Consider the following 72089-nt stretch of genomic DNA (forward strand, 5'->3'; position numbering starts at 1 on the left):
TCAGAAATTTAGCAAGCTTAATATGTCGTCACTCTTTTTAAGACAAATCTTGAGTTCTATACACACAAGTGTACAAAAAAGGTCTTTAGAGAAACACAGCTTTTTATTTAGAGGAAAACCACACCTATTATGTATTCCAAGTTCCATTCCGAAAGGAACAGTACCATTCCCAGCCCTAGATAGCATCAGCAATCTCAACACATGTTTTAATAAGGATAACTTCCTATTTTCAATTGCACCAGAAGATGGCAATAGTAATTTCTACCAATCAATAGCAATAATAATTTCACTGAAATCAGTGAGAGTTCATGAGGAAGGGGGCTTCCAAGATGGTTTAATACTCTTTAGGTCAACTTGCATTTCTACTTTTCAACTTCAGTCAAAATTTGAGATGTAGAGAGTTAAAATTATGGGTTAAATACAGCTATTCAAGACAATTTGGATTTATTCTGTTTTTAAAAGCACAGTGAAACAGAATATTTGGAAACTGGAGTACTTAAATCAGTATTAACTTCAGTATGCTCTGCTTCCATCACTGGTGTGTCAACTTGTTGCAACCTGCCCCTGAAGGCGAGGGTAACGAAGGTTCTTGTTAATAGATCCCTCGGGGCTGAATAGAGCAAAGTAACACAGACTGACCCTTGTCTATACATATACGTAGGGTTTATTTCAGAGCAATTTGATTGCAATGGAAGGCAGATATGCAGACATTTTGGTTGTTACCTATAGCAATGAAACAACATAAAAGTATAAAGATACTGCTTAAGAAAATACATAATGAAAAGAAAAAGGAAGGGTGTAAGGACTTAAAGAATACAGTCAACTTCTCAAAAGAAGGAACTTCCCATAAGATAAGCAACCACAACAGGAATTTGATATAAGCACAGACGGCAGAGCAGGAAGGAACTAATTCCAGGCTTAACAGAAGTGGAGGTTTAGTTAGCATCCAGACAAAAATTCCCACCATGGCAAACTGTGGAAAACGAAGCAATATGCTTATACACATACCTTCTCAAGTTATCTGTGCCCCGTGGATACCTGGAACTTGGACTGTGTAAGGACATACTCCAGGACCCCCACCACTGAGAAGGCCAGGGTGGGATGCCATAGGAATCCACATGGTGGTGATATCTTTTGACTAATCTCTGCTTCTCTCCCTCTCTCTCTGTCTTACTCTCTTTCTCTCCCTCCTCCCTTCCTACTTCTTTCTATCTCTCTACCTCACATTTTAGTAATAAAATAAGTTAAAATTAAATAAAATCTGTAATATTTACTTTGGCATATGGTCTAATTTGTTCATTAGTTTGGGCAGAAACACCTCTTATAATTGAATCACAACAGGATCCAGCAACAAGACTTGATTATTGAAATTTCCCTGTTCATTTGTTGAGTTGATTGTCACAACCTTGATCTCTCTGGGGGTGACAGAAGCCCATGAAACACCAAGTTCAATGGGTTAATTTACATTCAGGTTCAGGTGGGAATGTCCAGGTACCTCCCCTGGCAGGGTAGGTTTTTTACGCTGTCTTTTGCAACACTGTGGATTATGTGCAGTGCTCTGGGGAAAGCCCCAAAAGTGAGCCTAAAGGTGTTTCAGGGGTCTTTGATGGTTTATGACCCTTTCTAAGACATGACTGCTGTTTCTTACATCAGTGTGCCCCATCAGAAGGCATGACAACCTTCAGGCCTACTATGAATGGTCTGATACCTTGCCTGGAGGGGAGTTTTATACCTGAGCCAGCTGTGTAAGAGAGGATATTGGCATGATGAAAAGCAGGATCCCACATCCTCAGGACATATTTATTATCAGTCTTGTCCCTTATCTGGCTCAAGGCCCATCTTATTGTTAAACAAAGGTCAGTTTATCATGGTCACCACACATCAAAAACTCATCCTCCTCTTTGGTTGGTGGTGCAAACCCGGCCTCAGCAAGGCAGCCTGATGATTTTGCAAACTGTTGATTGTTTTGAGTCATTAACCCTCAGCATTTCAGTCTCTCACACAACTGTCTCTCCTTGCTTTTATTTTATTCTTCTTTATTTTGAGGACAGTCATATAACCAAAGTCGACTTCAAGACAAATGTGAAAATCCACCTGACACACTGCAGATTTTAGAACATGCGAAACCACAGCAAATTTCAATCATTTTATTAGTCGATGTAAGAGCATGTGAAAGATCATCTTGACATTTCAAAAATTGTTCATAAATTCTACTGCATATGTAGTGATTTCCGACCTAGCCCTTGCTAGCTCTTAGTTTACTGTTCTGTGTCCTGTAATGACTCACAGTCCTGATACACGGGAAGGAAATTGTTCCTAAAACTTCCCTAAGGTGCAATTACTGTGATTATTGTTGGCTTGCTGAACAGCAGCATCACTGAAATTTTTGGTTTTGCTGATAATTTCTTAATCTGGCATCCTGAGCAATCCTAAAGTGCTGAGCACATCTTTTAACAATATATAAATATTAATTTAATCAAAACCATAACTCAGGGTGTCTTTCAACATTGAAAAAGTGCTTGGCAGCAATATTGGGTTAAAATATTTCATCCCCATGATTATTCCTGCCTAAAGCAATACTATGAAGAGAACTGATCTGGGATCCAACTAAACTATTCCCCTCTTAAGGAAAAAAATGGCATGTGTTGTTTGATGGCTGGACACTGCCAACACATTACCTGCTGTGGTTGAGGGCTGCCCACAGAGGTGGTTGTTTCTCACATGTAGGAACAAGAACTGTGCAACATAATCTTCTAAAGCCCAGATAATATAAATAGAAATGAGTTGTCTGTTTCTGCAGGCTTGTGGCTCTGTCTGCACCAGGGCAGCTCACGCTGAGCTCCATCACTATTGTTCTGATGCCTCTTTGCATCCATGTTGACCCCCTCAAGTCCAAAAGGCATTGCAGCTGGTGAATTAAGGCACTGATCTGCATTAAGGCACCAGTCTTGATTGTCCACATTTATTTTCTGTTATGGAGTGGTCAGTAATGAAACAAGGTTTTGTGCACCATATTTCAGGCAGGTACAAGTGGATATGCCTTCGCTAAAAGCTGATTTGTGTCATGTGAGCACAGCCAAGGGCACGGTAAACCCATGCTACCAAGCACAGCTGAGAGGCAGAGCACAGATGTCTGAATTTGGTGCCTTAAGATGTTTCTGGTCAGTTGACAATGTGTCTGGGGCTTCTCCACATCTGCCCAGATCTGTGCTTGCAACAACACCATCATTCAGGTAGTCAGCACAGCATGTAGGGCACAGGGTCATTTGATAAAAAACCCAGACAATCGGCTGACTAAAGTCAGCCATTAATTTTAAAATTTAATTGAAATTACTTACAGATGTTTTAGGGTAGACTTTTTCGCAATTATTTAACCGGTGCTATAGATCATGTTACTGAGAAGCATCACTTTGATCTGGGCTGTGTATGAATGGCCAGTTTCTTTGCACCAACACTTCCCTAAGCATGCCTGTAAATTAGGCATTCAAATATTTAAGATCACAGCAGACTGTAAAATAAAGATGTTTTAGACTGTACTGTATCTTTCCACAGGGACTTCACATAATCAAAGTAAAAGTGCTGGCCCAACAATTTGACTTAAGATTTGGGAAGGGAGAGAGAGAGTAGAGGTATTGGTGTCAGCAGGGGGTTCATAATCTGAATAAACTTTCGAATGGAAACGGTATGGAAAAGCTCTGTACCTTAAGGGCAGAACAGCTTTATTGTATGAAGTAGTTTATTTGGTCTGTTATGGCTTTCTCTGCAGAACAAAATTACCAGTGTCTGCTGGCTAAATGGAAAACACTTGGATCATAAAAATATCAAATGAATCTCTTTGGCAACCACTAAAAAACTACACATATTTATGTAACTGTTATTTTTTTTACCTGCTATATACTGTCTGGAAATATAGCCTGAAGCTTCCTTAGATCTCTTGGAAAGAACTAGCATTCAGATCCTTGCTGCACAAATACATTACTTAATACAGATTAATTTTTATTAAGTTCTTTGAAGGTTTTTATTCGCTCCTTCATAATGACTTTTGTATTAGAATAGCTCTACTTATTCATAGCAAACACAGATGTTGACAGGAAAGCCCTAACATCTGCTTTCTAGTGGCCATCAAGCTTTAGTGAATCAGTAAATATGGAACAGATTGTGAATTTGTTTTGAATGCTTTAAAGTGGGAGTATTTAATACCTGCCTCAGAGCTTTTGGGTCCCAGAGAAAAAGTGAGCTGCTAACAAATTTCTGATTGTTCAGAAGGCTTAAAAGGCAGCACAACACAGCCTGAAAATTTGGGATTTCCCAACTTCTTAAAATGAAACTTTGTATAGTTTTATATAGAGGAAAAAGCCAACTAAAGTATAACTCTTGAGAATTATTTCTGCTAACAGAGTCAGAGGAAGCCTTTTCTACAAGGTGATAGATGTGTATCTTTCTTGCATAGGTCATGTGTCCTCAGAAGAAACCAAATCTTTGCTGCAATTTATCTTTAATCTTTTTTGCTTAGTACTATTGTTTCCCAACAGATACAAAACTGTTATGTGACTTACAGATATGATCTCGCCTTTTGTCTAGACAAAATAATAAGCCAAACACAGCAGAATCATGTTAGACACCCACTGATTTTATTAAGGTCAGTGAAAATATGGCTCTAAATTTAAGAGAAACTAGTTTGTTGGGTTTTTTTTTTCTCCACAGACTTGTTTCATTTGATTTAAAAGCTCTAAATGATTAATATATCTGCTAAAAATAATTTTCTAGGTTTTATTTTTACCAGATTTTCTAGCCACTTGGAGTCCTTTCCATAGAAATTGTTTCAGTGGTTGCAAGTAATCCTGTTTTTTATCTGATGCTCTTTCTATAACCCTTGCCTTCTCCACAGGAATTTGCTCTTTCACTACAGGCATTTGTTCAAAGCCGTAAATTTTATATTTAGAAGATATGTGCTAGAAAGATCTCGACAGATAGGACATCTACTTTAATTTTGGAATATGGGAGATATTTATCCTTAGAGAAGAAAGAAGACAGGAGTGTCAAACTTTCAAGTGATTTGAAATCCCAGTTCTACGTCAAGATATTCACTGGTGCTTACACAACTTCACATGGGCCACTTAGGAAAGTTGTTTGCAATGTGATGTCAAATTCTGGAGTAATACTTTTGATCAAGTGCCAAGTAACTTTTAGAAATGGCATCTCAGCATCTGTGTCTTTCTACAGTTAATCTGTATTGTCCAATTCTTCTGCACGTTAGTGTTATTTTTACCAAGTAACTACGTACTTTTGATCTCCAAGATTGCTTATTTTGCTATGAAGCTTAGGAGAAAACTTCTCATTTGTGTGGATCAAGAAGATGATGTTTAAGAAGCCAGGCAGAACCTGGCTTCATATACCCTAATAATATTATAGTAACTCATAAAATTTACGAGGACTCTGATGCTTTTGCCTTTTTGATTGAAAAACTTTGAGGACTTGGCATTTTAATTTTTTGTTTGAGAGTGCAGTTGGGGAGGGCTTCTGGGAGGATTAGTGAGCTGGAGATCAAAAGTGTGTTCTGTCACTTAAAATGGAGCCATGTGCTGCATCTGAAAGGCAATCAAACCCGCTCTATCTGGCGTCCTCTGAAAGACAGAGGATTCCTTCAGAGCTGTGCCTCTTTAGAGACAAAATGCATTCTCCCTGGCTCTTGCATGCTTTGTTCTGGCTTTTGTGATCTTCATTCTCTGTGTTCTCTAAAAAATATCTCTATTTCTGTGATTTAAAGATCAAAATACATTCTCTGATGTAGCTGGAGCTTGATCCCCTAACTGCTTTGAAAACTTGGATTAAGGCTTTCAGCTGGTGTAAGAATGTGACTGGATGCCAGCGGAAGTTTTTCAGCATAAGCTTCATTTTCTACTCAACCCAAAGCCCTGGAAAAAGGAAGTCAGTCACGTAGTTACCATCAGGATCTGTAACTCTGAGTTTTGGACTTATTCAACAATTAAAAAAAATAGAGCATAAGATTACCTAGTCATGTGACAGTTTAGCTATGCCTTCATCCAGGAGGAACACATTTCTAAGAAGGTATAGGTGGTGAAAGGTATTTTTGGAAAACATTGCCATTCAAAGTGTAACTTTGAATCACTTTAAGTGGCAGATTTTGCTGGTACTGGAGGAAAACATGGCTATCTTTCTGAAGTTTTTCTGCTATCTAGCATGACTTTGGTCTTTTCTCATTTCTGTGAGTGTTGTTTGTTCCTTCCTTCACAAGGTAAGAGGTCTTCTGATGTGAAGAAGGTTTAATGATTGTTTTACCTGAAAATAAATGGTATATAGCAAGCAGTATGTTACTGGAACACGGCTGACAGCTAAACCAGCCTGTCTCGTGTCCTTTTCTCTACCACAGGCCCACATAGAAGAGAATGAATAATGTAATAACTCTCTGGTTTGAAGCTTCTGATTTTCTTTTTTGCTTTTGATGCAAATTTTGCTAACCAAGATTGTGTTTCTCTAATAATCTATAGCATTTCTATGTACAAAGACTCAAAACCATGTTTTTATTTGTAACTTATGCAATTGTAGTTCAATTTCATTAGCAAAACCCGCCTACATCTAGAAAAAGAGCTTCATCTTTGGACTTGAATGTAAATGTGATATCCAGAGATATTATTTCACACTATTATATCATTTACTTCTGTGCACAAAAATAATTCCAATAGTTTAAAATACAGCAATATCAGTGCAGTTCAGCTTAATTTTCTCTTCACTCCCACCCCTTTTTCTATTTGAAAACTAGAGAGGTATAAAGTGGGGCAATTGTATTTTGTAGAAAATTGCCTTGCTGATTCCATATTTACAGCCTTTATTAACCTGACAGGGAAGAGTGGAATAGCCAGCAAATCAAGGACAGGGTTGAAAATGTCAAAGTTGTGGAGCATAATACCATAATTAGCAAAGTACAGCAGGCATTATTAAAAGTTCGATAGTTCTCTCTTATGACAAGTACAGTAATGAGAACAGAAAATACACAAAATTAATTTATTTTTGTGCCAAAAATAATAATGAGGTGAGATGATTACATCCAATTTGCAATCTCAAACTTGTCGTTTCCCAATGGACTGGACGAGTAATTTTAGTAGCTTAATTAAATCAGCAGTAATAATAATTCCTCCTCCTTCCCCCCATGTGCTCAGAAGAGGGAAAATTTAGTGGCAAGGCAAGAGTATTTCCACAATAAAAGTTGTCTGTAGGTTTGCACTCAAAACAGGGATTAAGTGGTTTATTATACACTTTTATGTATGCTCTTGAGCACTGTTGTTTCAGAACTTGTGAGTTAATATTTGGAAGAGACCTCAAGAATTGTTAAAAACCATCCTGAAGGTGAATTACTTATGTTGCATGGGAAAATTTTATAACTTACTTGTTTCTATAAACACTATACACATGTTTTATTTTCCTAGAATGATAGTAAAACAGTTTTCCTGTATGTAAATATTTGAGGATGTGATCAAATAATACTGTCTGGCCTTAACATCTATTCATATTGTAAACTTCTTGGTGCAGCATAATTGAAAGGTTAATAAAGCGACTGGCATCCACTTAAAAATTGTGTTTAACAGCACTACACAAGCCTCCAGAAATTAGGATTTTGATTAGTCTCTTAGTAGGACCCATGTTTGGTTACATTTCTACCCTGGCATATCCTGTAAAACTGAAGTGTCTATTTTATGCCACCAATAACCATTAATTACAAATTAGGCCATCGCAGTGCTTTAGGCTTAGTATTCAGTGGTATTTTCTCAAAAGAAGAAGGACACAGGAAATTGAGGGTTTATCCAGCTTTCTTATCAAATCTTTTAAAATGGCTACAGCAAATTCATCTTTCTTGATACTCTCTTTATTTATCTGCAATCTTTTTCCTCTTTCTCAGAAACAAGGGCTGCAAGAGAAGACAATTTAACTCTATCTCAGATTTTCTGGAACCTATATGAAGCTTATGTTCCTTAAAAGTTTACTCTGTTAGCATCACCCCCATTTGATTGTTGCTCATCAATTTAATAAATTTTTTTCACTAAGATCCGCCAATTAGCATCAGCTTCCAAGTATAAAACCTAATTTGCAAAGCCTCTTAGGTTTTCTCTTAGCCATTCAGGTATCCTAATTATTAGAGAGATACTTATATCTGAGGGTTTTTCTCTTAAATTCAGCACCTCTTAGAAGCCAGCCACAGGGTTAATGGAAACAACCTTAAAAGACTAAAGTGCTCAGTCATGCTGCTCATGTAGTAGGTGCCAAAAAGTACTTTATCTAATACTATATCATCATCTGCTGTGGATATTTCTAATGAGAATCCTTACCAACTTGTTTCAGTGTTATTAGATGCATAGCAAAAGATCTGGAAGAAAATATATGGACTTATTACTGAGAAAATATGTAAATTACACTAATGCTGATTGAATAGTAATTAATTATGAAGATAGCTCATATATACACAGGTCTAATTTGCTTTCTAAGGTGTTTCTTTCGGAAAAAAAATGCAAATTTTTTGAAATGGCCAAATGCAGTTTTGCAAGGTGGAGGACAAAGATTGTCGGGCACACCTGCAATGTGTGATATGATATCCTGGGAACACCGCTTGGAGAGGGACCTGGGGTCACAATCAGGTAAGAGTCAGCAGTGTGCAAGCTGCCAGAGTTCTGTTGCATCTATGGGAAGATATGTGAGCCTCGAGTAGAGAATATAAACTAAGAATATAACTACTACAGAAACGCTGAAGGTCGTTCCAGCCAAAATCATTAGAACATCAAAAGTTGCATCATTGGCATGCAGCTGCCAGAGCCACCCAGCAAAGCAGAGACAAATCAGATCCCTGAGAATTTCCAACTGGTTGTTGTCAGAGACTGAAAATAGTTCTTGCCTCAAGCATTGAAAGTTTTGTTCATGACAAAGAAGCTGCAACCGAATAAGCCTGTCTGAAGACTGGGACTTTTAACCTAAAGTCGAACTGCTGATTAGATAAAGGGAAACCTATTGTTCAATCATCTGACGCTGAGGGAAAGGTATGCATCCACAAAAGGCCAAAGGTGCGCTGAGAATCATCCCCAGCTGAGTTTGGGGTGAGGGGAGAGCACAGCTCACAGAAGCCAGGTTTACACAGACCACCCCAACCGAGGGGGGAGGAGGAGGTTTCAGGTGTGTAGTGTAACCTCTGGTCAGAGGCAGTGAACACCCATCCTCTATTACACAAACCGGCCCGGCTGTGGAACGCCCAACCCCACAGGGCGCATCCGCGGGACTTTCCCGTGAGAGAGCTGAGGGGGAGTCATAACCCCCCGAAGTGCTCCCCGGAGGCTTTGCACCCCCGGTGCAGCAGATCCCGAGTCTGCTGTGAGAGACTGCCCGCCTCCCCCAGGGGGACATGCCTGGATATTGCCTTCTTGCTCGACGCCATTGGATTCTATGCTTTTTGGGGGGACCTTCACCACCAAGAAGACCAGCTGGAGAGGATTAACGAATATCATCGGGATCCATGGAGTGGTGGTATTTTCCTTATCCTGTCCCTGTCTCTCTCTTTCTGTCCCCCCCCCCCCCCCCCCAATTTTTCTACTTCTTTCTTTCTCTCTGTCTCTCATATTTACCATCAAATAAAACCCTTACTATTGTCACTGGCATATGGTCTCCCTTGCACCTTAATTCAGGCAGAAGCATTTCTAAGAACCTAAAAACTGGATCGTAACAGTTGTGCAAGGGAAGACTTCTGCAAAAGAAGGGCTTTTCAGCTTTGTGTTTCTTCTTGCGGTTATCCTTCCTTGAAGGCTGATGGCGAAGGGAAAAAGTTGACAGTGGGTAGCTGCTGATGCTGTGTGTCCTGGGAAAGGCACTGGCAGGGGACCTCAGGGTCAGGGAAGGTGCACCTGCCCCAGTCATCCCTGCCATAGGGCACCTGTGGCTCCTGTGGTCTGTGAGGAACAACAGGCTGGGGCTTCACCTGGCTTTGGCTGTGACAGTGCTATGGTTTAACCCCAGCTGGCAACAGAGTCCATGTAGCCACTTGCTCACTCCCTCACTGGCCCTGGTGGGATGGAAGAAGAATCATCAAAAAAAGTAAAATTCATGGGTGGAGATAAGAACAATTTAATTGAAACAATGTAAAATATAATAACAATCCAAATAATAGTGATTAATAATAATCAAGTAACTTTGTGTTACTGGCTTTTTAAAACTTTACTCCTAAGAAACTCCCCGTGTTCTCCACTGAATGCCTGTGGCTTAGTGTTTCTGCCCTACGTCCCCCTTATCCACATGCAACATCTTTCACTCCTCATGGTGTTGTCACTGCAGGTGTTTTCAATCTCCTTTTGTTCTCATTTACATAAGTTTGCTGTCATTTCTCCCCTTTAATTGTTGTTAAAGTGCCTCCTCTTACACTACGTATGTTGCACCCAGAGATTTTCATCTGACATGGTACTTGCCATTTGCAAAAGCCCTAGGGTAATTTGTAAATGTTAGCTGTATTCTGAATCCTTCTGTGAAATCCAGTGTTTGGTGTTGGAGCTTTACCTTTTAATTTTTTAATAAATTCATGTGAACACATAAATGAATACAACACAGGTCGTGAGAGTACACCAGGACTTTAATGAAAAAATAAGTCAAGCTTTCACTAATCAACTTTCTATTTTCCTGGAAGAAATTGTTTCTGTCAATATTTTTGTTATGACAGGGATGAATTGGAGAGGGAGGCAAAGTCTACTCTAAGCAGACGGTTGTCAAAAATTGTACATTGAAATAAAGAATGTAGAAAGAAATAAGAGGAGAGGTTCCTCCATTTTGTTTTTATGTCATGAATAATGAATAAAAGTTACATTATAGAAAAAATGAAAATGGTAAAAACTAAATAAAGCCAGAAATGAAGAAGAAAAAATGCAAAGTTGCTGAAAAGTATTTTGTAGACAAATTTGTGTGGTTACTCTAAGACCTTTAATAGTCAATGTTGATAGGACTGAAAACAATAGAAACAATTGAAAAAATGAAAAGTATATTTGTTGACTGATAATCTCATCTTTGAGATACTGAAAGGAAAATTAATTTTTACAAAAAGAAAATAATGTCCTTGCTTCTGACAAATCAAGTGTGTGTCTTGGATGCAAAGGCAAGCTAAGGTAAAGATAAGTAAACTTATCAGATAAGCTTCTATCAGCCTTGCATCTGATTGTGGGTGAAAATCTAAATGTTCACTCTATCTTTCCTTTCCAGTTAGAGAATTCTTGTTAGTCTACTCCCTGATTCTTGCTGGAAAATCATAGCCTGGAACAGTGTTTTCATACTTAATTAAAGGAGTTTCTAGATAAGAGACATGGACAAACTATTTGTTTGTAATTAAAAAGTACACAGGTTCAACAGTAAATTGAACTACTGGACAAGGATGTATCTACCAGTCTTTTAAAAACAGTGTTTGACTGCTTTTCAATCTTCATCTGTACAAAGATGTATTGTATTTCACCGATCATACGTGGGAGAGCAATTCCTTAATGGAATTCTTTACAGACAGATTAGGAGTATGCAAGTGGCTCTTGGTGTAACTGCAGAATGTGTTTGTGTGTTTAGGTTAGGGGGTTACTTAACCTCACACTGAAGCAGAATTTATTGAACCGACTTACAGAATAAAGAGGGGCTGCAACATGCATCCAGTTATGTGCCTTTGAACTGTGTTAATTTGAGGGTCTTCACTGACTTCGATAATATCTCTCTCTCTGTATGTATAAAATATATAGTATTATTGTGGGTTTTATACAGTCTATACAAAACACACATAATGTATTGCTACAGTAATGATGATAATTCCAATGTATGAAAACTCTAAAAAAACAGAGGAAAATGAGGGTGTTTTTTTCTTGGGTCATTTATATCCAAATTTCATTTTGAAGAGTAGCATTTCCTCATTCCTTCTGGAAAAAGTGCTTTAAATCCAACGTCTGTTCCCAATTAGTATTTCAATTACTAATGCTTCCTACTTAAAAAGTAGAGAGGCATCACTTTTGTATAGAAAAAAGTATTGCTGTTCTAAACTCAGAGGTTAATTTGAGTGCTGAAAATGTGTACACTACTTTGGCAGTTTAACAGGTACTTTGAGCCCTTGTAAATTGGTTTATACTAGCAAGGATAAAAATTACAAGGGTTACTAATCTTCATGCTGAAATCATTAAGATAATTACCACCAACTGTTTTATTATCCAAGCATATTAAGGGAAATGCAGTTGCCTCTTGGAGCAATGAGTAAAACCTGAGTAGGTATTTACCAGCCTGTGCTTTAAATGATGTGTTGAAAAATACAGACTAAAGCTTGTGCATGTGCCTGACATAACTTTCCCACCGGTAAACTTAAAAAGTATATATATCAAGTGGAATATTCTCTCTGCAAGCAGGTCCATTATTTCTCACAATATAACCACATCAGAACTCCTTTTCTGGTATTTTTTACTAATTATGGTGCTCCTACTCATTTGGTTTACATCTCTTCCACGCATCAGATAAGGCTATTATGTGCTATTATTTTTTCAAGTCAAAACTCCACACTTTCAAAATCTATTTGTAACACTGTAATTTGAGTCTACCAAAGGAAATGAACAAATCTTGGATGATTCTCTTTTTTAATTAATGTTGCAAGTAGGGTTGTGATTTCCTTCCTTTTGTGTTTAACACTAAAAATATTTCCCATTCTCCCAAAAGGAAAATGCAAGTGCCTCCATGAAGTCTTCTAGGCTGTTGTAAAATTCAGAAAAGGCTCAAAAATTATCCTGAAGGAATGAGTCTGTAGTGCTATACTTTATACCAAATACGTGCCACTACCTTTCCCAGCACAGTTTGACAAAATAGGTTCACAACCACATAGAAATAGTTTCTAGATTTTTTTTTACTTTATAACGAATAACAAAAAAAAAGTAACCTGAATTTCCCAAAACATATTTTGAAATTTTTTTAAGTACCAAGAAAGCTTTTAGTGAATAAAAGTAGGTATTTGTTTCAGTAATGGGATAAAGTTGTTAATAAGTAATGTTATCTTTCAGTTGTTGTATTCTTCCAATATTTTTATATTAAAAGCCAGGTGGTGATGGGGAAGCTTGTCAGGTAACTTTAGCAATAAAGGCCACAACAACCAGACTAGGCAAAGTAAATATCATGAGGAAATAAATCAGAAAATGAGGCTGAATATGTAACCTGTATATATTTATAAAGTACCTGTTGGGTGTTGGGCCCTTGTAATAAGGGCAAGTATTCTGTGGAGATGCGGATTAGAGGAGGGAGTTAGAGAAGAGTAGTGAAAAAAACAACAATAAAGAAAACTTTAAACTGTTTAGAATAACTGGAAAATGGACGATTTTACTTTTTTGTTCATGTTTTCTGCTTGCAGAGAACTGCTTCCCAAAGCAGAAGGAAGTATTGCACAAATGAGGAGCAAACTTGTTTTTACTGGCCCAGTACGTTTCCTTTCAGGCCCATGCCTCAGATGCTCTTAGCTCCCCACTAGTGAGTCACAAAGATGAAAGGCAAATAATCTGTGGGAAAACAATGAACCAAATAAATACAATAAAAGATATAGTTCCTAGAAGTTTTTGTGGGTTTGGGTGAGTCAAAGCCACACTTGTATACAAGACTCAAATTTCTTCTTTTCCTAGCATGCCCTCAGGTGGCTATCATAGTGATTTCTTCCCAGGGTGGTGTGCTGTTGCTTTACAGCACGTGGGAGAGACCTTTAGATCTGTGGGATAGAATGAGATACGTGCTTCTTTTAATGGGTTGTGGCGAGGTAGAAATACAAAACGTATCCCTGTACCTCTCTAACAGCTGAGGCAGTCCAAGTCACTTGCCCACCCATCGGAAAATGAAGGCATCTACCAATACAGTTTTCTTATACTGCAGATGTTTCAATATTATTGTATCATAACCAGACTTTTTAACTTTTTCTTCTCCTTTTCCCCACACATTTCCTCTGTATGTCAGAAGAACTCCTTTTTATGGGAAGCCCCACAATCATATTAAAAGCTCCCTCAGCCCATGAAGCTATCAAACCCAGGATGATTATGCCAAAAAAATCTTCTGTACACACTGTCATGCCCTTAACTGGTGTAAATTGACTTAGCCTCATTGACTTTAATGGCACTATATTTGCAGAACACTTATGTCAACTCTGAATCTGAACCACTGTATTAAATCCATTACAATGTGAGAAAACTACCCTGGGACCATATTTACACTTTAAATGTTCCTGTGTAAATACACAGGGAAAATATTTCCAGGAAGCTCCCCATTTAACCATTTAAAGAGGTCCAATTACTCTGTATTTCATTAAAATTACCTTCTCAAAGAATTAATGAGAGGAAAATAAACAACCCTTAGGGATCATGTTTTTGATGGGTCTGCCACAGAATCACAGGAGGTCCCTTGAGGTTCTGCCTCATTGAAAAGATTTTTTTTTTGCCTTAGTGAACAGAGTTCAAGCTTTCAGTCTCACCAAAGGAAAAAACAACCTGATGGTCTTACAGATGTATAACATTATGAAGCTCAAACACACAGTAAAAACAATGACTCCCTGGAGTTTTGCAGAGGAATGGGGAAAACAAAGGTTAGTTTTTTGGATGTGACACCTTTCTTGTTTTTGTTTCAGCTTTTTCATTGTAAGGGATGCGTACAAGCCTAGTGCATTAGTCTGATGTTGGGAAAGAACATGTAGTTACAGAAATGTCTGACAGATGGGAAGTGCCCGGGGGATCTGAGGTCAGAGGATAACTGATTGCTCATACATTATCTAGTAAAGTAAATAAATAACTGACATTTTAGTGTCTGTAAAATCAGCGAAAAGCCCATAACTTGACTGTTTCAGACAATATATGGATTCCTGAACACAACTGTTCAGAGTATTAAATTATTTTTCTACTAGTAAATAAAATATTGAATGTTGCCTAATTTTAACTATTGCATACAAGTTGGAAACGATAAGAAAATACAAGCAGTATAGATTTTTACACAGCAAATAATACATTAAATTTCTGGAAAGAAAAATGGTCCTTTTGAATTACATGACAATTTGGAAATATGACAATCTTGAAGTTTCTTATTTCTTACACAATGCCTATGAAGCTCAGGCAAAAGTGTTTCACAGGGAAGCACTCTATCCAAAAGGACAACAAAAGAAAATGTATGCTAGCCTGATGATCATTTCCAATCTTAAAAACAATTAAAATCTGTACTGCAAGTCATACCAAACGTTGCAAGAGTTGGGCTATGACTTGGAGTTGCCAAGAGCAGTTCACGATCACAGGTGAAGAATAAAATCTTGACAGAATGCACTTGAATCAAATTGAAAAGTTAGCTCTTTCTGTGCTTTTCTTTGAGCTTTCTTCGGATTTTCTTCTCCTATGGCCCTCTCTGAACATGGGTGACAAGACCTGTGTGTGCAAGTACTCTACATAACATCTGTAAGTGGAAGAAAAGAGAAGGGGGGTGGGTTTCACACCAGCCCTTGAACAGTGCTTTGTCACCCTTGTCAAAGGATGTCAAAAGATGGTACGGGACGTAGTTCCCATTTGGTAGCAAAAGAAGTAAAATCTGAGCTTGCTGCATATGAAAAAATAGCTGCTGCCCTCTTTCTATTTGCAGGCCCAGCCTTTCCTTCAAAAGCTCCTTGCTAGATCTTTCTTTAGTCACGCTAGCACCATTTATTAAATGAGGGGTTGGTGATGCATGGTAAAGTTCTAATATCCTGTTACGGGTTTTATTTTTTCCCACCTAACAACTGATAACCCCCATATGTGGATTTGAGGGAATAACTCAATATTTCAGTCAGAATCCTATCTGGGTTTGCATGCACGGGAAGGACATAACCTTCACAGCAACCTGTGAGTTTTTACTGATAGTCCATCTTACACTGAGAAGTGTACTGCTGAATATGTTAGTGTCCTCACAACACCACAGAGTAACTAGCATTGTTTGCTTGCTGAAATGTGTCAGTGTCAGAAATCTGTGGCTGGTTTTAGCTCACATCTTCTAGGAAGTCACAGTGCTGAGACAGTGCAATAGCCTGTGTACAACATGAAATATATTCTCTGCTTTCCTCTCATGTCCAAAAATATTTTGCCCTGGAAACTCCTGCTGGAGTGACTCATCTGGTATCAGAGAATACAAGAGTGATTCTGTTGTGATGCCCGGGGGTTTTTTTCTTAAGTGTGTGTCATATGATTTTTGTCCTTGAAATTTGTGGAAAGATTGCTGACCCAGTTCACATCATGCTGGTGTCTAAGTACCCTGTTGTCCATGACTCAGAAGCTGACTTTTCACTGAAGACAAGCCACTAGTAACCCCAGGTTATAATTATTTATGTAATTCTAGTGGCTCATGGGAAAACTGTGTGAATAACAATTTAAATATGTTGTCGAAAAGTTTCTTCATATAAATACAATACTATTGCAGGCTAAATAGCTGGGTAGTGGCATACCAGAATTTATGAAGAAGTTATTCTGCTCCATTTGAAAGCGTGGGGCTTTCTCATGCAGCACTTACCACAGACAACTTTAAGGAAAAAGAGTAAAATTTTCATATTCTTCTCCGTTATAATTCCACCTGTCCATTTCAAAGGAAATATAGGCTTTTGCATGCTGTCAAAAGATTTAGCCTGAAAATCTCCAGGCTATGTATTGAGCTGAAGAATTTTTAAGATACGTTCAACTGCATGTGTAATTATTACTGTACAGTTATAATTCTAGAAAATACAGTGAAAAAAATCATACTAATTCCAGATGTAAAAAGTCATCAAGTGAGTAATTCTATCAATGTCAGTGTGACTTTTCATGTAAAAATGTAAAATTAGGTCTTCAGTCTTTCTTGCCCTTTTTCAGAAGTACATTCAACAAGTTGTTGAAGAACATTCTGGAAAAATAAAATATATTTCAGGGCTAAAATTCAGTGTGAATTGTGTTTCAAGGTGTCTTGCATATATTTTAACAGATGGGTGTGACAACATTGTTAACATGTAGGTTGTAAAATTAAAAATTGGGAGGGGAAAAAAGAAGAGATTTTAACTTTTGACAGTTTGTGGTTAATACTATAAGTTACCAAACCATGAGAGCTTTATACTGCCTGTTTCACAAAACAAGCAATTTTTAAAATAATTCTGGAAAATAAGCACACAAATTTAAAGGTTGATTTAAATATAAAGCTTGATATCTCATCAGCAACAAAATACTTCAGCTTTGTTAAATGTATTAAAATGAGAAAATGACACTTTACCCATATTATTTTTTTAAATCCATTAACGCAGCACAAGTTTCTTAAATGATGAAATGATATCTGGGGTTTTAACCTATTTGTTTTCCTGACATTATAGTATACCTTTAATTGTCAAGAATAAGAAGGAAGAGCAAAAGCTGCAGATAATCTAGCTAATTCTGAGCAAATTCCAGCCTGAAGCTGGGATTGTCTTTCAAAGAGGGGGTAGGAACAACAATTAAATGCTGCTTTTACTTTACTAGGCTGATTAGAAGTAATTTGAGTACCTCAAGCGATGTAAAGTTTTAAATCTATTGATTAAATTTGCATCTCTTAGTTTTGAAATGATCATTCATGTGGAGTGTAGCCTAAACTGCAGAATCTTTTTACTACTCAAGTGTTGATTTTTAATATGTCAAATGTACTAATTAAAATGTATATTTTGTAGATTGAATATTTAATATTAATATTTGCATTTTAACCACTGACATCAATGATATTTTGCAGAATTTTATGGGTCATCACATGTTACTCCAATGGACAAAGAAAAAAATCAAGCAGAAGTAGCTGCCTTCAGTACAGAAGAAGACTGTGGAACATAACAGAAATGCAGAAAAGCTCCAGTTTTAGTTGGATGCAATTTTTCTGGCACTGCACGGTATTGACTGCATCCAGTCTTTTTTAGGTCATTCCATAGTAGAGAGCTGTGAATAAATGGGTTGAATAATTGATTTCAGGCATTATGTCCCTTAGAGTTGCAGTCTGACAGAGTTGTGTTATGTGTTTACCACTTTTTGAACTGGCTTCTTGTTCAGCAGCACCTGTTTGGAGATTCTTCCTGGCAATTTTGGACACTTTCCTCATAGAGATATATCCTACATCAGTTAATCTTGGAGACTTAGACTAGTATTCCTCAGAACAAAGATAGCATGGTAAAATTTGAGTTCCATTTGACTTTCTTCACAGACCTTTCATATTTTGAGGTTTGCCTTTTGAAATACAATTTCACCTCTTCTTGGAACCAGAGAATTGAAGACTATGCTTATTTTTTTCAGCTAACAGAACACATTTCAAATTATTTAATATTGAATAAAATGTTATTGTCCTCATCTGAAGAAATAAGACAGTACAACTATCCCAGATTTACCGGCAATCAAATGTACTTAACTGCCATTTGAACCCAGGTCTCTTCCAATAGTGAATCCACTCTATGGAGGAAAAGACGCTCTCAGAGACGTGTGTCTAAATGTGTACAGTAAGTTCTTCGAGTATAACTTTCTTTTCTAGTCCTTTATCCTTATTATAACTATATTTTCTAGTTCTTTATCCTGATGCTCAGTGCAGAAACAATAGACCCTTGAAATCTCTTATATGGCTGTAGCATGTTCCCTATAGACAAGGACAATTTAAATGAATAAAATATAAATGAAAGCTATATTGAATGAAAAATTAAGAAACCTGTTGCTCGCCATTACACAAGGACTTACGAAGAATAGGATCTATAAAAAGGCATAGATCATTTAATGAAAATGAGAGTGGACATTGGCAGTGTTCATTCTTTGCTAATATCAGCCAAAGAATCATATTGCTATTGAAAGATTTCTATGGTGGACAGAGAATAAAGACATAAGGGGATACTGTATTAGTGAACAAGGAATAATGTTATAAGGAAACACATAGCAATTCACGGAGAGAACAGGTAAACAGTAGAACTTATTAGAAAATTAAATATGTTCTTTGCCTCACTGTCCTCTGAGCTGGTTGGTGATTTGGTGGCAGTGAATTAGATGTCCTAATTTAGTGTAAGATGAATTAAGGTTACTGTAAAGGGCATTCAGCCAAGTAGCTTGAATGTTCATGCCTACATTGCACAGTTCAATACTTGGCAGACGGAATTATCTCCTGTAATTCAAACTAATTGAGCAGAGACCCAAGATCACCACTTTTGGGAGAGCTCTGAAATATGGAAAAGAGGAAAGGCTGAGCTTCTGCTGCCTCTTCACAAAGGCCTCAGAGCACACTTACCTGAGGGGTGGATGGGCATGTCCTGGGTGTACTGTCCTTTTTAGGGAGATCTTGTAGCGATGTCAGCAATGGGAAGACACGGATGGTGTTGTACTATGGAATACAGACGACTCAAAGTGAGTTAGCCAAGGTCATTCCAAGAGGGTTGTCATGTTGCTTAGCCTTGGATCCAGTGGGGAGTCAGATGAGGGCTGAGATTTGCCTTTGTCTCTTTGCAAACTTGGACTTTGTAAAATTATATAAGCAAATGGTGAACATGGACATATTGCTCTAAAGCCCTGCTTCTATCATTGTACATCCTTAAACTGAGTTGCTGTGGTCTCAGGTGGGCTTCACTATGCATTTATGTTCTGTTTAAATGTATTTTATATTCAAACAAATGGCAATGTAAGTTTTATTGCTACCAGAAAGCACAAACAGGAGATTTCTACCTAAAGGAGATTCCAACTTCCTTAATATTTAGCCTAAAATGATTCTTCTTTAATGAAAGGGTTTGGTTGAAGGCTTTGAGTACATATAAGTGGTACATTTCTCCCAATCATAACATTCATTATTTTCAATCTGTAATATGCATATTTCATTTAAAAAATACATAAAAATGCTCAAAATCCTTGATTACTCAGGAATTATGTGCAATGAATTTATGAGATAATGTTTTCAGGCTTGTCAATAAAGCCTAAACCCCCGCTGTGCTGAAGCTTATGTCATGTGCTGCACACACATTTCTAGCACGATATTATGACCTGGCTTTACCTTCCTGCATTTAACTCTTATCAAATGAGTCATTTATCCTATACTAAAAGCACCAAAGGAGCAAAAAGCCGCAATTGATAATATCATAATAAAACAGAGCTGCAGGAATTATTTAGATTGTTATTTAGAGCAAATAACAATCTGCAAGTACTAGAAGAGTCACGTGGAGCACAGGTCTGACTGCTGACTTGGGAGTAGCATTTGGTTAAATGGATGCTCTTCCAGTTATGTGGTTAGAGGAAAACATTTTTCGGTACCTCTCAAACACTTTTTCTAATTTTTGGTAGAAAACAAAACCCAGTGCATGTCTGCTGAGCAGAAAATTTAAGCAGCTGAACATATACCCCAAAATTGAATTGTAGATGATTAGCAGATAGAACCTGGCAACAGAATCACTGATGTGAAAGGGGAAATGTTTTCCAAGAAAGCAATATATTTAGGACGGGGAAGGCATTTAGTAGACACAGTAAGGATTCTTTCATTTAAACCCCACTATATGTTTGCACATTTCAGCTGGTATATCTAATTTGTGATCAACATTTCACCTACTCTATGGAAACAGCTTTGGCAGTTCCAACTCTCCCCAGTCTTATGACCTCATCAGACCTCAGGGATTCAGAGGTCTCTCACGTTTTGTATGCTGATAATTTTGCAGGGGAAGTAAAGCAGTAAAAGAAACAAGCTTCAAGTTACTTTAAAATACACCCAGAGTAGTGTCTTATATCAGCAATTTTTATATCCAGTCCTTATTTTAAAATTGCAAATAAATATGCCTTATATACTAGAGACTTAAAAGTGATTGTAGATGAAGTTTTGGGTCTCCCTTGATGTACAACTCTCATTTTGATAACAAAAGGTATTATCCCTTTAATTTTCTGTATCTCTTACTACTGTATCTTATAGTCTCTCTTTAAAAATCTGTGTTTGCAGTCTCTTCTCTGTTTTCATTTCTTTCAATCACACACAAATATTAGTGTTACCTCAATGAAGGCAAGTCTTCGATAATTCTGTCAGATAAAGATTTCCTCTTCTCATTATGCTGCTTCTAAATTCTAACAAACAAGAAGTACAGTTATTTAGCTGTTTACCAGGCCCAAATGTGTTTCAGTGCTTAAGCAAACACAGTTGGGAGCATGATAACTGTAATGGAGGAAAAAAACAACTCTAATATAAGTGAAGCTGTGTTTCTTCCACTCACCTTAAATTACTACATACGAGTTAGTTACTTACAAAATCATTTTTTTAACAGCCAAATACAAAATCCCACTTGTAGTCATGACTTTTATAAATTTTATAAATTTTTAAATAAATATTTTTATTTAAAAATAAAAGCTTTTTTAAATTTTCCATTGTTTTAACAGTTTTCCGTTCAGACACCAAGTAAATGGTCTAATTTCTTAGAGTAGCTGTTTATATAGACTTAAATCTAAGCTTAGGCTGTCTAAATACCTGCAGCAAAATCTTGTTCTTCTAGTTTCAAACAATTTTGTGCTGCAGACTTTAGTGGAAAGGGTGGATATATTAAATGGATTTAAGAAAATGCACAATATGCTTTGAAATGCTTTATACCATTGCTGAGAATTTGATGATTTTTCAGACTATTTGCACAGATTCTGGAATGGGGACTTGAGGTGGATCGACATTAAAAACTCACTATGAACAACAGAGTTGGAAAGCTACCTGAAACAGGAATTATTCTGTAAACTAAGGCGGCTGTCTTTCTCATCCCACCAAGAATAGATAAGTGTGAATCCATTTTTCTTCTAAAAATGCAGAAATTAAGGTGTTACAGGAACACTGTAGGAAGGAGGCATGTAGTAAGCAAGTAAAAGAATCAGAGTAATTGAATGTAGCTTGAAAAAATGTAGAGAATGACGAGTTGGAGATCTTTTATAAAACAATGCACACAAACTAGGTGGGAAGCAGCAGATGCCTAGAAAGAAGTGATATTATAGTAGATAGTGGAAAAGCACATGTGCATATAATATTTGTTTTCCTTTCAAAGCTGCCCTTTTATTCTTTCCCTGGTTTGTATTAAAACCTGAAGCATGTGAATAATGCAAATAGGAAAATGTTGCACTGTAATGTTGATTCAGTAACACTTTATATGCTCATTAGCTGTGTACGTTATAGTGAACTCTCTTACGTGTGACAGCCACAGGAATGGCAAATGAGTACATTATGATAAATGCTGTTATGATGAATACCAAATGAATTTCTAGTGACTGCACATTTCCCATTTCCCCATTGATTCCATGGCATGCAAAGTTTTGATTCTTTTTAAAAATAGGATTTGAAGAAGTGATGTGGGAGGCTTATTGTATCGTAACATGAAACATGCTTAGCTGGAGCTAAGTTATTCTCTGAGGCTTCATGACAATTTTGTTAACTTTTTAAAACAAGCAACAGGTAAAGAAACTATTTTCCTAGAAACTGAAAGCAAATGAAGGATTATTCACTTGCACCCCTTGTAAGATTCACTCGACAGAAGTCCATGGATGCTAATCAGCCATCATAAGGAAAAGGAAATGGGGATAACTGCTAAAGCAATAAGTCATTTTTCATTTTGCAAACCATGGCTCTGGAATGATGGGAAAATAGAAGTAAAAAATTTTATTGTTGTCATGCTTGGATTAAATGTTGCTTGAATAAACAAAATGTTCACACTTTAAACACAAGCTTTGTTTTTTATTCAAGTAAGCAATGCTTCCACCAGGTTTCTTAGCCTCCAGCTACTATTTATTTGCAGAGAGCAGTTGTCATTAATGTTACCTTGCACGCACAGTAATTTGTTTTATAAATGGCCCTACAGAAATGAATGGGCCTACTCTGAGAACTGCTTACCGATGACTGAAGAGTTCAGCAGCCATGTCTCAGATGAAACACCATCCTATCTCACAGAAACCCCTTGGTGCAAAGGGTAAAGCTTATTCCTAGACTGCAGACATTTTTATATAGAGCTAAAACCACATCTTCTGTGCTTCTGGAGGACAGAAAGGGCCTGGAGAATAAAGGTTAACACATGGACACACTCATGTAAAGTTATTTTACTGTGCTTTCTGAGCTACACTTAATGTCCTGTGAGCCACAAGCCTGTGGACTAGTTGATCTCTTCTGACACAGCTTGTATGAACTTCAAGAAAAAGAACACAGATTTGCTCCTGAGTTCAGTAACACCAATCTGTCACTCCTTCTCTTTTATTTGGCTTGCAATTAAATCTCTAAATTGGTATAAAAGGTTATAGGGTTGTTCTGTTTACATTTAACACAGGTTTATAAAAACAAAATGATATGAGCAAGAGTAAGCAGGTTGCTAGCTAGGTATTCCATGAGAAACTGCTGTAAATTAGGAAGACAGTCATGTTCCATAAATAACTGACTGACTGCAGAGAACAAGAATGCCACTCCTCATGGCAGCAGCTGAAATGTGTGGTGATAATGAGAGAGGAAACAACTACTGGGGTTCTCAGGCAAAAGAAATGAAAGGTCAGACCTGGACAATCCTGTGCATTCCGCTTTCCTTCCCTTCCCCCTGCAGACTGCTCAGGGGTTGTCCTGCAGTACAAAACACTAAGGTGGGTGGGGATGAAGGCAATTTTTGCCCCTGTTTCCTTCGACACTGGGTGAATTTTAACTGCAAATGGAAGAAAGCACTTTATGTTTCAGACGATGAGGCTTTCAAAGTGCAACATTTCTCTCTTTTTGCCCTCACTTCTCTTGATATGCTGCCTGAATTGCACCTCCACCATGGTATTACTTTGATAGTTTTTCTGCTTTTCTCATTCCCCCTAACATATTAAACTCTCTCTGAGAGTTTTTCCATCATCCAAAATACTAATTTTGTGATGTTTTCTTCCCATGGCCAATGAAAGCTGTGAAAGGCCTCATATGAGGTTATTTTCTCAAAAAAATGAGGGACCTAGGGTGTTCCAAATAAAGTTGAAAATTATCCAATCAGGAATGTTCATGACAGACGGGTTCAAGTGAGTCTGGAATTCAATGAGTAGGTCCAGATTAGGAGGTACTTGATGGCTGGACTTGGAGGTCTTTTCCGTCCTTTCTGAGTCTTGCCATCCTGCTTACATAAGAGAAAATCAGTCTCATTTTAACTCCCTACAACAAATATCTAGTTCCATCATGTAATGCAGATTGAGTCTTTTACATTTAGCACAAAAGGAATTAGTCTGAGGAAGCTGCAGTCTGAACAGCAAGACAGAGAGAGAGACAAGAAGACCTTACAGAACTGTTTCAAAAAGGGGAGGACTCGAGGTGCAAACACCTGTGCAAGGTCACCAAAGCTGTCTGCTGCTGAGCCTGACCTTGCCCTTCCCTGACCTTGTCCAGGGTCTTATGCCTAAAATCACCTCTGTTTTCTTATGACAAGCCCAGGCATTTTTCTAACACAGTTAAATTTAATCTCTGCTCTACACTGGGGTGTTTTGGGACTCTGCAGTTATGGGTGAGCCCCAGGGTATGTGAAAGGTGCATACCCTGTGTGTATTTGGAAAGAGCAACGTTTATTTATACACATGCCGGCAAGTACTTGTAAACTTCCCCTGCAGAGTTATTTTTGTCTGCTAGCACAAATTTGTCAGCTGCAGAGGGGTATTTTGGTGAGCTGAGAGGAGGATGCTTTTTGAGGACGGAGCAACACAGGCATCGACCAGAGGGCTTCCCACTCTGAGGGATTCTAGGGACAAGCGACTGCCCAGCATCAGCAGGGCTCCTCCCTCAGGGCTGGGTTTGGGGCTGCTGCTCATCAAATGCCAGCAGTGCAGCCCAAGAGTAGCACAGAAATTCAAAGACTGGTGTTTTACTTTCTGTTGTAGTTTTGTTTTCATCAAGGGATGCAGTGATTAAAGGATCAGCCGAGCTACCCTGAAGTTTTGAGATTTTTGTACTGTAGTCACTTCCCCAGAGAGTATGGCCATGCCAGTACAGGGCATATAAACACTTAATTAATTCTGTTAGGGTTGCCTTCCACTTTTCTTCTATGCCATGTGCTCTTAGTGTGCTCTTTAACTTTGTAATGTTATTTAAAATACCATTGGCTTGAACATCTTGTTAGGTCTCCATTAATAGTATCCATCTCATAGTTCAGGTTTTTTCTCTTAAAAGGTGAAGGTGTTTCACTCTGTCGTGATCTTTTATGTCTCCAGGCAAAGAAAAAGAGATCTAAGTAAGCCAGCCAGACAAAGCTGGGATATCCTTTGTTGCATCTAATGGTACTATAGGTTTGCTATTTTTTTTCCAAGAAATAAGTAGCCAGCTCTGCTATCATGATTTGCAGTATTGATTCAGATATTAGCAACCCTGTTAGTCTCTAAATTTCATGCTATCATTTTTCTGTTAGTTTACATAGAAAGAACTTAATGTTCACACTTTCACTATGTCATATAGAAATTATGAGAAAGATTTTAACTTAGAATGTATAATAATATCCACTTAAACTTATTACTTCTTGTAAACCAATGTCTGTGAAAGCTTCTCTTCCAAGATGGTATTTTTCAACATTTCCCCTTGTGCATCAATAATTTCTTGGTTAAATGTGTTAGAGAACATATAAGCTGCTTTCGAGAAAGTTGTGTCCCTATTTGCAAAATGAAGACCTTTTGCCTCTCAAGTTAAAAGTGTGAGGAGGAGGAGGTCACCCTATTCTTCTTTAAGCTCAGGAGTTATCACAGCTTTATGTGCAGGTCATGAGCAAGCTCTGAGGAGCAAATAAGAACCCATTTTGTGCAGACAAGGGGCAAGAGATGGATAAAGATGAAGAACGAGCAGAAGCATAATTTGCTAGCACATCTGATGGCACAATGACACTGATGTTTCTTGGCTCATACATCACCCGAGGTGGAGCTGTATGTCACTTCATTTCCACCCAGCACAAGGGAGAGTCTGTGAGGAATATTATGATTTTTAAGTCACTATCTCTCTGCCAAGTTTCTTTGGGGGCAATGCAATTACCTGCTTTTCTGCCTCTGGGCTTGATTTCAAACTGGCCCTCCTGCATCCAGCTAGAGAGGTGATCAGTTAAGGAATACAGTGTTGCATCATCAGATAAGTTAGCCCTGTATCTTGCCTGTCCTGTGGTGCTGTATCCGCTTCACCTCTGCTGGAGTGGAAACTGTGAGTCCCTGTGACCAACATTACCTTGCTCAAATTTCTGTGATGCAGACGAGGGAGGTTTAAATTGCATATTCAGGAAGATTTCTTCAGTGAAAGAGTGGTCAAACATTGAAACAGGTTGACATTTCAAGCGGTGAAATCACCATCCCTGGAAGTGTTGAAATAATGTGTAGATGTGCTGCTTAGGGACATGGCCTAGTGGTGGTACTGCTAGGTCAAGGGTTGGCCTCGATGACCTCTGAGATCTTTTCCAACCCTAATGATACTATGAGATACCTAGTGCCTCCTACAAGGTGTAAATTGAGATTTTTCCCTCTGTATCACAAGTGTGCAGATCAAGTCTGTTCTTTCCGAACGTGGCAGACAAAAGTCTTGTCTACATACTGCATGCAAAGCTGCTGACAACTAGGAAGGGCAGGCTGAATTTCAGATACTTTCTGAAGATCTTAAGTGTTCCTTAGGGGTCTGACCTTGTATTCCTTTCTCCCATAAATCTTTTGGTTTGTTTCCTCCCAATGGACCCATGTGGAACTATATCCAGGGACATCACACATGACTAAGAGCTGCAGGCTGTATTTTTTTGTGCCACAATGTGATGTTACCAGTAGCCCACATCAACACGTATAAGAAATGGAAAATTCTGATTTATATTGAACATTGAATTTTCACAGTAAGTCAACAAATCTAAGTAACGTCAGATCTCAATTACTTGCACTCTTGTTGATGCTATCCAGAACATGCTTTTTTTTGCCTTGCAAACATCCAAAAGGCATTCAGTTTCCAGCAACCTGAGATTTTGTTATGACATAATGGCTTAGTTTTGTAACAAGATGAAATATTGACTGTCATGGAATTGACTGTCAAACTGAACTTTGTGGGGTTTGGGTTTTTTTCCAAATTAAAGCTGTCTTCCCATTTTCAGCTCTGCATACAATACCTGTGTTCTAAGAAATACATAGGTTGAAAAGTTTGTGTACTGTGACAAGAAAAAGACTGTTCCCATTTACTGCGATTAAATTTAGGACTAAAATGCCACAAGCGCAAGGCCCATGGGACAGGTGGCTTATCTGTAATATCAGGTATTTCTTCTACATTTGATGTCTGGACACAGAAAAAAAGTAGAATGAAGTTTAGTTTTAAAATAATCTAAACATATTACAACAGACAACAGCATTGATTATGTGATTCATTTTGCTGCAAATCTCTAATGTTAATAAATAGACCCTGTTAAATGTCTGAAGAATGCAGTCACATGGGTAGCTCTTGGTATTAATCATGGACAGTTCTCTAGCACTATACCATAATTTTCCAAAGCAGGTTTCTTGAGCAGATAAAATAAACAAAAAAGGGATGCAGAAACATACGGTGATCGTCTCAAAAACCCACACTTAACAATCACCAGACGAAAGACATTTTTAGAGAAGAGAATACTGAAAAGCAGTGGTTTATTGCACATCATACGCTTGAGCCATCTCAGCTTTTTCACAGTAGGCAATCTGATCTAGAGCATATGGTAAATTCACATGCAAAAGCACGATAGACTTAAAATGGCAGTTCCTAATTAGCGCCTTATTAGTGTTCAGGTTCTGGCAGTGTTAGCAACAGCATGAAATATATGGCCTTGATTTTTGCATTTTGAATGGAATTACATCAGTTTAAACACATTTTGCTATACTGGGATTGATTTTAATGACAGCAGAGGATAGCACAGATCTTCGACAATGCTAAATTATGTTATGCTTTTGAAATCCTTGAATTTTTAGGCTACTGGACACTAAACCAAAAATCTGTGTTAATATACTACAGACGTTCCACAGGCTGCACTTGCTTTTTCCACATGCAATTTTCAGAAAGAATATCTCAAATTGCCAGAAGTTTGCCAAAGATAATTGCAGCACTGCTGTTAAGAGTCCTCTGTAAGCAATTTGTATTTAGTTTACACAGAGTAACAGTTAGTGAGTAAAACAGGAAAATGGCTTCTAGTTAGATGCTTGAAGTATTATTTTTAATATTGACTTTATCAAAGCAAACATTAAGTTACTTATGATTTAGGCCTGTCATATGTACCTCACAGATTAAGAATTGTAGAAGGAGAAAAAGCTATTACCTTGCAGAAAATGCCCTGAAAGGTGCTAGGAAGGTAGTATTGCTAAGAATCAAAAATACTTGGTTTGCCTGAATGTTTTACCGGCTAGGCATCTCTAGACTGCTCATCTAAGCTATTTCAAAAGGCATATTCTAGCTTTCCACTTGACATTTAAATAAAATATAAGAAAATCACTGTTGACAAAATTGTTGTAACCAACAGTGGTGAGAGATCAGTCTTTCCAGCAGCAGGTAACAAGAACCTAAGTTTTGTTATGTAGCAACCATATTGGAAGACTATTTCTACCAGAAAGCAGAAAATTATGTTCTTGCAAAGTGAAATCATTACACACAGACTTAGAACACACTGTCTCTTTTGGGGAATTGCCTGCCTATTTAAACCTAACCCCCCAAATATTTAGCAGTCTTGCTTAGCCAGAATGTCCGCAGTTACTCAGGGTGGCATTGGGTTGGGCTGGATTTCCACCAAACAGTGGCCAGAGGGAAAGTCATTAGCTGCAAACCTTGCATATGACTCTAGGAAACAAAGAATGAGGTAAAGCACCAGGGCTACCTGAAAAACAAGCCCACCTGATTGTTATTGGCACTTCTGCTGGTTACTGGTTGATCTGCATGAAGCACAGAAGCTGATGGGATGAGACAGAGGAAAGAATTTGCAAGTAAAGGCCACCAGAAGTTGTAAGTGATCTTTGACTGATTGAGTAACAGCTGTATCCATTGATTTGCATGTGGCAAAATATGTTGATGGAGTGAAAAAATGCCAAACAAGTGTAGAACCAGTTCTTTTTTTAGTAGCAATGTGAGGTCTGGTGTACTCAGGAATGAGCTCTGTAGCTCTGGGCAAATTAACTGAATTTTCAGAAACACATAACATGAGGAAAGGTACATATTCAAATCAGTGCTAATAGTCTCTCTAAATTGTTTAATGCCTGGAACAGAGTGAAAACAAAACTGAAAAAAACTCACCTGGAATAAATTAGGTGTCTGGCTATTGTATTTTTTCTTCTGTGGTCGAATTCACGTGAACAAATGCTACCTGCTTTTTGTTTTGTTGTGTTTTTTTTTCTTTTTTGTTTTTGTTTTTTTAACTTGAGGGAAAATATTGTCTGATATTGGCAAATTTTGTTTAATTCCATAGGTGGCTATAGTCATGTAATATCCCTTAAGTTCCTTAAATGAATAAACTTAGGGAATATGAGCACTTCTAGCACAATCTATTGCCTAAAATGGCAGCTCGAGTAAGCAAAGAGAGTGTTATAGAGATGAACTGATTAAAAAAAAAAAGGCTTAGAAAAAGATTCTTATTTCATTTAGAGGTTTGAATACTCAAGAAAAATGAACACAGAGGCTGCATGTTTTTTTCATTAGTTTCACTAGAAAGTAGTGTGCCTAAGCAAATTATTTAAAGTTGTTTAGAGAATTAAATATGATTGCAGGAGGATAATTTTAGTGTCTAATCTCACAGTCATGCCAAGCTAATTTTATTCTCCCTTTTCCCTTTTTAACTCAATGCAGTTATATAAAGCTAACTTGCTTTCCCTCTTTATAAATATATATATACATGGAGATTGATGTATATATATATGTATATAGTGTGTATATATTTTTGTACAAATATTGATAAAGATATACACCATCATCTGTAAGACTAAAATGCAGAAAAATATCTAAAGTATACGCATTGAATGGGGGAGAGGATACAAAAATATATGTCAGATTAAACTGTACATTTGTGTCTTTTGTGTGCTGCATATTTGGTAATACCTCTAACTTTCCACCAGTGCGTTTTACCATATTTAGGGAGTAAACCAAAAGAAATCAGTTATGTGTTCTGACTCAGATCATCATAAAATATACTTTGATATGTCTTCATTTGAGTAACTTACATTTTATTACTTGTGCTATGACAGAAGCTAAAGTGTGCTTTGTTCTAAATTCCAAGGCTCAATAATGGTAAATATTGCCTCTATGTGGTATGGAAGAAGTGAGGATAACCTATGCCCTGTGAGTAGGAAAGAAATTAACTGTAATTTCTTTTAATGGGCATTCCCAATTTTCAGACCCCAGCAATTATCAGACATGTGATCTGAAAAGAAGAAAAATATAGAAATAAAAGGATTTCTTAAAAATTATTTTAATTTTTTTTTTTTTTTCAGGTAACAGTAGGTGAAAATAAAAATAATTGCTCTTCTCTCTGGAAGACTTACCTGAGGTTTTTTATAATTTTTAGTGTTCTTCCACTCCCCCCAAAATAAGAATCATCACTTCTGGTATTGTCACTAGAAGGTAATAGTACAGGAACCATAAAGACAAAAATATGTCTGAGGACCTAGTCATTAAATGATCATTATTTTCTTGATAAATAGGGGGACTTTGAGTGCAAGCTGCAGGATAAGAGTACACAACACCTAAGTAGGCTGTACAAAGGAAGAAACTACCAACAGAAAACCTCATTGCACAGCACAGACCCCACATTTTGATATTTCTTTCCAATGAACTTGTAGAAAAAAGTTTTATTATTTAGTCATCTCTGTCAGAAACCATTGCTACCATAAGGAGGAAATTGTTTGATTAGATTTTGTAAGAACAAGGTAGTATTGCAGCTTTACTGCTAATAGTGATATCCTGCTATTTGCTTAATACTTTTTTATATAGATAAAACTTTTTCTGTGTGTTATCAAGAGTTGTTATTCTCAGAAAGTGAATATAGAGCCTCATGGGCATTTAGCCTTGAAGACTGGCTGCTCTATAGCATTTAGTCAGAATGGCAACAAAACTGTATTTGGGGCTGCACTTGCAGTATCTACAGGCACAGCAAAACAAGGACAAACCAAGGTGTGGTCAAGTACAACTTCACCCTCTGCTTTGGATTTTTCTTTCTGTTGTTGAATGAAGTCAAGTACAGAGGCTTTTTTGAAGGTTTTGTTTAGATTGAGAACATTTAGATGTAATGGTTAACTTAATCATCCCTTTGCACAACCAAGGTCTTTGCTGTTTATTTATACTCGCAGTCGGTGTGTGTGCATGTACTCGGGTGAGTGTGGGCTCACCAGCCTGTACAACCACGGAAAACAAGGACTGAGAGACCATAGCCATCTGCAGTACAGTGTCTTAACAGGGTACAACCTGCAAGTGCCTCCCAGCAGCTTGTGATGCCCTCTCCTGTTTTTCACATGCTGTGTTTCTTGGGCTGTCTCCCTGTGGAGCTGCATGATTGATGAGGGCATAGCTGTGGGGTAGGAGGGACAAGACTTACTCTTCCAGTGACAGTGGGCTTAAAATCATCTTGGGATAGCAGCCTGAAAATCACAGGAGAGGCCTTTCATCCTTTCTTTGGTTAGAGGTTTGGCTTGCATAGACCCAGCTATAATGTTTTTATAATATGAAGAGACAGCGTTGAGGATTTTTTTTCTAAAGTTGATGCTATTGGGGATGGAGAATTCAGTTTCAGTGTGCAGATGATGTCCTTAAACTGTTCCTGTGATGTCCTTGAAGAGTTTGTAGAGGAGGTTAAACTTAATTAAATGTAAAGAATTAGATGAGAAATATGTGAAGAATCTGCTGAATTACTTTTCTACCTGAAAAACTATATTTTCTTCTAAAATGACTCTTTATGTTTGGTACATACACATCTTAGCAGTAGACTAGGTAAAGTAAAAGAATTCTGTCTGCTCCTGGAACAAGCCATCAGTATAAGGAAAAGAGTAGCAGTCCTCAGCACATGAGGAAAATAAGAAAACAAACAGGCTGTAGTGATGGGTGATTTCAATTTCCCAGTATGAACTGGGAAAACTGAAAAGCATGGCACAATGAAAAATAAAATTATAGAAGAAATAAAGAGTTATTGACCTGTGGTGTCAGAGTACTAATAGGACTTGTCCTTTCCAATCTCAGCAAAAATGTGCAGTTAGTAGATTAGAAACAGCAAAGCCACTTGGTTCAAGTGACCCCATGATTAAATTCAATATAACTTAGAACACTAAGCCAAATAGATCAAAACCACAATATGAACTCTCAAAGGTGTACTTTAAAGGTATGTGGAAAAAAATTTGAAAAATGGAGAAAAGAAACAATAATGGAAGGTGTTTCTAGTGATGAATTAGGTTTTTTTCTAACATTGCCAAGTTGCAGATTTCTTGGGGGAAGGAAGATATGAATGTGGGGAATTAATCCTTATGATTTGACCATTGTACTTTCTGTTAACTCTATATTTAATAAATGTGTTCTATTACTGAATCCCTGCTAAAATTATTGTGCGAGATCCATAGCCACAGCCTTGCCTGAGAGAGTGGCGACAACTATCACTGTCTATTTATAGCCATTTGCTAACCACAGGAGGGTTGCTTGGGTTGTGGCTATTCTTCCTTTAAGTGATTTAACCTCAGTCCCTGACTACAGCAGGGAAAGCCTTTGTTAAAGTTTATATTTTATTGTTCTGGTATTGCAGAAAAAGATAAACATAGGAATCACACTGGAGAGCTCCTAGACGTGCACTGATCATGGTGATGCAAACGTGGTATTAATGCATTCGTGCTATGTCTCTTCTAAAATATCAGTGTAGACACTTGAGCCATCTTTGGTTAGATTCTAAACTTAGTACACCTCCTTTTTCTGTGTGATTTAAAAAGTGCAAAATGAAAATGGGAAGGAAAGGACAAGTGCCTCTTTTTCAAAGAATATATCGTGAATGGTCAAAATACTGAGATGTGACCAGAGCAAGGTATTATAGACAAACCTTGGAAGCTGATTTATGCAGATTCTGGTAGACCCTTTCCTTGTATTTCAAAGAAAGAGATGAAAAAAACCCACCTCATTGCTATGAGGTTTGGTGCCTAGGGCTGTAGTTTTGTGCCCTTTGTTGGACCGACCACATTTGTGGTTGTTGAAGCTTCAGTCTGCTCCTCTAGACACACTGATAATTCATTTAATCTTGACAGTATTATCTTTGAGCAGTACACAAATTAGTCCACTTGCACTGTCTCACTTAATTTTTACACTTCTATGATCATCTGTGTAAGTAGAAAATGTCATGGAGATGTATGAATCATAAAACCCTCCCTAACCCAGAAGTCAGTATAGTTTTAGCACTTAAAGTCTTTTTAAAGGTACGTTTTGCACCATTTTTGGAACTTACTCTCAAAGAATGTCTCCAGGGGATCAGAGAATTCTTTATGGCTTGTCCAACATTTCAATGATGGTGGGCTATGGCTTTCTTTGAGGTTTTTTTCTTAATTATTTTAAAGTATTTTTTTCCCAGAAAGCAGTCTCTTGTCTTAATTAACTCTTTTTTCTTTAATCCACTTTACATAGAACCTCATAACTTCCATTTTCTCAGTACAGTATTAGAGCCAATGCCCACAAAATGGAAAGAGAAGGGAAGAGTTAAACAACAATTTAGGAATTGAGAGGAGGAAGTGTGTTTGTACACTAGAATGTAATGAAAAATGCTGACAATATAAAATATTATGATATCAAAAGAAAATGCCTCATTTCTAAACTTTTCTTATCAGACATTTCAAAATGTTTTTTAAAATTGTTTGAAAAAATTTAATGGAATAGAAAAAGCACTTTACTAAAAACTCAAGAGTGTATAAACCTAGTGTTAGATTAGTTGAGCACAAGGGTGCAAACTGGGATCTCCTGATTCTTGATAAATGCCTTTCAGGAAAGGTTATTGCCCAGGCTGGATTGGTTCTCCTTTTCACTGACCAGAAATGCTGTTCAGCACCTGCAAAGAGTTGCGGGTCAGGAGTGTTGGAGGACAGCTTTGTGTAAATTTATTATTCATACTAGAGTTTTCAAAGCAGCCTTTTAGAGCTAGCTCTGCTCATTTTGTTGTAACTATAGGTTATGGCAGAGCAATGCATGTCTGAAGCTTTCTTTTTTATTGTCAAAATAAATATCTGAGTTTAAAAAGAAGAATCTGCTTCAGATGCTGTCTTGGGGATCCTGGCAAGCATTCATCAGGACGTACCTGACAGAGCATTTGCTCCGTAGCTCACAAGGTTGAGAGGATCTCCACTTGTTCAATTTGTGGACTAACATCCAGATCAGCTAAAGGATGACATTTTTGGAGTGTTACATCTGCAGTTCACATTAAACATATGTAATGCCATATGGTCACCGAGCCGTTATGGACTTTTTATTTATTAGATGAGCTACCAGAGCTAATCTTAGGTATGAAGCAGTTTATATGCCACCAAAAGAGAAAGGAACCTAAAATTTTAGAAATAAGAGGATAACTTAAAGAAAAGCCCCCTCTCTTATTACTATTTTTGCACAGAGGTGTGCAATGGCAATGAATCTTGTGGAGATAGCCAGATCAGACTTCATCCTGAAGGAATTATGCATCCAGGTATGTTTGGTTAGCCCTCAAATTTGCAAGTATGCCTTTTATCAGCAATTCCTCATGCCCAGGCAATGTACCAATGTCTTGTACTAGCAAATGGGTAAAGCTGGCAGCAGCTGTCCCATCTTTAATCAGCATCTAGTTTTACATCTGTTGTGTCCAGCTGCAGTCCTGTTTTTCAAGAAATGAATTTATCTTCACTTCTTCCTCCCAGTCTTGCCCCCCTCTCCTTTATACTACAGTCTCTCTTGAGTTCCCCTCCTGCCCTCAGCTATAAATATGGATATCCTAGATACCCCTCAAGTCAGGGAAAGAGTGATGCTGTTAATTTCACCAGACCCATCACCCTTAGCCATAGCAGTCCTAAATTCATGTCTTCTCCTCTCTGTCAGCACACTAGAAAGCACCATGAGGCAGAACCAGGAGTTTATATTTTAGTACTGTCTAAAGGCCAGGATGTATTCTGACATAGCCAGGCACCTTTTTGACATTGACCACAGCACCTGCCCTGACACTACAGTATGAGATGTGATGCAGGGGCATGGCCTGGTCTCAGGCACTGCTGCAAGGCTTATGGTTGTCTGTTATGAGCCTGAAGAGTGTCAGACCAAAACAGCCTCAAAGTTTCCCAGTAAAGGACTTCAAATTACTGATTTCTGCTTCTGTTTCTCTTTCAGCAAGTACCACAAAATATAATGCATGCTCCTGTCCCCAGACCCCACAAAGCTCAACTCATCCTTCATGATGCCATACGCTCTGCACTGAAATATCTAAATATCTTCTTCTCTCTCTCTCTCTTTTTTTTTCTTGACAGAAAACAGTGTGAGTTGTTCTTAATAACAAACTTAGCTACCAGTGGGCAGGTGATGGATGCTTCAGTTGTCTAAGTATAGGTATCTACAGGTACTAAATTTAGGTGAAAGTGGGGTATTTCCCTTTCATAAACACCTGAAATCAGCTCTGTGCCAACTTTGGAATGACAAATCTGGACAAAAATTGAATATAATTCACTGTGCACATCTACTTCAAAACACTGACCAGAATGTTATAACAACTTTGAGACTTTTAATTTGGAAGAAAAAAGGCCGTGTACCAAAATAATTTCCAGAATTCTAGATTCCTAAAATTCTTTTCTGAGATAGGATGAAGACTTCTGAATCTCAGAATTGTTTAGGAAAGGTTTTTTTCTGTCTATGATAGTCTAGGGGAATTCAGCATTCAAGGAGCTTTGCATCTACAGGGCTAGACGCTGGTTGCAATTATAAAAAAAATATTTGTAATTGTTATTTTATGCCTAAGCACTGGCAGCTTCTCATTAAATCAGTGCTTTACCATTTATCCAGTTTACTGGTTTCCAATTTCTGTGATTTTTGCATAGTAACTAAAAAGTAATGTATTCCTTGATTTTGAAAATCTTGAGTTATCACAGCAAGAAGGATATGTTCAGCCAATGGAACTTATGTGTATTCAAATTAAGACTGAACTGAGTCTTAAAACTCACTTATCAAAAAACAAATAATATATAAATAGCAACATTATTCAGTATAGTTGAATATAGTCCATGTTGTATTGATGTTTTCTTTGAGCAAGAATTGTTTTGGAAAACCTGATATTGGGGGGTTTTGTTTGCTTCATTTCAAACAAAATGCTTTTGATTAGAGCTGGACTAAAAATCACAGTTTCCACCTAGTGGGAAATTTCAGTATTCCAGCACTTGCTTTTTTTCCCAAATCTGGTCAAACTTGAAAGATTGAAATTTCACCCAATTTTTTATCAAGTGCCTGGGGAAAGAAAAAAAAAGAGGAAACAGTAAAGCAGATTTTCTGTGTGATTTCAATATTAAATTGTATTTTCTCTGCTACTGATTTGCCCCAATGAGTTCAAAAATCTCATGGAATCATTCTCCTTCCATGGCTCCCTAAACTGACAGCATCTCCCTAGGTGCAACCTGTGTGAACTAGAGTAGAGAATTCTCTAAGGGAAACTTTGATTGACAAGGCCATGGGGGACAAAATGCAATAAAAGAAGAAAGGAGTTTTCTTCAGGACATGGGTGGGAGAACACCTTGGAGTGACTTGTTGTTTAAATGAAATAACAGGGAAGGAAGCAAACATCATTCCAACATAAAGGAGTAGAATTTGCTGGAAAAAAAAGCAAACCAACTCATTTCTGCAAGTGATACAACTTAAAAAATAACAATGGCAGAGTAGAGGAGAATGATGTGGTAGAGGAGAATTGCAGTGGTTTGTCTTTGGTTCCTGTTTGCAATTTTCCTTGTCACCATGATATGTTGACACATCAGTTTGGAATATGACTATACTAGATGATTATGGATGTTTTGATTGAGTAGCTATGAGGCTGGATTCTTCTGACCTCTGCAAGTTTAAGATATTTATAAGATCACTGCAACCCGTAATGATGTTATTAATGTAGGTACATTATACACAGAAGTGAATTATAGTCTAATAAAAAGAATAAAATTCAGTGTAAAACAAATGCTTTATAGCTTTAAATGCATATATGAAATAATACATGGATGTGTTTATGAAATAGAAGGCTTTAAAATGCATTCCTCACTTCTTTCCCTGATACACTGCTTTCATCATCAGTTACCACCATATCCTCCCATGCCAGGGGGACTGTGCAGATGAAAATCCTAACTTTTGATTTGGGTCAGGGAGAGAGGCAGTAGCTGTTACAGTGACTGTGGGGTTTTTCTGCTGAAGGACAGACTTCAGTGGAAAATTCCTGTCCAGCTCTAACATTTGTTGATCACTATGCACAGTAGTTTCCTGGAAGGCACTACTACCGCATGTGAAGCCTCAGTCAAGCCCGGGCACAGAGGCAGGCATCTTCCAGTGTCCTTAGCCTTTCCTGGCTGGGAGGCAGCTTCAGGACGTACTAATTAGCTCCAGCAGAGCAGTCCACTAGGATTTCTGGTCTCACTTCAGGTTTCACTTCACTTTAATTTCATATTAAGTATCGAAGGAAAACATGTCCTTTAAGCTATACTCAGTGGGCAAAAGGTCTGTTCAGAAGCTCTGGGGTTTTTTCCTGAAGACTGTAATAAGATTACAATAGAAAGTTATTCATATATTTCTTTATTATCTTGTCTGTCAGCCTTTTTTTTTTTTTCTTGAGCAATGGAATTTTTTTTCTTTAGTAAAATGAATTCTAATTTTCGTAGGGTTTTGTATATTATGGCAAATGCTTAACACAAACACAAAACATCAGGAGATTAGTTGCCTGCCTAAAATTACACCTGTCCTTAAATACTGTGTTTGTTGGACATGTGAGAAATTCCAGGAATAAAGTTGATCTGACTATACTAAAATACATCATTTCAGAACTCATCCCTTACCCATCTCTCCTTTGTTATTGGTGTATGTTACATAATAAATGCATGGAAGGATAAAGGCAGAGCAGCAAGCAGCTAATCCCCAGCTAGCTCCCAGTGCTTTCTGCACAGTGGCAAGCCCCTTGCCATGGCCAGGGAGCCAGGGAAGAGCAGCACCAGATGGCCCTGTAGACAGTGGCGTCGGGCCAGCGGCAGCTCAGCGACAGCCCCACCAGGCAGAGCTGGTTTCATCCTAGGCAGGAAAAACTCTGTTCCTGGGAAGTACTGTGCCACTGGAGTTCAGAGCATTGGCTCTGGGCTGCCGTGGGGATCCGGGTAATAAGATCCCAAAGGAGTAGAGTGCCAAGGGGTGTGGAGGCAGTTCAGTGGCTGTGCAAGGAACCAGCCCAGGTCAGCTGAGGACAGATCTGAACCATGCCTTGCGAGCCCTGCTTCATTCCAGCTGAGTCTATAGAGCCGTTTAAATCCCTGTAATATGTCAATAATCTTGGATTTTTCAGTAACCAGAGTATTTGGGTCCCCTAATATGACAGAGTTGACTCTGGCTAGCAGGGCTGGACTACTTGCAAATATTTCAACTGTATGGCTCTTTTTCCTTGAGTGATTTGTCTTGCACTTGCCTTTGCACTTGACTAATTTCATATTCCTGAGAGTTGTTCCATTTAATATACTATCTGTATTTTCCATTCTGTTTCTACCAAGGTCTGCACCTTCACCAACATGGCTGCTAATGATTTTCTCTTCTTTTCGTCAATCAAACAGATATTCTCTGCAGTGACAGTAAGTTCATCTGTTAGAAAATGCATTACTGTTAATAAGACAACACAAATGAGGAAAAAAAATTATTTCAACCAGGCAACAGTAGCATCACTTTAGTTCTGCCACTTGTGTGTATGTTGGGGAGGGGGAGTGGGCTCTCTTCTTCCTTCCATTTTCAACAGAGGGTTTGTGGTTCGGTTGCTAGAATTAGAGGGATAATTTCTTTCTGTAGTATTTATTTAAAAAATATGTCAAAACCAGAAATAACATGAAATAGAAGTATTTTGATAAGCAATATGAAATACAGAGTGTGAGATGAGAGGGGGGCCTTATCTTCTGTTAGCTGATTTCATGGACATCTTGGCCTACTCAGAATGTCCATCTCTGTCTCTTATCATGGAACAAAAGCATTAACTATAATAAAAGATCCCCATGTACAGGGTCACCTGCAGAAGCCCAGGTGAGCTGATAGCTCAGAAAGCAGCACTGCTGGAGTCTGGCTCTACATGTGTATCAGGCTGATCATGTAAATATGTCAATGGCCAGCCTGCCTCAACATGGTGTGGAATTCCATCCCAAGCACACAATTGTATCATGGTTTTGTGGGGTACAGATATTGGCTTTTTACAGCTAATCCGGCGCTTACAGGAGAAAATGAAAAATTTCATGGCACTTTTTGTTTTCTGTGTGCTTTGTGGTGAATGATACATGAGCCTGTAATATTTTTTATAGTCAAAACTACTACTGTGCTTATTTATGGGCAGCATAACCTGAGCAAAATAGTCTATTGTCCGTGTTCCCTATTTTGGACAGAGACCCCAAAACTCGCAGAAGTGTTTATTAGTCATATAAATCCCCAGTTTCTACCAAGTCAGTTTAATAGTATTAATTTACTAACTTACATATGTGAGAAAGAAGGCCTGATGATCAGCCAATAGACAGTGGGCTGCGTAGGCAGCACTGTCCCTCCCACGATGCAGTGCAGAATTCAGCCTCCAAAGACTTTCACGCTTGGGGTAAGTGTTGGGTGAGGTTGATTTTTTTTCCCTGCTTCTGTGCCAGCTCTGCTTTTTCCACCTCTCTGCAGTAACAAATGATGGTGCACAAGGCTGGGTGTGAACGTAGAAATAATAGGTTTTGTCAAGCTGATGAGTTGCAAGCAGCTTGAATTTTCAATCTTTTTTTTTTCCCTAGGAAAAACTGCATATTTTTATTCGTGTAAAGTCATTCCCACAGCTGCAGTCTCTGGTGTGCGTGTGTGCACATGTGTGGGTATTGCAAGGTAATAAAGTGCTGGGCAGCCACTGATTGTTTTTTAAAAGAAGCAACCATACAAAACTGGCCAGCCGGATTTCTGGCTGGAGTGTTTGAGTAGGAAATGGATCCTCAGCGGGTGCTTGCTGTACAGGCTCTTTGATGTATGTGATTCCCAGCCCTGGCCATTTTTGGTCCTGTTGACTTTTCCCTGCAAGGTGACCTCTAATATGTTAGGACACTTTCAAAAAGTAATAATGATTAAACTGGTTACTACACAGTGATGAACACTTCTGGCTACCTCTTTATTCCAATAATAATAACGAAAAATAGATCTTCCCAACTCTGACAATGACTCGAGGTCATATTATAACATTCATGATGACTTTTGCGTGTTGACACAGATATCCTCAGTAGACACAAACATATGTAGCAAAAGAAAAAACAAGTCTCCTATTCCTGTGCAACCTTTAAACTGGAAAAAAATTGCAATAGAACCCTGAATCTGGAAACTGAACATGATAGATCCCTAAAATATTGAATATAAATATGATAATGTGTAAAACAATATAAAAAGACAAGATTAAAAAGCTCATTTGACTACATGCATAAGAGGAAGAGAGAATAAATCAATATTTTATTTGTCTTATCTAAAAAGACTTGACTTACAACTAGCTTGTGTAAAAAGAGCATAATTTTGTTTAAGTACATACTTTCAGACATTAACCACTTGCCATATGTTTCTAAAATGATAATTATAAAAAGGACCTTTTAGTGCCTGAGAATTTGTCTGGAAATTGTGCCAACTCCTATAATACTTCAAGTATGTGCCTTCTTTGGGGGCATTAAGTTTCAGTCCTGCTGGGTTTTTTTTAAATAAAATTCCTAGTCATAAAGTAATTCTAATTAATTACTGACCCTCCCAAAAGGAATCCCCCCCTTGTCTAAGACCTTTCCAAGGTAAAAGAAATGTCTTTTAGAAGTACTATAATAGCTCTCTGAAGCTGCAGTAGTTCTAAAGATGTTTTCAGGTGGGTACTAAAATATATGAAATCAATTGGCCTTCAGAATGTGGCTGACCACAAGATAAGTGCTTGTATGAACATTAAAGCTGGTTGTATGTTCACTTACCTTCCTCAAGAGGTATTACTCATAAAATCTGTAATCAACATAGAATATTAGAAATGTTTTTGTAAAAGTTTTACATTGTCTCAAAGAGTCAACCCTTGAGTAGTATGACTACAGTCTTCCCTGGGCTCTGGATCACAACTATCAACAAATAATTAAAAATTCTTCTAGCAGCATAGTTTTCTTCCATCAATGGTTGACTTATGCAAGAGGACACAGAAGCTGTTTCAGAAAGAGGTATTCTCCACGTGATGTGCTTAGGAAGAATTGCAAAAATCACTCACACTACCATTTAATTAGTAGCTACTGTCTCAATTTTGCTTTCTCCTTTAATTTTTAAGTCATTTGCTTAAAAATATATTTATATAATATATATAATATATAATGTGTGTGTATATATATATAGGCTTATGTCTCAGAAAAGGATGACAAACCATTTCTATACAAGTTCAGAAGAGCTCCAGAGGGAGTAAGAGTGTATACAAACAATGCTTGTAGAAATCCTATCATTAAAATGCATAGAATACTAGAATTTCCTTAGTTGGAAGAGACCCACTGGGGTCACTGAGTCCAACTCCTAGCCCTGCACAGGACAGCCCCAAGAATTACACCATGTACTTGGGAGCATTGCCCAAACACTTCTTGAACCTCTGCCAGGCTTGGGGCCATAACCACTGCCCTGGGGAGCCTGTTCCCATGCCCAACCACCCTCTGGATGAAGAACCTTTTCCTGATAGCTATCCTAAACCTTCCCTCATGCAACTTCAGGCTATGCTCTCAGCTGCTGCCACTGATCATCAAAGAGATGAGATTGGAGCCTGCTCCTCCTTTTCCCCTCACGAGGAATTTGTAACTGCAATGAGGTCTCCCCTCAGTCTCCTCCAGGCAGAACAGACCAAGTCACCTCCTCACAACGTTTCTTCTCTAGGCCCTTCACCATCTTTTTAGCCCTTTCTGGACAATGGACATATTAGAGATCTTTCTCTCTGAGCAACACTTCTAGGTTTACAAGGTTGGTCTTTTTTCCACTTGTTGATTCGGACACACAGATTCCTCAGCTACAGTAAGGATTTGCTCCCTCAGAATACATACAAGTACTCTGTGATTAATTCCTAGGGATTTTGAGCCTAGAATGGGGTTTCTGACTTCCCCTGAACATGCCAGATGCTGGGTGAGTGTGCTGCCATCCAAAAAGGTGCATGTGGTCCAACGGGTTGACTCCCCATTAGCTTGAAAGTCAAAATTTCCTGTTATGACCTTCATATGCCACTTCATGTGCTTTCATGGGTGAGCAGATGCCTGTTTCATACACCTGATTGATTACAATTTCAAAACATTTGTTCCTTAAACTACAATTTTTAGCAAATGGTAGGGAGAGAAGGTCTTGTGGTGAGTTCCTGTGCAGACATAAATAATTTGGCCTTAGATACATAGTGAAGTTGAATGGACTAAGTTAATACTTTGGAAAGTGTTTCATATTGACTGAATGCCGCTCTAAACATTTTGCCAAAGTTCTCTGATTCTCTAAAATTGCCAGTAAAGTATTTTCTGTTACTTTGTTGAGAATATCTTGTCAGTATTTGTCTTGTGCCTCTAACTCAAATTACATGAACAATCATAAGCCCTTTTACAAGCCTTGTCAAGAGAGCTTTTTGAGGCCTTACAGAGGGTTTCACTTTCGCATTACTAATCATAGCTTGTTTTACTTGGTACTTGAGTAGAAGGAAGCTTTTTCATCCTACGTGCTGAATAAAAATAGAGGACACCACAGAAAAATTTCTGCATGCCCTAGCTAAAGCAAATGCTGGGAAAATTTAATTTGCAGGAAAACCTTAAGGAAGAGTAGTGATAGCTGAAAGCAGCGGTTGAGTAATCTGTAGTCCTCAGTGTTACTATTTGTCCCATGTCTATTTCTGAGGATGGTGAAGACTTTGTGCCTCCAAACTGATTAAATCCTAACACCGGTGCTGGTAGTGTCTCGGCTGCTAAAACAGCTCAACACTTTGCTCCGGCTTGGGGTAGAGAATGACTGAGGAAGAGACTAAGAAAATTAATCAGGAGTGTTCATATAATGATTTGGGTTGGAAGGAACCTTAAAGACTGCCTTGTTCCATTGGCTTTCCCATGGCCAGGGACACCTTCACCAGACCAGGTTGCTCAAAACCTTATCCAACCTCAACCAATTGGTGAGGAGTATGTATTAATTGAAACCAGTTGTGTACTCCTCACTGAAACCGTAGTGTTACCCAGAACAAATTTGCTTACACCCACAAATGAAGTCAGAAACAGTTCTGAGCAGGCTGTAGGAGTTGTCCAAGACCTGGATGAAGCAAGACTCATTTGAGATTGCTTGACTCAGAGCAGCTACTGAACAGCAAAGTGCTTATAAGACATTGAACAATCACAAATGTGATATTTTCCTGTCTCTAAAAGTCTCTTTTAAAGAATTAATTTTCATATTTTCACTACTCCAGTTACGTTGAAATTTATATACAAGTGAGTTATGTTTGCTGTGGGAAACAGCTTTAAAATTTCTTGTCATTTTTGCATTTAAATTCTTAACCATAACATTACGTTAATGTAGTTGCACTGAATATTAAATTGATTTAAAGTTATTAATACTACATACAATATGCACTCTTTAGCATGTAAATATCTTAAAGCAGTAACAAAATGCAAGTTGGAAAATGTTATTCACATTCTTGATACAAGTATTAGCTTTCTGCATTAATTCCTGATGGCTTATAACCATTATAGCAAAATGACTTGAATGGAATTCTTTAATTTATAAAAGTGTAAATGAGTTCTGAATCAATTCCTGGACCTTGTAGTGTTAAAATATGTCTATTCATTTTTGAGTGTAGTGAGTGAATCCTTATAAAGCCACTTACAAAATAGCTACCTCTGGCAAATGTGTTGAAATTATGAATGCTTCAGAATAAACTGTTGTGGTCTTGTGAGCTAGAATAAAAAAGTCCCAAACCTTAACCTGTGTTTACATGGTAGAAAAATAAGTGCAGTTCTAACACAATTAGGTATTTACCTGAAGTACTGCATCAGAGTGATCAGCAGGAGCATAAAGGAACTGACAGTCCCTTTCAAGACATTCCCTGTGGGCTGTCTGTAAATCTGTGATCTTTGTGCTTAGATCCCTAAAATGGCAGCAGATTATGACGTGGCAGTGCCACCACCAGTGAGAAACAAACCAGAGCAGAGAATAAGGCAGTCAAAAACTTCATATACCAAATATGGAGCTCTACTAGACCTCCATTCAAACTGTGGTCTTCCAGTTTCTCTTCCCTGTTGTGGTGAGGATATGCATACGATCTTAAATAAAGCCTATCACCTCAGATATTCTGTTTCCCCCTTCCCCCCACCTCCTTTATTTCCCTTTTTCCTCAAAAAAAGTGGAATTCTTCAGGGAAGATACTTTGTGCTGGTGTACCACCTTGCCCTGATCTGGGTTGAACCTCTGGATGCTGCTGTGATGCAAACCATTCTCTCATCCAGCATTTTTTCCATCAGAAATACTTTAGAGAGAAAATACTGCATTTAAAGCAATCAAGAAGAATATTTCTCTTCTCCAAAACAACAACTCACTTACCATGAGATTAGTATGTGCTTCCACCATGAATGCTGCAGGTAAATGCTGTCAAAAATAGATTATAGTTTTTGCTGAAATTTTCCATGCTAATGCACCTTTTATGCAAAACAATCACTAGAATTTTTTTTTTTCCTGAATGTCTTTTCCTTATGCAGATAGTGTTAATGGAAACACATTCTATAATGAAAACTGTTTACTGTTTGATTTTAAAAGCAGCTTCTATAACACAGGTCTCTTTAATGAAAATATGTTGTAAACACAAACTCTTTAAAATACATTTTAAAATGTATTTATGCTGCAGCACTCTTCAATGGAAATGTCCATATATACTGCACTGATTATTTTCTATTAAAACACATTTAACAAATCCTGTTTTAAACCAATATCTAGATCAGAATTTATATGAACAGTTTTAGCTAAACATCCTAAACACAATCAACTTCATACAGAAAGAAACGTTTAAGGTACTTCCTGTTGATTAACTGTTGATTAACTGTGACTTTTTTATTTTCAGTCGGAAAAGTGGGGAAATAAGTGTAATACAAGTCAGTTTTGAAGGCAGTCACATTAAAATATGCTTTACTTTCAGGTAAAATTGTTCTCAAACAAAGTTATATAGAACTGCCTCTGCAATCTTTCTTCTCTACTCTTGGGTTAGGAGACTTCACCACTACGGTCCTTAGGCAGAGCCCATATTTACAAAAATTCACATACTAGTGGCCAGCAACCGTGAAAACAACACCACTGGGTAATAGCCCGAATTCGTCAGTGACCTCTCAAGAAAGATTTTGGTTGTAAAGAGGTACATTCTCTCAGGGGAAGGTGAGTTAATCCACAGCCTTGCTTTTTCAAAGAAGCACTTCCCAAAGCAGTTTTGTGGCTTTTGTCCACAACAGCAGCTCCACTGTGGCTGACAAGAGCCCTGTAGTCATGGTCCCTGTAACAACTTCTCCATAAAAGTTTTTCCATCCTCTTCATTGCAGCACCTGAGTCTGTGCCAGGTGATCATGCCTGGGTCTTCCTCGCTGAGCCCCTGCTGGCAGAGCGACTGTCTGTGACTTGAGGAGGTCCTGAAGAGGGAGAAAAAGAGTCCTGAAAGGTTAGAAGTTTGAGATTCAGAGGTCATAAGATGCCACCTCTGCAAAGCAAGAAATTCAGTCACCAAGGCAAAGAATCTTTATCTTCACTGTCAAGCCTTGTCCTGTCACATGATTGGGAACTGCTAAAAATGCAGCTGCCAAGCCCTCCTATTCCCACTGCTTTTGCAAGAGGTAGTGACCTGTAAGAGCAAATTATCTTTCTTTTTTCCTTAAAACTGCGTTGCTTAGGGTTTAAATCTAAATGAAACTAAGTGAATGCTTTATTTCTCCAGTTATTCATGTGCAACTAAATAGACTTTTGAGACCCTCCCAGGGTGACTTATTTGTCTTTGAGTTCCATGAAATGATACATGGAGAGCTACCAAGTAGTTTAAGCTGGGAAAAATACTCTCTGCTTGTTAACGTAATAAGAATGGACTGGCTGTGATTTGGGAAGGATCAGTTCCTCCTTTAAAGATTAAATATTATAATTGACCTTATTTTAAAATTACTATTCTCTAACACTTTTGGGTTTTTATAGTTCTAGCAAATATGTTGGAAACATTCATTGGGGATGAAAGGTTTGGATGTGTAAAGAGGTGCACTGGGAACACACAGGGAGAATGTGGGCCAAAGAAGAGATGCCGTGGCTTGCTCTCTGATTTTCAGTGTCCAACGTTCCCACTGCCTTACAGAGGAGAGACGTATTGGATGTTCTGTACTCTCTATAAACCTATTGAAGAAGTTTCCAGGCTTTGGCATCACATCAGATAGAGATGTATTTTAAAATTCTTTAGGTGACTTTAAATGGACTCTTTCAATATGTGAAGTTATCGTTTCCTATTGTAGAACAGTGGGAAACTGAAGCGCTTAGACAGAGCTATATTTAAAATCCTAGCATTTTCATACGGCTAGCTTATTTCAAGGGCTATAACAGGCTTGAAGCAAATCATCCATTGTCCTGGTTCAGGCTATACGTGATAAGCCCTCCGTCTCATTCTGTTCAGTGTTATTTCCCTTTTTGTTTTTGCTCTCTCTTAAATCTCCAGCAAGAAAACAAACAACCTCAATACTCAAATATCTTGCATCATGTTGCTACCATGCATCTTTCACCCTTAGCCATAACAGTAACATTAAATCAGTATTTAGCAAGGATGAGTATTAGGAAAAGGCTTCTGTTGCTCAGGATTTTTCTCTACAAGTAAAAGGACAAAATTTTAAATATGGCTTTTGTTTCAGTGTACCATTACAATAGATAAACCTTCAATAACAGTGAGCTGTGACATTTACAAAGAGGAAAACCTTTGAACACAGAGATTTAGCAGATTCTCAGGATTTTCAAGAGCAAATCTAAAATATTGCATCTTATCATCCCCAGCTGAGCTCTGTGGACATTCACTGAGAAAAATCACTTTCTGTCTGCTGTAAAGAAGACTTCTGAATGTGTCCATTTTTTCCTGGCAATTTTACCCACACTGAATCTGCTTCATGGTCTGAATTTTGGTCTTCTCTTTGGAGTTGTTACAAATGATCTTAGGGAATGAAGAAGGAGACAAAGTTTTGGTGCTGAAAAAGCCATGATACTAAGTTCTGTCTGCAATCTTTGAACTTTGGTGTAAAAATATGACCTAGATATGGGGCTGAGGAATTGAGTAAAGGAGCAGTGTCTATTGATCTCTGTGGACTTTAAGGAAGGTAAAGTGGTTTATAGGGTCTCTTTACTCTCACTGCCTGGAACAGCTGGGCAAAAAGAGAGGAAATGGCTTTCTCCCAGTACTTGTCAAATAACTGATCTGCAAATTATCCCTCCAAAGGACAAGGTAGACAAAGAGAGTATGTTCATAAATCAAGAATAAAGTTGCAGTACTGTGGCCAAAATTCAGAGAGAAGAATTAAATAAAGTTTTATGGGATAGAAAATTGACTGTTAAAAATTGAAATAATTATTTATTAATAATCTACATGGGCTACCAGATAATGATTAATTACATGCAATTTGTATTACCGAATTATCCGATAAGAACAAGTTATATAAGTACATTATATGTTGATATATTTCATACAAGTAATGCTCTGTAAATGAGTATGTGCCCAATATATCCAGGTATCTTATGCCCAAGAAAATCTGACTCAATAGCCTGTGTAAGCTGCAAAGAAAATGTGAGGAAATTTTTGCAACAAAGAAAACTTGCAAAAGTGAAGTCTATGTTTTCTTTCTTATCATGTGGGAAACACCCATCATATTACACTGACATACTCTTTGATAGGAAATAACTAATTTCTTGAGTTCGCAGTTGCTTGGTTGAATGAATTTAACAAAACATGTTAGAGTACAGAAAATCTAGTTATTCAATTACCCTTTCTGTTGTGCAGTAAAAAAACCCAGAGCACAGCCCAACAAAATACTTGAGTGTTTACAAGCTGAAATATATTTCAGTAGCATCTGATTAGGAGTTAATATCTTAGGCGATATATCAGCACTAAATGTACTACCCCAACCGAAATAATAAATTTCATTTTACTTGTGCTTAATAACAAGCATGAATCAGAAAATGTTTCCTGAATTTTATTAAAATTCTGTTATAGCTCATTTATAACTGAGGACAATGAAGTGCATACAGAATACAGAATGGTATAATCAATGAAAAGATAAAGAACTCCAAGCTACCTGTTCTATACTGTTAACATAAATGGAAAATAAGATTGGACCAAGATAAGAGTTTTGCAAGGCTGTCTTGGTTTTTATTCTCAACAAAATTTGTTCCTCTATGATTTGACATGCAGTTTATTCTGAATAGGGGCCTAATCTTGAAGTCTTCACCCAGACAATGAATGCATGGGCTGCACGTGGCCTCAGTGCAGCATGTATGTGTTTGTGGTGAGTAGGACTTGGTGCAATTAAGGCACCTCAATAAAATGAGATCTGAAGTACTTCAGCCTGAGCCTGCAGTACTTCAGAAGCAGCTGACAGAATCCCTCGCTTGTGTCTCCTCTGATCTGTATATAGTGGAAACTGTGTGGCCTACAGAAACTGAGTGATCAAACAGCATCACTGGGTTTCTGCAGTAAAAATTACATAATGTGCTTTTCAATTCAGCTGTACTCGGGAAAATTGCAATGCTATTTTTGAGGGGCAGCTGAGCAAAAATGCACATTCTATTGAAGCTTCTTTTGGAGTAAATCCAAATATCTTGAGCATGTTTGCAATAGAACTGAGTGTTTTTTTCCTTAGGCTTTGCAATACACCAGTCTCCAGGGATGACTATTATTCTTTGGAATTTACATTGACTTCCTTGAGTAGTGTATGCCTGTTCGTGTGTGTGTGTGTGTATATATATGTGTGTAAAAATCCTGTATGTGTGCAGCTATTCTATCTCTGAGATGCTCAAGATAGAGGACAGTAATGATAGACAAAGATTTATCAAATGCCCCTGCTTGAGTTTCTTTTTTCCAGTAAGACATCAGAATATTTTGATCTGCAGGTACTATAAAGTAATACAGAGTTTTATTTTTCACAGCCAATGCAGTGTTGGCTTTGGCAGAGGAGAGGAGGTCAGGTGTTTGCCACCTGAAGCAGTATTCTCAGTGTGGAACAAACAACATTTAGTACTGGCCAAGATGCTGCTATTAGATCTGTAGGTGAAGAACTCAAAACTACACTTGGAATTTCTTACTACCAAAATTCTTTGTCTCTAAGAAGTTCTTTCTTGAGACTTTCTATTTTTGAGTATTACATTTTTACTGAAAGTGAGTGCCATTACAAACATTAGGCATGGAAAAGCAAAGCAGCAAGAGCTGTAATATCTGCTGTTTAAACTGTTAAGCCATTTTGTAAAGCCTTAAATGTTGGAAATGCAAGGAATTAAAAATACGTTAAAAATACATTTGTGAGGTCTAGAAAGTACCATTGGAATTCAATAATTCCTCTTTTTCTCAATACAATGTTACCTCTCTTATTTCTCTATTTATGTATTTAAGCACAAATGTGCATGTGCACTTATAGTGTATCAGGTCCCCAGTTAGAGATCTGTGTGATTTAGACTGCACATATACATCATTACCAGATCTCTACTCCTTACTGCTGCTGAGTGGTATGAAGGTGATAACAGCTGGACACTCTTCACTGAACATCTGATGCCTGAACTAAGAACAGTGTAAACTGAATCAATCCTGTAAAGGCAAAAAATAGGGTTTTTAAAATTTATTTTTAAAACTTAATTCCACGTCCTGAAGATGAGTGAGAAGTCTCTGCTTCTCTGTAATGTCTTATAATTTACATAATTTCTCAGTATTCAATAAATTAATTGCTTGGTTCTTGGAAATAAATTATTCTCCTCTCCCAGCTTTAGGGAATGCCTATAATGTTTTTTTTAGGAAATATCTATGAAGGTATTTTGTGTGCAGAAATCTTTATTTAGAATTTTTTGTGACTGCCACAGATTTATAACTCTGCAAGAACACAGTAGTGGAATTCCTAAGGAAAAGGAAGAGGATATATCACCATAATACTGAGAGGCCTCTTTTGGAAACTGTCCAAGAGAGAAATTCTATACTTATCCTTCCCCAAATTATTTTTAAATGCCCTACTAACATGAAGACATTTTTTCATTTTGTTAGTCTATAAAATTAAAGACTCAAAAATATCCAGTATCACAACAATTTCAAATCTGTTCTCATCTGAAGAAAAATGCACACACACTTATATGCACAGGTATTTATACATATATATGAAAAAAAATCCTATTCCTCCTTATCATAAACCTCAGGTTATTAGTAGAGCTCAATTTTGGTTCCTAGTTTAATGTCCAAGTTAGAGACTTGGATTTTTCTAGGTGTCTGTTGTTACAGTCCAGTGCCATTTCATAGCAAAATATATTGACTGTCAGTGGGAACTTGACATTTAAAATCCTCCTGCACCATTGATCCTCACTGTAAATATCTTTACAATAATCTTTTGATTAAAAAACTTCTAAGAAAGATGAACTAAGGATTGGAAAAGAGCTGTTAATGAGTAAAAAAATGTAACTAACTCCAGACACATTATAGACATTTGATATAAGATGTTTGGAAGCTATTTTAGGTATTAGATATTCGGAAGATTACTGTGGATGCTTATTGACCTTCTGCACAGAAATGGTCCATTTGTTAATACCTGAGATCCTAATATAGTTCCTGAATTGATACCATTTTAACTTTTATTCTTTAAATAGAATGAAGTACAAGTTCACTCCTTTATGACAAATTATTATTCTTTTTCTAGGATTCCAAGAAAAATAATATTAGTTCTATTTAACTGGCATAAATGCAGATTATTTTTATCATTAAAGAAGTGAACCTACTCATTAGAAATATAATAAAAGTAATCAAAAAATTAATTAATCAGTTTGCCCAACAAGGATACACAGGAATCTTCTTACAGGAATCCACAGAGATCTCTGTGTGGTTGCAGAACACAAAAAAACCCTGCAGCTGGCACTTCAAATGTAATGCTGCTTGTAACTTGAGTCATCTCAGCAAAGAAGTCAATATTGGGCTCCTCCAGATGCTGATCCCTGGGCTTCTGAGTTTGTGCACTTTGAGAAAGAGCTGGGACAAGGACAAAGCATTTTCCATGGCCATATATTAATTATTTTTCGTAACAGACATATGACTGTTACGAAAAATTATTAATAGCTTTTAATTACCATTAGCAGGTACAAATCATCTAATTCACTGACAAACGTCAGTCGCACAAACCTGATTTCTGTGTACTGACCCTCACCTCATGTTTTAAACCACAGCTTTTATCACAAGAGGCATCTTTTCGGATGGTCAAGAGTTATTGCTGTCATCAACACCATACAGGGCACGTTTTTTTCAGCCTATTTCATAAATTCTGTTCCCAGGTACTTTTAGAGAGCATTTTATTTGGTTCATTTTGGCTTCAAATGAGAGTTGAGTAGTTTTGTCTCCAATCCATTCTGCCTTTGTGTATCCCTTTGTGTATCCCTTCACTTCAACTGCCAAAATTTGGATTGTGTTTTGTTAAATAAAACTCCACATAACATAGGGACTGCCCAAATTTATAAAGTAAAAAAAAACATAGAAGGCTTCTATGCATAGAACATCTTCACGTGGCACAAGGACCTTGATCCTGAACCTTTCCATGTGAAATATGAGGACAGGAGTAATTCTGAGTATAGCTATGACATAAATCAGGAATAGCTGCTCTGAAGTTAGCAGAGCTTTACTAGTCTAAAAAGGATGTGGGAAGATCAGGCTACACATACAGGACTAATATAAATGTGAAATTATCTGTGTCTTTTTCTGTGTAGGCATAGGTATCAAGGTATTTTTTAGTTTCAGAATTATCTCTGCTACTAGAAGAATTTTTGTCAAAAAAAAGAAGAAATTAGATCTAGAACATAAAATGTTTGATTCTGAATTATTTGAAGGTGTTGTTCATGTAAATGCTATGGGACTTTTTTTTTTTTTAATCTGCTGTCATTTGGACTTCACTACTTAGATTTCAAATGTAATTATACTTGCCTGTCCCTAGACTACATGAACGAAAAATTTGCCAGAGATGTTCACAGAGTTAATTCAGTCTTGAGATACATACCTTTTCAAACACTCTTAATTGGTGAGTATATATAAGATCGATTGCACTAGGCAAATTTACTGAAATGGAAGGTCTGGATCTTAGAGATTGTTTTCAAGGATGAATTAATCAAAAAAGTTGTTGATATTGGTCCTAGATAATATTGCAGAAGACTCTCTGGGAATAGCTGTACACTAGTAAGTCAATAGTCCTGGTTAGCATTGGAAGAAAAAAACCACTGTGTTGGTGTCCCTTCGCCAAGATTTAGAGTGATTTCTGAAAAAAAATAGTTGCATGTGAGACTTGGTAATTTTGCACAAAACCCAAATTAACTTTATTGATTTAATACAGTTCTATGTTTTGTGTAGGCATCTCTCCAGACACCTCTTTTTTGTTTTTTCTTGTTTTGTTTTGGGGTTTTTTTTGTTTTGTTTTAAAACCCTCTTATAGATGTAACCTACACACATAACAATATAAATAATAACAATGGGATTTATGTCTGTGCAGCTGGTATAAAAGTGGACATCATTTGGAGCCAGCTGTGCCAATACCTGTTGTGATGGAAATGGAGTTATGATTGCTAAATATTCATTTGGTTGCTGAGATGTTTATTAAATGAATGTTGGTTTAGATTAATATAAGCCTTTATGGAAAAATCAGCAGGGTGGAAACAGAGTACATCAAGGTAAGCCAGATAGTCAGACATTTTTAAAGGGCATTGGCAATGTAGAATGCCTCTGCAGTCAAAAATCCTTCAGTAATCAAAAGGGGGAAAAAAACCAGAGCTAAGGAATTGTTTTGGGAGAACATAAAAGTTACAGGATCCCATTGATTTCTGCAATATCTCTGACCGGTTTCTCAGAAGGGCAGTTTGGAGAAGAGTTTGGTTAACTGCACAGTGCCTAAAGTGGGGGTTTGCTATTTTTATTCTGAGTTTCATTACCATTGACAAAATCAATAACAATTTGTGAGAACTCCTCCAGGAGTATCTCAGTGATGCAGAGACGTAGCCAAGGGAACTTAGGTGAAGTTTGTCCAAAGGAGAGGAGAAGAAAGGTGCATCCAAGCAGATGGCTGAGGCTATAGGGGTCACCCACATCCCTCCACAACATCCTGTTTCTCCAGTGCTGTAGAGGAGACATTTGTGCATCCCTTGGTTTTCTTCCCTACTTTGGGAAAAGAAGTAGGAAGAAAAGTGTTGTTTACTATATCTGGGCCTTGAAAGCCTGAGAAATGCATTTCACACAGTGTAATGCCTGAAGAAAACTTTGCTTCCTTCTGATGTGTGAGGCCAAGCTATTTAAGTACCACTGTTATGTAAATATTTACATTTGTAAAAAATATTTTTCTCGTAATAATTATATCTATTCAATGCTTACCATACTCACTTAGCAGCAAACATTAAAACAAGATTCTTACAAAGAGAAACCCTAGTCATTTGGCAAAGAAGAGTGCAATAATCCTCTGCTTCTCGCTCCCCCCTCCATTTTAATTGTTAATAACTTTTCAGCATGCAGGAGAAGTAATCTCCCACCATGCTAAAGCAGTCAACCTAATTGAAAAGAAATACAAGTCATCTAGTGCACAGCTGAAAAATTCAGCTAAAATGCAATCTGTCATTATCTTTCCAATGCCAGTTTTAAATAGGTATTAAAGTAAATGGGGGAAACATCTTCTCATTTCTCTTGCGGTATCATTTCATTTCTACAGAAATCCCTAATCCCCAAATGAAGATTCTGACTGATACCCAAAAAACACTCAAGACTCAGCCTCAAGTGTCTTGGAAACCAGATCCAAAAATAGAGGAAAAATTTCCCTATCATGAATTAATCTCATTTGAAAATGATTTTAAAAATACAGTTTATGCAATGCAAATCCTCACTCCCAGAATAACCTGTATTTGTGGTTGTTATGCCACAGTCAAGAGATAAATTACTGCTCAGCGAGCTGTTTCAGCACGGCAACATGAACTGCAGCTAGGATTAAGGAAACTGATGAAGCATAGCGTACCATGAAAGAAATGAAAACATTTTATAGGACATATGGGTATTATTGACAGGTTTCTACTTTTTGATACAATGAGCTCTTTCAGCAGGAGATCGTATTTGAAAAGTATTCTGCATTAGGAAATTATATGCCACATTTAAAAGTATTCACACTTTTAGTCGCCAAATTATTATGCGCTATATAACACATTTCAATTTAATTGGAAGAATATTGTATCGTGATGCTGAAAACTTGTTTAATGGAGATAATATTTCAGCTTGGTAGGGAAAGTTGGATTCATTTGAAGCTGAGACATCCTCAGATTTGTAATTACCAAAGCATGCTTCTGAGTAGGTAAAAGTATATTGAAAATATGTCAGATGGGGCCTTATAGAAAATCCATCAAGCCCTTAACAGGTCAAGCTCAAAAAAAATCTTACTAAAGCTATTACCATCAAAGTGTATTTGGTTCTGGTCTCAGGACAACTTTCTTCAGACTGCTCCACTGACTGAAATTCCCACAACTGAAGAAACCTCAGAATCTGTACTATATCGCATGTGCTCAGCAAGTGTAAGAAAATAGATGGTTAAGAAGATACCCCTACATGAAGTCTGAAAAATTGAAAAAGAGAGTTTTTAGCATTCTACTCTAAAACATGATGGCTAATTATTTTTTCCTTTGGCAGCCTTGCTTTTTCTATTCCTTCCCTGAAGTAGTAAAAGATTCAGCTAGATTGAACAAAGTCTATGCTCTCAGGAGAAATCGTCTGCTGTTAGAAAATTACATGACATTTCTCATGTATTCTTTCCAGTGTTCACAAAATGGAAAATTTTGAGCTTCAAAAGAGACCTCCATTGCAGCTACAGTTGTAGTGGTAGAGAAGAAAACAAGAAATAGGGTTAGGAAGAATCACATCCTACTGTGTACATTCTACAAAGTCCTTTTATATGAATCAATAGCTACTAGTGTTGTAGAGGGATTTAATTCTGTAGTTTTCAAGACTCTTTGTGCGAGGTAGTTTAAGTCTCTTCTCACTCAGTCTCCAGGTAGTCCTAAAATCATGGGACGCAGATGCTTAGCACAAGATTTCTTTGCATGGTGCTTCCCTAAACTATGTTTTTGATCTGTCTGCATTCTGCTAGAGCTTGCACGTAAACATGGTTAGTTACGAAGCTTATTGTCTCATTGGTGGGAATCAGTACCAGCGACTAGGTTTAGATTAGATAATAGGAAAAAAATCTTTACTGTGTGGATGGTGAGGCACTGGAACAGGTTGCCCAAAGTTGTGGATGCTCCATTTCTGGAAGTGTTCAAGGCCAGGTTGGATGGAACTCTGAGCAAGCTGGTCTATTGAAATGTGTCTCTGTCCATGGTGAGGGAGGCTGGGACCAGTTGATCTTTAAGGTCCATTCCAACCCAAACCACTCCATGACTTGATAGATATCAAGCTTCAAGACTTGATAGACATTTCCAGTAAGGGGAAAAAAGCACTTCTTGTCTGACTTTTATATTTGTTTTGGTGCCATTTTATAAGTCAAAGCTGAAAAAAAGATAAATTTCTGGTGCGACTCAGAGAAGTATTAAGCCCTGGAACAGGTTCCCTAGGGAAGTGGTCAAGTCACCATCCCTGAAAGTGTTCAAAAAATGAGTAGGTGTGGCACTTTTTGATCTGTTTTAGTGGGCATGGCAGTATATGGTTGAAGGTTGGACTTAACCTTGGAGGTCTTTTCTCAGTGTAATGATTCTGTGATTCGAAAATGAAGGAAAATAAAAGAACACTGAGAATAATCATGCTGAAGACTGGTTGGAATATGAACTACATGATTTTATGTAAGCTGCATTATTCTTCACTGCAAACCAAAATCTAAAAGAAGTGTTTTTCATGCTCTCTGTACCTGATTTGGAATCTGGGAAGAAGGGCAAAACAATGACAATAATAATAAAAGTGATATTAATAATAATCTCTCACAGGGGCAGAGAGAAAAAAGGGAATTTAGGTGATATTGTAGTGAGACTGCATGTAGAATGCAGATTAGTATGAATTAGGTGAAAGAAAATGTTTGTGCAAAACACTGCCTATCTGAATACAGATTTCATAATCAGCACAAGAAGAGGTTGAAAACAGAGAATGTTATTTTTATGTCCTACAAAATGTCATTGTTTTCAGAAGTTATGCTGTGTTGAATATATTATACAGCAAGGGATCTAGATGAGAAAATCAAACCAGGAAACTCATAACACCCAAAACATCTACTTTTCAAAAGCAGACTACTAAAACGAAAGAGAGAGCAAAGGCAGAGGAACAATATTTTCTTTACATTTGGTAAGAATGACTTGCCCATGGTTATAACCGTGGCATATGAAAAACTTTCAGTAACCTTCCCCCCTGTTACAATCTGGTTTAAACCCAGAAAAGCAAAGCAAGCTAAATCTCAGTGCATAAACTGGAAAGAACTTAGTAGGTTCAAAATATTCCCAGAAACAAGATTGAACCAAATGAGGTTAGATGTTGATGCCAAAAAATGGATGTATTTTATTTAATAGTAAAAGAGGCAAAGAGAAGGGAAGAGAAAAGAAAGCAAGAAATGGAAAAAAGAAGTGTGCATGGGGAGTGGGGGGAGGGGGAGAGGTGACAGGGGTTAGGTGGAAGCAATCACCCATCCGAGGGTCCCAACGACGTCTCGTTGTTCCCCTCCATCTGGTCTTCTGGTGGTGAGGGTCCCCCGTCACCGCTGTGGCCACGCTGCCACACGCCACCGTGCCACACACCACCGTACCACATGCCACACCACGCCGCCACATGCCAAAGAGTACAGAATCCCGTGGATTAATATACCCTTTGGGCCAGGTGGGAATGCCCACCTGCCTCCTCTTGTAGGGGCTAGCTTGACACTGTCCCTTGCAACACTGAGCGTCTGTTGCATCATCTCTGCTGCTCTGGTGCAGGGTCTGGGGACCCCTTTGAGGGGGGCCCCTGTGATGGGCCATGTCACGCCTTTTGCTGTTGATAAGCTTCTGACCAGAGGCTTTTCCAAGATACCCAAAGCCTCTCCTCCCCCCACCCTTTGGTGGAGGGTCTGTTCGAGCCTGGCAGCTGATAGCCCTGGGGCTGTGGTCTCCACCTTGGAGGTGTTAAGCTTGTGCTCCATGAATATCCCCAGCCCTGAGTTGTTACTTTATCTTATCTTCATCAGCGAGCGGTGTAAGGCCTCAGTCAGGGCCCCATTCAGGGTGTGGTAGTCTTCTTTGCAGCTTTTGTAATACAGTTTTAAAAGTCCTTCAAGAAAATGTTTAAGTCATAAACTGTAATATTTCAGTCTCTGACACCCCCGCATCAAGCTATCCGCACTTCTGGTGGAAACTACCTCTTCTGTCTGCTCTACAACATGTAAGTTAAAAAGTAAATAGTTAGAAAACCTTAAATTATACTTCTTATATATACTTATTTATACTTCTTATACTACTTACTTATACAATATGGAAGTGCTAACATGCAATTTTCAAAACAGAATGTGAGTTCTACATATTCTGTTGCTCTCTGCCAGAGAGCAGGGCTTAAAGGTGGTCAGGTTCTCTTGAGGGGAAAGAATATAAGCACAACAGGATACTCTAGAACTCTGATTAAGTGTTTGCAGGTTATATTTATCATAGAAATTTCTTAAAATTATTAAAATGTCTGTTACCAATTGGCAGCTGGTTAAGTGTTCATAGACTATTTAGAGTTCCAATAGGATGATTGCTTTTGTTTTTAGTATCTAGGGAAATGCCCTCAATGTGTAGGCTGAGTTACCATAATAGTTTTTCTTCTCAGTCCATGTCTCCTAAACTTGTTCTACACATTCTTTCAGTTAAACTTTGTAATTAAGTTTATTTTGCATTTAATGACTCTCAATCAGATCTATGCTGGGGCTCAGCATAGTAATTGAAACAAGTTGGTTCTGTTTGACGCATATTTGGGGGGGTGAGATAAAATTGTTGCAAAAAAAAAAACCAAAAACCCTGATAAAAAGTATTTTCTATTCCTTGTAAATGCCAAATATCCTTAGCTAAAGTTAACTGCCACAGAAACTGCCCCCAGTGTCCTCATCACTAACGACAGGACAAGTCCCAGCTGGAACTATTTATTGGCTTACTCAAGTGCTCCACTGCTTTGTTCTAAATATGTCAGCTTTGATTCATCCTCAGGCTTAGTTGCTGTCAAACACTGTTAAATGGAACTGGAATCAGCATTGCACCTAGGCATCCACTAAGCCAAAACCATAATCACTTCTACAGAAATGTTAGTAATCTGTGGCACTAAAGAGTCATGGCATTTCTGTGAGGGTATCCTGTACAAAAAGGAAGTCTGGTCTCATCTTTGGCACCAGCTAGAGGTAAGAAGTTCATAGCATCAGTACTGAAAGCTTTGGCAACAAGCTTTGTGACCTCAGAAGAGTGAAACTTCTTTTTATATGTGTGATTGGTACTGTCAGAGTACATGCAGGAGTACATTATGAGACCAGAGTTAGGATTATCCTCACCAACTAAAGCATTGGCAGCATTTAGCTTAACACTTGAGTGGAGCTTGTTGGTGTGAGACTAAATGGAAAGAAATATTCATTTTGAGAGATGAATAGTAAAGCACAAAATATTTTAAAGTGGATAAGGGAAAACCAGGTTTCATCTACAGTCTGCAAAAGTAGTTAAAGGAATCTACTCAGAACAGCATGGTATCTTCTGCTCGTATCGTGCAAAGGTTTTAGGTAGCACTTACACAGATTTTTAAGGGTACTGTTAAGAAAAACAACATCTGAGATCAGTACATACTTGAGTGCCATGTGTGATATTAGGAAGGAATGCTACTAAAAATTACTAATGTACTAATTTACATTGTGATGAAAAGTAAAATTTGAAGATGAGGGTAAATGGAAATTCACAAGATATCTGAGCACTCTGTGACTTATTTCGAGCAGGGATCTTCAAAATGTGAAAATGCATCCCAAGGCCTCCTAGGGATGCATACCTTTAGGAACTTATGAAAACCAGTCTTTGACCCAATATTTTTCTTTTCTGCAAAATAGAGAGTGAATGACATGGTCTCAACAGATATTTTAAGTGATACATAAAGGACCATTCTCTGTAATTGGTTGGAAATGGCTTCAAGGTGTGCCAGGGGAGACATAGGCTGGATATTAGGAAAAAATTCTTCACTGAAAGAGTTATCAGACTCTACAACATTCTGCCCAGGGTAGCTGTGGAGTCACCATCCCTGGAAGTACCTGAAGGATGGGTAGATGTGGACCTTAGGGACATGGTTTACTGGTGGACTTGGCAGTGTTGGGTTAACAGTCTGAGTCGACAAACTTAAAGGTATTTTACAATCTAAATTATTCTGTGATTCTGTATTTACTACAACAAATTCAGTAAAACTTCTACATAAACCTGTTCTTTCCTTCTTTTAATCCACAGGGCTTTGGATGGCAAGGTTACCTTCATTGATGACCGAGGCTTCTCTTGCAGCTGGCTCTCAACTGTTGCCCAGCTCCCCTACAGAACTCCAGCACTCACTGTCTTTTTGAAAAGGTCAAGATTTTTGGAGCAGAGAAGAGAGACTACCGAGGAATATTACAAATACAGTATCTGAAGATTTCCATCCTTCTCTTCCATAATTTTTTCTAAAAACCTATTCTGGACTTGGAAAATCTTTCAAACATATGTGTGATCTCATGGCTAGGTAGGCCTGAAGAACAGGAATTCCCAGATCCCAGAGTGTCAGCAATTCATGCTGTCTTCACAGCATTGCTGGTTTACTTTTTTAGTGCATACAGCGTGTGTGTATGTCTGTGCACAGGGATAAAACACTGGCGAATAAGAATTCTTCACTCACTCTAGCAACAATTATTTGAATATTTTGTGGTCTGGGCAAAGCACAGGAAGAGTTAAGCCTTGTTTAGCTGTCAGCCTGCCACAATATTTACTTTTGTATTTACAAGTATTCAGTGCATCTGATTCAAGCAAAGCTAAGAAAGATTTCACCTTAAATCATTAACACAGCAGAAGTCATATTCTTTTGCAGTATTTTAAAGAAAAATAACATGCAGGCCACATCATGTCAATGGTTAAATGTGCTAAAAACCATTATGAATGAAATTCTTTTTTGAATTTAATTTCAAAATTTCTAGATAATAATAATTTAACTCCTTTTATGTTACGTGTATTCAATTTTATAGCAAACTAAATAGAATTCTGGAAATTGCTTAACCACACATTAGACCAGAAACTTCAATGCTATAATATTTAATTAATGAGGAAAGCACTGTGAATAACTAATGGATTTTATTAATGCTAATATATAGAACAGCAGGAATAGTTGATAGACCAAAGAAAAATTTTTAGCAAGCAATCTGTGGAAGTAAAAGTCACTGAAAGGTAAAATAATAAACTTGTTTGACACACCGAGGAGCTGGTATAACTTTGGCAGTCATAGTGTGAAGGCACTGTGCTTGATAACTCGGTAGCTAGAAGGGCCCTGAAGTAACAGCTTTTGACATGCCTGGGAGATCTCATCAAAGAGAAAGGAAGATCCCTGACAAGAGAAATACTAAAAAGGACTCCTGGTGGGAAAGCTGCTGCCATGCAGAAAACTGTTTCAGATAAAGATATCCAAGAAACTCCTGCCCCCTGGGATGAAGCACTGTTTCTAATAATTGATGGAGTATTATTAAGAAGATATGTTGGTAAAAATACATTTGGAATATCATGAATAACACCAAGTGTACATTAACAAAGTAACGTTTCATTAGTTTACTTTTGTTGTTGCTTAAGAAACAAGTTTTGAGCCTTTTGTGGTATACAGGCAGTTATTGGTGTATTGGTAATAAGTGTACATCAGAAGTAGAGTCACACTACCAATGTTGTAGCCCTCTTTAACAGTACTTCAATAAATTTCATAGTAATGTGATTACTGATTAATGCAGCTCTTGTAAATACAATAGCTTTGTAATGCACTTACCTGCATTGACTTAATGTTCCAGACCAACTAAATATTGTACTGCCTCTTCCCCAAGTTTAAGCTACAAGAGAACAGCTTAGTTCATCTGATGCATAAAGCAAACTTTAAACACAGCCTTGAGTCTCCAGTTAGTAAGGAAACCCAAACTTTTCTGGCTAGTGAAAAAGCCGAGTGTAGCTCAGAGCCATGCCTATGTTTAGAAGAGGTTGGCAGGTCATCCAGCAGCAAATACAAATGAGAACACAAGAAAGAGGAATCTGTCCCTGGTGCGGAATTACTTCTGCAATGCCACCTGGTCCAGAACTTTTTTATAAAACCCCAGAAGGTATCACCTATCAGCTAAAGGGCAGGCTGCAATGCACAGCTGGTATATAGGGGAATAGGCGTAGAATAAGTAGAGAAATAAAATGTAGTAAAAAGAACCCATACATGCAAGAAAAGTTGTCCTTCTGCAGAAAGTTAGTGACCCAAAACCTGTTTTTTCCATCTGTCTGGTCTTGGTTTGAACTTTAGGTGTGAACAGATGATCTGTATATCACATCACCTTTTGTTCCAGGTCTTTAAAGATCTCTGACCACTGGGAAAAATCCAAAAAAGTTACTCTTCTGCTCACAAAGCTATGTTATGATTTTTAAAACCTTTGATCTTTTTTTCCTGGACAAAGCTGGAGCTTTGAATGCAAAGTTTGAGGGAATTATACTGCTGTTAATTTCTGGTATCTCAAGTAGTGCCTAGATACAATCCAAAGGCAAAATATTGAAAGAGAAATAAATAAGCATATTTTGTTTGACTGGCTGTGTTTTACACCCAAATACAAAACTTGGAGAGGAATTAATTTGCTCTTCAAGACACAGGACACTGTGAATTTCCAGTTGGAGACTGTAAATCCAGAAAGGGACCATAACAGTCACCTAAACTTACTACGTATATGACAGTGGCCATTGAATTCCCGAATTAGTTCCCATTTAAACCAGCTTATATATAATTTGAGATTTAAATGAAGCTTTGAAGAATTCACTATATTGTAGGTCAGTTGATTGGTAGCTCTGTGATGCAGTAAATTTGGTATTGCCATTGCTAGCCAAAAGATATAGATGTTACATTAGCCCTGCAACTCACCCAAGCTGAGCCCTGCCAGGCTTGCTTTGGCTGCCCTTCCTGGCTTGCATAAAACTGTGGTTCAGCTCTTTTTGTCTGATGAGCAGTTGAATATTTACTAACTTGTTTTTCTTTAGGTTAGCTCTGTGCAATTCTGTGGTGCAGTGTTATAATAATTTTGTGTATCTCTCTAAGTAATAACCAGTAATAGTAATATATTGCTCTCTTTAGAGTGAAATACCTCTGACCCCCAAAAAAGCAATATGGAGTTGAGGAGAAACAGGCAAAGGATGGTAGCAAAGGCCTTCCTTGAAAGGCACAGCCTGGCGATGACAGCAGATGTTATAAACATGCAATAAACAAATTGCCCAGGTTTCCAAGAAATGTAGCCTTGGGAATCAAATAAAACCAGTTACAGGGCAAAACAAAAGGAAGAGAAAATGTCTAGAATATGCAGCACACACTGTGTGTGCCACAATATATGAGGATATAATCTGGAGGTGTAGGCTACTGAACATCAAGGTATAGCATGGATTAAAAACAGTCACAATCAATGTCATGCAGACCTTAGAGCAGGGAGCAGGAGAAAACCCACTGTCAGCATCATACTCCTCGCAGTGTAGAAGGCCAACCTCCCATCCCAGGTTCTCCACCTTTTCCTCTTGTGAGAGTTCTCATTTCTGACTTCAGGATCTGGACAAGCAGGGGAAGGGGGAGCACAACACCAGTGAAAGCTTAGATACACAAGGTGCATGGATAAAAATTTAAAATGTGCTATTAATGAGGCTTTTTGTATAATATAGTTTGAACAGTCAGCATTAGTGTTGTTGTAACTGGGATAGTAAGTCTTTGAATAGGCATGTAAAAGTTCAGGTTAACAAATGAATTTTTGACTGCAAACATAATTTTTGTTTCTCTAGCTCAGAAACGCTGCAAAAGGTGCAGATTTTATTATTAATTAGCCTCAGTCAGAAATCTGTATTTTAAAAAAATACTATCTTTTTCTAGATTAGCAATTGCCATCCTATCTGAATTTGTCATGACTGGCTTCTGCTATGTGAATCTTTGAGAGACTGTACATCCCTCTATAATCAAATTAATATTCTACAGGCAAGTTATTTAGAGCTCAAGTTACTTTTTAACTTCTTGTTTGAAAAGATGGAATAAATAGACTCGATGATCTACCAGTGGTTTTTAGAAACAAAATGTGACTTCTAGTGTTATTCTCATATCTCTTTACCTTTTCAATTTTACAGTGACTTCTGAAATCGTGTAGTAGAGTCAGATTATGCCAGTACTGGTTATTCCCCCAGTAGGAAAACATTTCTGTATTCCTGCCTGGTGTCCTCTGTACATGCAGCTCTTTTTTCCTCGATCTGACTCTAGCAATTAATGTCAGACTGATTATTTCATTTGCTGTCCTAAATGAGGCCCCACCTACCAGTAAAACATGAAAATATTTTCTAACCATAATTTATGCTATAAAAGCTGTTTTGGATTGTGTTTTCTTTGCTGAGATCATCTTTCCTTCCTTTTGTTTCCCTTGGTATTTTGCTAAATCCCTTGTTTCTAATATTGTTTGTTGTTATGTGCTTTCCCCTTTCCTATTTAATGCATGTTTTTTTAATTTAAGAATGCTGGGATTTTGTTTTACTTGTGTTAGCCTGGTCTCTTGTTCAGCAGAATTTTAAGACAGGGACCAAAATTCCACATGAATATCATGGCTATGTTTTTCTCTTACCTAGTTTTTCTCATGGTTTATTTGATAATGATTACTTCTTCTGATGATGATTTACTTCTTCAGCTATGAGACTTTAACAGCTTAAACCTACAGTTTGTGCATGTTAAAACAGCTGAGCTACATGGATGCCACTTGAGAAAGCAGTCTTTAAAGTTATGATATCCAACTCTCTCTGTGAGAACGAGATCTGACGTAGAGTCCAGCATGCCAGACCACTCACTTCAGAAAGTAGATGCCAGTTGCTGACAATTGTTTTAGAAGCTCACTAATTATTTTTTTATTATGGGAAGAATGAGATGTCATGAGGAGATCATAGTGAAATCACCCCTGATAATAAAGTAGGGGGTTTTTTATGGGATATAAAGCATAACAAATAACTTGCTGTCACCTTCTCTCATTTAGACTGTGAGTCTTCATACAGAGTATATGCTATTTTCATAACCAGATTTCTAGTATTTTTAATACTTTTTTCTCTCTCAATTTCCCTTGTTGCCTCAGTAATCTGATTCTTAGCATAAGTGATATAAGTATACAAGTCAACGTTTGTTCTTCCCTTCATTCTTCCTGCTGGCATCAATTAATATCATTCAGCTGGCTCATCCCTGCCAGATCCAGGGTTCATTGATGATGGCAGAAAGACTTCTGGTGACTTCACTCTGATTTGAATGAAACAGTTATTTAGGTATCGAGAATTTTATGTGATGTCAACCAAGTTGCACAATGAAACGGTGCAAATACTCAGCATGACTGAGAACACAAAGCATCCATGTTTCATACAGAGTTCATAAAAATCTATTTTAGGTACTAATGTGAAAAAGTTAAAAAAGTATACAATTGACAGCCCGTCTTTTTTGGCAGGCAGTCACTGGGATCCATACAGCAAATATGCCTTAGTGGATTTGGGAAAAAACCCACTTTAATAATTAGAAAGCACTGAACTCTCAAAAAATATAAATTTCTAGTCATACCATTTTAAAAAACTCAACAAAATATGTTGGTTTCTAAACATGCTGATTTTTAAGTGTATTGTAGGTCTTTTCCTATTGGAAACCCTTATGATTCATAGATCAGTTTGTTTCAAATAAAATTTATTGAACAAATATTGAGCAGTCATTTTGCCCATGATTGGAAAACAAAGCATCTCAAAGACATAGTCTGTTGTCATATCCAGCAAACTGGATTTTTCGCTTTGTCCACAAATATTATCACCTTTCTTTTGTGCATGGTAATGGATTGACCTAGTGGGTCAAACAGTTAATATAATTTACCTCCACAGTTTTCTGCTTCCCGGCCATGACACATTTATCAGTGCGGATCAAAGAGCTGTCCATTGGTAAATGTTCCTAATAAAAACATGGCAATAGTTTTACAGCACTGAAATACTGCTCAGTAAATTGTGTTCTTTCTTATTTGATAGAGACCTCTCAACTTGCCCTTTTTTTTGGTACTTGAGATGCCCTTGACATATTATTGAATGGATGACTCCTGGGATTGCCCAGGCAAAGGCATCAGTCACTGGGAGCGATGAGCAGGAAAGCAGAGGGGCCATCCTTCAGGCACTTGAGAGAAAAAGGCAATTCATAGAGTTCCATGCAGTAATGGAGAGTTAAAAGGACTGTGCATATTGCATGATGCACAAAAGGCTTGTGCTGTCAAATACCTTTGAATGCTACATGGGAGGAGGTGGGAAAATCGAGCTAAATAACCCGGCATTTTTTTAATCCAAGATCAGAAGCAGACCACAGCAGAGGGTTCATAATCACCTGCTCACTTGAAAGCTGTTAGATTGTATTGAAAAATCTATGCAATATGATTTCTTAAAGCTACATTTGAAAGCTTGTCATTAATGGGAAATCTATCAGGTTAAATAAAATTCAATCTCTAGATGGAGTTTATATGCACTATAAACAGGAATTGTGCATTATCAGCTCATACAGTACCATTACTGTGTCTCTGTAGAAGAGACTCCTTAAACTAATCTATTTTAGGTTTTTTATGTTTTTTTTTTTTTTTTTTTTTTTTTCACTTACCAGAGGAAGCAGGAAAATCATAGAGTCATAGATTAACAGGTTGGAAGAGAAGGATCACTTGGTCCAAACTTTCTTGGAAAAAACGTGGTCTAGATAGGCTGGCCCAGCACCCTGTCCAGATGAATCTTAAAGGTATCCAATACTGGGGAATCCACCGCTTCCCTGAGATTATTCCAGTGGCTAATCGACTCTTTGAAAGAGGTATTCTCCATCTTCTTTGTACACAGCTTTTAAATACTGGAAGGTGATGATAAGGTCTTTCCCAAGCCTTCTTTTCTCAAGGCTGAAAAAACCCAGCTCTCACAACCTTTCTTCACATGGCAGACTTCCCAGTCCTGTTGCTCTCATATAAAATCTGGTTTTGTTGATAACTCTGTCAGTGAGTCTTTAAGGGACCTTAAAATACTCATTTCTGACACCCTTCCCTGGATTTTCATCAGCCTTTTTTCATACAGCATGGACCAAAGCTAAATACAGTATTTCAGGTATGGCCTGTAAAGCCCTGAGTAGAGTGGGACAACGACTTCTTTATCTCTGGTAGTGATGTTTTTTTGATAAAACCCAACAGCTTCTTAGATCCTTTTTTTTGCCACTGCAGCACATCATTCACTCGCAACGAGTTTTCCCACCAGGACTAACAAAGAACCTTTCCATAGAGCTGTTCCCCAGCTTGGTATATCCCAGCCTGTTGCTCTCCTGGGTTATATTTTCCCAGTTGTAAGACTACACTTGTCCTTGTTGAACTTCATAAGGTCCTTAACCCAGTCTATCTAGGACTTCCTGCGGTGTAGCTCTTCCTTCCAAAGAAGAAGCTCTACACTCTCACTTGGTTTGGTACCCTCAGCAAACTTTGTGAGCTTATCCCATCTTCCAGGTTGCTTATGGAGATATCAAACAGCGTTGGACCCAGTATAGACCACTTGTGACAGGTTGCCAGTTTGGAAAGGAGCCATTTACCACAACCCAGTGGGTGCTGCTTGCCAGGAGTTTCCCACCCAGTGCATGGACCACTCATCTAGACCATAACACATCATTTGCTCTAGGAGGGGGCTGTAGAACACTATAGAGAAAGTCTTGGAGAAATTCAGGTAGACAGTGTCCATGACTAGTCCCACATCAGCTGAGCAGGTTACTTTGTCAGAGAGGTGATCAGGTTTGTCAAGGATGATTTGCCCCTGGGTGAATCTAAGCTGGTTTTTTCCAATCATGTGCTTCATCTGACTTGTGTTCGCCCCCTGGAGGATTCCCTTGCTCTGTAATTTCCTTGATCCTACTTTAAGCCCTTCTTCTTGATGGCAGTGACATTAGCCTTCTTCCAGACTTCTGGGGCATCCCCTGATATCCATGACTTTTCAACCATTATGTAGAGCAGCCTCTCAATGACATCCGCCAGCTCTCTCGACACCCGCGTGTGGATATTGCCAGGGCCCATTGACTCGTAGGGGTCAAGTTCTTGCAACAGTGCTTATACTCTTCTTTCACTGATGGTGGGTCTGTACTTGCATCAACCTGGAGATTAATTTTTTTCCCCTTTGCTTATGTGTTCACAAGCATTCGCTTTTCTTTTTCTTCCTTTAGTAAACTGCCTTATCGCACCTTACTAGTCATTTCCCATCTTATTTTCTCTCCTCTGTCCTGCTGGGAAGGGGAATGATAGGCTTGGTGGCACTTGTAACCCAGCCAAGGTCAACCCACTATACCTGGACTTTTTTTCCAAGGCCTGGGACGAAAAGGTACTTTGATGTCTCAGCAATAATATAAGCATGAGGCCCTATGCTGTTTCTCAATATCTGAAATAAGCTTGTATGAACATTAGAGGCATATGTACTCAAGAGAACTAACCAGCTAACCACTATAATTGCCTTTGTCAAAAAAAAAAAAAACAAAACTTTATGCACTAAACTGTATAATTCAGAATTCCTTCTGGAAAATGAATCTTGTAAAATGTAAGAATTTTATGAACAGTTAATTCTCTCACATACAGGCAGAATAAAGTTTAAGAACCTTAAAATATTTGTGTTTCCATTTGCATATTTTAAAAAAGGCATGGAAAAATCACATCTGCAAACCTCTCTGGTGATTGTTATGGGAACTCCCCTCCAGCCACCTGAGATACTTATTGTAAATCTGGAACATAGAACTCTTTAATACTTTGCATCTTTCACTGTTTCATAGCAATGAAATGATATGCACACAGTATTCATAAATAAAATAACTAATTCCAGTTCAGCTTCGAGCATGTAACCCAGTGACCCACACTGCAGAAACAGGCAGAAAAAGATTACACACTTTTTTTTCTGAGGTTGGGCTTATCAACATTCTTTCTAACAGGACATTGCTTAGGGAAGGAGTATGGGTAATATTCTTGTTCTATGCACTCAAAGTCTGTTAATAAGGGTTAATGTGAGGCTTAATCATAGAATTTTAAATATTTACAATGCATCTGTTTACACAGTATCACTTTGAGGTTAAATACCCAGCTTAATACTTATGCCTACTCTTAGTGTCTTTTTACCAGACTATTTTAACAATTAGTAAATAAATGAAAAGAATAATGAGTGTAATTTTGCATAAATACCTACTCCTAATACAGAGTTTTTTCATATCCCTTTTTGTCTGTGTTTTAAGCAAAGGTTATGAGTCAGTCCTATTTGACTGCAAAGCATTGGTGGTGTCATCCAATCATTTGAAAATTAATTTTTCAATAATGAATTATATATGTTACAGACAAACTTTAGGCAGTATGTGTCTATATACTGTATTAAAAACATCTGGCTGAGAGGGACCTTCAGAAATCAGTCTTTCATCAAAGTGGTGAAGTACTATATTGTAGTGGTTTGGTCCAAAATACTCATTACTGTTTATCTGCTGTGAGATAAGAATTAGGAGAAATGCAAAACAGGCACCAAACTTGAAAGAATATAAAGAAGTTTATTAACAGACCTAAAAGAAGAAAAAAAATTATACCACCTTCAGAACTCTCCTCCTCCCCCCACCTTCCTCCCTTCTCCCACTGACAATGTAAAAAGACAACCCTTTAGATGTTCAGTCTGTTTACCACTTCCATAATAACCTTGTTCAGTCCATTTAGAAAGACAAGTCTCTTCTTGCTCATGCTATGAAAACATTATCACAACGAGACAGCCGCCCACTTCCAAATATTGTTCAGTCCATTTAGGAAGAGGAGTCTCTCTGCCTGCGTGTGAGTCCTTTCCCCCGACTTGCAGCTTTTCCCGCAACTGCTTTCGAGGGTCCACTCTTGAAGTTTTTTGGGGTACAATTTTAAGGTTGAGCCGTTCAGAAACAAAAACAGAGGCCCTTCTCCTTCCCTGGGAGCAAAGGGTCTTCATCATCTTCATCTTTAGGACTATCTCTGGGAGCATCTCTAGGGACTGAGGTTTTCTCCTTTCCCGTTTGGAGCAAAAGTCCTCATCTGGTCCATCTCTCCCTGTCCAAACTTCTCATGAAATTACAGCTGCGTCAGCATCTGCCTATCTCAGCGCAGGTGCTTTTGCTCACGAGCTGAACACTCCACCCCCCATATCTTCATGAAATTACAACAGGATACTCTGATATATCATAGCTTCACAACAGACTTCCAGCTTTAAGCATCTCCTCTCTCTCTTCCCTCAGGTTTTCAGCTCTTCACAGCAGTAAAAGTGTTAATCTCACCTCGGCCTTGCAGCTTTGCAGCTGGAATGTTGAATTTTTCTTATCGCAGTGGAGAGGGGGGAGAGCCGAGCCGCTCCGGCTGCCCGCGGCAAGGCAGTGGGGGGGGTTCCACGGCTGGAACAGGTCCATCGGCTTCAGGATGGCCGTGGCCCGGCCCGGCCTGGCCCAAGCAGGGCCTGGCCGGGCCCACTGGGCCCTGCTCGGGCCCTGCAGCCACCTGTCCCAGCGCCGGAAACGAGAGAGTGCTGGGAGGGGGAGTTTGCCTATTCTTAAATGTGGATCACAGAGGTGATCACAACTTTAAGTGGCTTAGAGAATTGTCCATATTCAAACTGGCCAGCTGATAGGTTCTATCAGTTCCCAGAGGAAACTGTAAGCACCCCTTAGCAAGGACGTCCCTTCCGGGACTATGCTTGCTAACCTATGACATATATTAGTGTCATTTTTTGACAGAAGTTTGACCAAATTGATTGCTCACTATCCTAACTATTTAAAAAGTGACTGCAGATGGGCAAGTGAGGCAACCCTGTAATTTTTTCCTTAACTGGCACAGGCATGGAGAAGAAATTTTTCCCTTTCCTTTCAGTAAAGCACTTTATCCACCTGAGGGCAAAGATAGCACTATTTCCCCTGGTATTCCTTTCTACCCCCCTTTCTCTAGAGGAAGAGACCCTGGTTGTTTCAGAAGTGCTCTGCAGGTCTCCCTCTTCACACCCCTCACACCCCTTCTTTCCTTTGGGGTTAACTCTGCTGGTCTGTCCTTTTACCAAAACCAAGTGCCGGAGGCAGGCTCAGTATCCTGCTGAGGTCTTGCAAGCACTCAGCAGAGCAGGAGGATTGCTTCATCTATTTTTCAGGATGAATTTCTGTTTATGCATACCATGGTGACATCTGCCTGTCTCATGAAAACATGACACTGTCGATTTTGCTTGAGCATGTAAAACCACATTACCTTCGGGCCCTTTCCTGGACGAGTGCTGTCTACTTGGTTGCTCCCTGCTTGCTACATCTGCAGCTGGTTGTTCCTAAGTATAGCGACTTGTAATTCTCCCTCCCGAGCTGCTTCTGGAACATTTCTCTACTTTTTTGAGTTCTCTTTGATTGCTAGTCCCAATTTTCAGTCCTTCCTGACTTCATGTTTTCTCTAATTCTACACAGAAGCCTGCCCTCTCTTCTTTCATTAATTAAAGATTGGACAGATCTGTATGAAAGCTGAAGCCCCGTGGGGAGGCTTTTAATATTTGCTTCCATTTTGACAGAGAACATTTGGCAAGTCTTCTGGGAGGTACTAGCGAACCACTCTTGCACCCAGTTTATAGCAATTCAATCTAGACCATGTTTCCCTAGCTTATAAGATTGTAATGTGAAATAATGTCATGTTTTAAAGGAAAGGTACATGATGCTTATTTCTTCTCCCTAACCACATAGCTGGATACCGTGTTGCTGAAGGAAATGAGCCAATTTTAACATGATTTGTTCTTTACAAATCTCTGTTGGCTCATCTTGGTTTTGCCTCCCCAGTTTCAAATAATTTATAACCTTTTCATTTTGCTAAACAGGTCTCCTCATTCCTTTTAAGACTCCAATTAATTATATATTTGTAAGAGACTTGATAGTCCAACTTATTGTACCTGACAAAGATTTTCCTTAGTACAAACACAGCACATAGTGATAAATGGAATTGAACTGGATGAATTGAGTAAGGAAACCGAGACAAAGCAAGCTTCTTAGCTTGATGTAAAAGGCATTCAGTTAATGTCCCTTTTTCTGAACACCTCTTTTTAGAGTGAGCAGTCTTGAGTATTTGCTGAGGACAAGTAGCTCCCCAGATCCGATTGGTTGACATTTTGGGTAGGGGTTTTAAAACATATTTAAAAATGGGCATCCTATCTAAAGATTCCGTTTTCCTTAAACTCTGCCCTTAAAATAAGCTAGTGTGCAGAAGGGGCAGCTGTGTTGTTTATCTGCATGATACAGATAATCTTACCGACGAAGCCTTTTGTTATGGTCTTTGTAACTGGTATCGTATAAGCAGCTTAAGGCTTCTTTTGCCTATATAAGTCTCCACACTGTGGAGAGGTTTATAACTCTTACCTCATGTCACTACTGCTGTAAATCAAGGCTTTTGTACAGAATCAGTGAACCTGTTATAAAACTGCATTAAGTTCTTAACTTGGTAAACAGATATGTATTGGAAATTGCATAA

The 72089-nt window shown here is 38.0% G+C and overlaps 2 long non-coding RNA genes across 3 annotated transcripts in view; one reads left to right on the plus strand and one right to left on the minus strand.

Moving 5' to 3' along the window:
• Nucleotides 1-9084: 9084 nt before the first annotated feature.
• Nucleotides 9085-22670, plus strand: LOC125326822. Its single transcript, XR_007204018.1, has 4 exons — nt 9085-9525; nt 14467-14605; nt 15376-15458; nt 17752-22670. It is a non-coding gene; the product is annotated as an uncharacterized LOC125326822 (long non-coding RNA).
• Nucleotides 22671-45184: 22514 nt separating this feature from the next.
• LOC125325650 overlaps nt 45185-72089 on the minus strand; it is a 27319-nt gene continuing 414 nt past the window's right edge. The window contains exons 1-5 of one of the 2 annotated variants that reach the window (XR_007203469.1): nt 70312-72089; nt 66212-69033; nt 65450-65524; nt 63007-63133; nt 45185-45776 (exon numbers count right to left, since the gene is read on the minus strand). The exon at nt 70312-72089 is cut by the window's right edge and continues 414 nt beyond it. This is a non-coding gene — a long non-coding RNA (uncharacterized LOC125325650). Of the gene's footprint in view, nt 45777-57605; nt 57731-63006; nt 63134-65449; nt 65525-66211; nt 69034-70311 lie in introns of those variants that run through there. The other variant, XR_007203468.1, reaches the window with a different exon arrangement.

This window comes from Corvus hawaiiensis, chromosome 5, assembly GCF_020740725.1.
Source record: "Corvus hawaiiensis isolate bCorHaw1 chromosome 5, bCorHaw1.pri.cur, whole genome shotgun sequence".
Taxonomy (NCBI): domain Eukaryota; kingdom Metazoa; phylum Chordata; class Aves; order Passeriformes; family Corvidae; genus Corvus; species Corvus hawaiiensis.